General features: G+C 38.9%; 3 protein-coding genes, 1 long non-coding RNA gene and 1 other non-coding gene across 6 annotated transcripts; 4 read left to right on the plus strand and 1 right to left on the minus strand.

Moving 5' to 3' along the window:
- The first annotated feature begins 32,177 nt into the window (after positions 1-32,177).
- On the plus strand, positions 32,178-33,221 carry LOC110927527. 2 transcript variants are annotated; one of them, XR_002585695.1, is made up of 4 exons: positions 32,178-32,294; positions 32,383-32,565; positions 32,676-32,744; positions 32,824-33,221. It is a non-coding gene; the product is annotated as an uncharacterized LOC110927527 (long non-coding RNA). The 2 variants fall into 2 exon arrangements; XR_004888220.1 differs by having other exon boundaries at positions 32,178-32,565.
- Positions 33,222-35,988: 2,767 nt separating this feature from the next.
- On the plus strand, positions 35,989-37,965 carry LOC110931193. The gene is made up of 4 exons (XM_022174598.1): positions 35,989-36,244; positions 36,346-36,784; positions 36,882-37,822; positions 37,943-37,965. Exons 1-4 carry the CDS (start codon positions 35,989-35,991, stop codon positions 37,963-37,965), a joined length of 1,659 nt encoding a protein of 552 aa, XP_022030290.1.
- Positions 37,966-39,443: 1,478 nt separating this feature from the next.
- LOC110931194 (ATP-dependent DNA helicase PIF1-like) lies at positions 39,444-41,003 on the plus strand. Its single transcript, XM_022174599.1, has one exon. The coding sequence runs from the start codon at positions 39,444-39,446 to the stop codon at positions 41,001-41,003; it is 1,560 nt and encodes a 519-aa protein (XP_022030291.1).
- A 1,427-nt stretch (positions 41,004-42,430) lies between these two features.
- LOC110931195 lies at positions 42,431-43,174 on the plus strand. The gene has a single exon (XM_022174600.1). It carries the CDS (start codon positions 42,431-42,433, stop codon positions 43,172-43,174), a length of 744 nt encoding a protein of 247 aa, XP_022030292.1.
- Positions 43,175-48,179: 5,005 nt separating this feature from the next.
- Positions 48,180-48,286, minus strand: LOC118490914. Its single transcript, XR_004890139.1, has one exon. It is a non-coding gene; the product is annotated as a small nucleolar RNA R71 (small nucleolar RNA).
- Between the last annotated feature and the right edge of the window lie 23,803 nt (positions 48,287-72,089).

Below are 72,089 nucleotides of genomic sequence, written 5' to 3' on the forward strand. Positions count from 1 at the left end.
TTTGAGTGTTATCAAACGACATCACCGCTAATGTCGTATTGATATGCACCAAACGACGAAACTGTTTAAAAGAAATAATAAAAGTTAAGCAGTAAATAAATATATACAGACGTTCTTTTTGTGAGTTTCGAGGGTAAGAGAATCATATCAGTGTACGGTCATGCCAAAACACTCTTATTGTTCAGTTAGTTAACATTAAGATAAACATCCTATAACAATTATCGGTATTGTTGTCCACTTAAGCTCAACTTATCAGATGTAATCATGTTTAGAGGATACGTTAATGTATGATTTATACTTACCGACCGGTGTTCATCCACATCACGACACATTCCCGTATCAAGGTATGCACGAGGGTTCATCTTACCGGTGAGTATACCGATTATCATCTGTTTGACCGTATAAATTGTGAGATACTCACTTATTTTGAATTGAAAACAAGTCCTTTGTGATATAATCACTTATTGATGAGGAACTTGATTTTCGTATGCATGAGGGCACAGGTGCAAGTCCGTGAACAGGTCAGTACTTCCGTACAGCAGAGAGACGAACTTGACACCCGGATAGATGTGATATTTTATCACTTATTTGATTTGGACATGTGATTGTTTATCACTTATTGAGGTCGAATGCAGTATGTAATATGTACACGTATGTATAGTATCATGGAAGATCTTAGACTTAGTCTATTTATAGAAGCAACCATGATACCCAGATGATAAGCAGCATAAAGACCGAATATCTCAGAACCTCGGCAATCTATCAAACGAAATTTCGGTACTAAGACCATATGCCAATGAATGGTTCCCACCTGGTCTTCAGTCGATTAAGATTTATATCACCCTGCACACTTTAAAATGATTGTGAGCCTACCGATACATCTTATATAGAGCTGCTTATTGTTTTGCATTTAAGGTTTAAAGAGATTTGGATAGACCACTGATGTACTATCATTTTCTCTTTTGCTCTCCAGGAAACTCATTTTTGATTTTCTATTGTTTTTGTGTTTTTGAAATTTTTCGATGTTTTTGGATTTTCTGATTTTTGGATTTACTCCCCCTAAAATCAATAAACTAAGACAAATTTTAAAAACACAAAGGTATTTACAAAAAATGATTTTCCGATGCTGGTTTTACTCTTGCTTGACCTTAATGCCGTTTACCAATAATAAAAAGTCAAATCTTGATTTGTCAAAAGCTTTGGTAAATAAGTCGGCACGTTGGTCATCGGTGTGGACCTTAACAACATCGATTAGCCTTTTCTCAAAGCAATCACGTATGAAGTGATATTTGATTTCGATGTGTTTGGTCTTTGAATGCTGCACAGGATTTCTAGTGATATCTAAAGCAGCAGAATTATCAACGTAAATAGGAGTAGTTAGGAATTCAAAACCGTAGTCCCGCATTTGTTGTTGGATCCAAAGAACTTGAGAGCAACAACTTGAGGCAGCAATGTATTCAGCTTCGCATGTTGATGTAGCTACACACGTCTGCTTCTTGCATTGCCATGTAACTAGGCGATTTCCTAAAAACTGACATCCAGCCGTTGTGGATTTACCGTCGATTTTACATCCGCCAAAATCAGAATCACTGAAAGCTACCAATTCAAAGTTATTATCCCTAGGGTACCACAGACCGGTGTCGGGGTACGCCTTCAAATAACGAAAAATCCTTTTGACAGCAGCAAGATGTGAGGCCTTCGGGTTAACTTGATATCTGGCAAGCAGGCACGTCGGGTACATTATGTCTGGCCTTGATGCTGTGAGGTACATGAGAGATCCGATCATGGCGCGATAGATAGAAGGGCTAACAGCTTCTCCCTTCAAGTCAGGAGTAATTCCGTGATTAGTTTGCAATGGGGTACCAATGGGCGTTGCATCAGACATCTGGAACCGGCTCAAGATGTCACCAACATATTTAGTCTGATGGATGAATATCCCAGACTCCGTTTGTTGTACTTGTAGGCCCAAGAAGAAAGTCATTTCCCCCATAGCACTCATCTCAAATTTATCCTGCATGATGCGCTCGAATTCCCTACACAAGACATCATTAGTAGAACCAAAAATAATGTCATCAACGTATACCTGTACCAGAAGAAGATCTCCATCTTGTTCCTTGATGAAAAGAGTACAGTCGATAAGACCTCTACGAAAACCGTTCTCCAGCAGATAGTGTGATAAGGTTGCATACCAAGCTCGTGGTGCTTGATGAAGACCATAAAGAGCTTTGTTGAGCAACCAAACCCGATCGGGATGGATAGGATCTTCAAAACCTGGAGGTTGTTCGACGTACACCTCTTCTTCAACCACACCATGTAAAAATGCACTTTTCACGTCCATCTGATAGACCTTGAATCCTTTGAAGGACGCATAGGCTAGAAAGATTCGAATTGCTTCGAGACGTGCCACTGGTGCATAGACTTCGTTGTAGTCGATCCCTTCAATCTGACGAAAACCCTGAACGACTAAACGAGCTTTGTTTCGGATAACAACTCCGCGGTCATCCTTTTTGCATTTGAAAACCCAACGGGTACCAATCTTCTTATATCCAGCAGGTTTCTCTACTAGTTTCCAGACACCCAGCTTCTGGAATTGTTGCAGTTCTTCCTGCATTGCTTCAACCCAAGCATTATCTTTCAAGGCTTCTTTCCACGTTCTTGGTTCTTCTTGTGAGACATAACACGCGAAGGACCAGTCGTTTTGTTGCCCGGATTCTCGAATAGCTGCATACAAGCCTGCATTGTTGTTGTTTCGCAACATGTTTCTTGTTTGTACGCCACTTTGCACATTTCCAATGATGTTTTGTTGAGGATGGGTATTATGAATCCTTGTTTCTGAATTATCTGGAACTGGAACATTTATACCCAGGTTGTTAAGATTAAGATCAACAACCAATTCAAGACCTGGAATTGACGAAGAGGATGATGCAGTAGTCTCAGCTGTTCTATGTGTATCCACTGGAGGGGTACCCTCTGAAGTACCATGAACTGCTGTTACAGGAGCTTCTTGATCTGCATCTAGAAATTCATCATCCTCTGAAGATTCGTTCAATTCGTTTGCATCATGAAAATCCTCATTGTTGAGAGTATTATTGTTCACCGAAGAAGATGGTTCTTGATTAACAAGAATTGGACGAACCACCGGTGAAACTGTTGCATTGTCACTCTCGAAAAACATCCTAGCCGCAGCATTTTCTTCAACGGCTTCAACATTGATCGAATTAAAGAAGTCATCGTACTCAAACATCCAAGGTTGACCCGGATTTTTAACTGGCAAGGTGTGCCTTTGTACTCTGACCTCAGACCACTCCTCGACCCTTTTAGTCTCCAGATTCCAGACTCGTAAGTTAGGGGTGGCATACCCAAGAAAGTATCCATCAATTGCTCTTGCCCCAAACTTTCCATTAGGATCGATGATTGTGCATGGAGCTCCAAACGGTTCGAGATAGGACAAATCTGGTTTCCGTTTTTGAAGAAGCTCAAAGCAGGTCTTGTTGTGTCTTTTGACTGTAAGGACTCTGTTCAATGTGTAACATGCAGAGGCCACAGCTTCAGTCCAGAATGGAATGGGCAGCTGCGACTCTACCAACATTGTCCTAGCAGTCTCGATCAATGTGCGGTTCTTACGTTCAGCGACACCATTCTGTTGAGGAGTATAGGCTGCACTAAACTCATGAAGAATACCCTTTGAAGTGCAAAACTCCGCCATGGAATGATTCTTAAATTCAGTACCATTGTCGCTACGTATCCGCCTAACCTTCAACTTATACAAATTCTCAATCTGAATGATCAAGTTTTTGATAATGCCAAAGGTTTCACTCTTGTGTGCCATGAACGCAACCCAAGAAAATCTTGAATAATCATCAGTAACCACGAGGCAGTATTGATCACCCCGAATACTCTTGTGCTTGACAGGACCGAACAAATCCATGTGCAAACGTTCAAGAGGAACTGCCACTGTGTTGATCTTCTTTGTAGGGTGCTTCTTCTTTGTTTGCTTTCCTTTCTGGCACGAAACACAGACGTCTTGAAGATGAAAATTTTTGAGGGGAACACCATTCACCAATTCATTTGAAACCAAATGATTCATTTTGCGTAAGTGAATGTGACCCATTCGTCTATGCCAAGAGATAGTGTCTTTTTCTGTGGCTTTAGAAACGAAACAAGTTGCTTGTGCAGACGTAGTAATAGCCTGGCTCATGTCAAGGACGTACAAATCATTTATCCTTGGAGCCGACAAGAGGATCCATTCTTTTGGAATTTTGAAGCCGGGTTTCAGCACATAACATCCATTAGCATCAAAGTGTACTGAAAATTTCTTGTCACAGATTTGAGAAACACTAAGAAGATTGTGATCAAGTTGTTGCACAAAATTGATCTTGTCAAAGCTGACAATCCCGTTAGATATCATTCCTTCACCCGTAATGTATCCACCTTTATCTCCAGCAAAAGCAACATAACCTCCTCTTATAGATTTAACGTCGTAGAGAAGCTTCATGTCGCCTGTCATGTGCCTGGATGCCCCACTATCAACAATCCAATGACTACTGATAGTTCCTCCTGAAGCACCCTGCACATGAACTCAAATGAATTAGTTGGAGATGGGGACCCAAGCCATTGTGGTCTTGGGTCTTCCATTTTCATCAATGACAATCACTTCTTGTCTTTGATGGTTGGTGAATTGTGATGGTCCCCCTGATTCAGTAACCGTTTTTGGTTTCCAAGTCTGTTTGGTTTCACCAGTGTTTTTCTTTAAAATTTTAACTTCTTGATGATTTGAAGTTTTAGAATTTTCTGGTTTTACAACAACAGATTGTTTTTGAACCACATCGGTTTTAATCGCTTTTTCAATCTTTTTGACCTGTTGGCGTTTCTGTTTCTTTTCCCTTTCTTTTATAAGGCGGGGATCTTGTTTTGTGGAAACAGTTGGCTTACGGTCAGCTTTGCCACGGGGATCATCAACCTTTCCTTTCTGCTTATGAAGATATGGGCAGTTTCTAATTATGTGCCCAATGGTTCCACACTCAAAACATGATCTTCGTTCTACAAACCCCGAAGAATCATGTGATCGTCTAGCCGATGATGTTGAACTTTGTGAACCCGAGGTACTAGGTTTTGAACTGCTTGGTTCATTTCTTTTCTCGACAATAGCTTTCTTGACAAAATCTAAGTTAGATTGATTTTCAAACTTTTCAATTTTGTCTGTTCCCGTCGATTTCACAAAGTTAACATTCTTCTTCTTCTTTTGATTCGGCTTCTTTTGCACTGGAGCCGGTGCTTTACCTTTGGGTTTGGTGTGATTTTGCTGTGTTGGCCCTGTTGGCAATTTCTTGTTGCCAAATTGCTTTCGAACTTCAGCCTTTGGGATTGGAGGACACTGTGTGACTGTAACTTTAGGTCCTGCCTTTCCCAAGAACTTACTCGTCGAATTCTCAAAGACTTTGCATATTAAGGATTGATTAACATTCTTAATGGGAAAATCTTTGTCTGAGTAAATTTTATCATCACCAACAAGAGTGTACAGCAAATTCACACTCTCCAGCTCTTCTGCAGATGAGGACTCAGTTGCAGCAGTCTTAGCGGGTTGAACAGGGGGATCACATAGAATGTGATTCTCAAGAGGTATGTCCTCATTTTTGGCTACCGCATCAGACTTTGCTTGGACAGTATCGTCAGATTCATCATCAGACGAATCAGCATCCTCAATCACAACTGGAGGATCTTGATTCTGTTCAGCACTCACAAATGTATCTGCTGACACATCTGAATCTGAGGATACTTCCTTTTGGTATCCGAGTCCTGCAGCAAACTCCTTAACATCTAGAGGCACAGAAGGTTCAAAGAATACCCTGTCCTCTTCATCAGGCATGGCGTCATAATTATGCCTCACTGGTGGTGGACACTTCTTGTAGCCTATGCATGTGACATCTCTCTTTTCCTTCTGAACGTCAATGATGTGATCTAACACATAGCTAGAGCTTAAATAACTGTCTAGCTTGAGTTTGATCGCATCACTTTCGGTTTTCACACAAGCCATCTCTTTTTGCATTGTTTCAAGACGAGAGATATACAAATTAATGTCCGTCTGTTTTCTTGAAACCATTTTTGTCAATTCAGTTTTATCTTTCTTTAATGTTTCAATTATTGACTTAAATTCTTTTTCATGGTTTTCATGAAACATGTTGGCTTCTGTGCATTTTGAGAGATCCACAGTCAATTTCTGATTGTGGATGAATGTCACATCATATTTCTCTTGCAAAGCCTCATGCTTGTTTTGCAAGTCACACCACTCAGCACTCAAGGAACTATGTTTGTCTTGCAAGTCAAACAAACTAGCTTGTAAAGCATCATGTTTGCCTTGCAACTCAGACATACTTTTCTCCATTTCAGCACATCTAGCATGCAACCTAGCACATTCATCACAATTAACAGCAGTGGGTTCATCGACACATACCTGACTTGATGAACCGTCGACATTAGCCATAAAGGCTGAATGGAGAGAAGACGAAGTATAAGCAGCTTGATCCACCAAAATAGATCTTCTTTGAGTTTCTGCTGCAGCTTCCTCCAAGAGTTCATCAATATCTGCATCGATTGCTGCATTCGATGTCTCACCCACATAATCATCACCAGAATTGGATGATTCCTCATCAGCACTCCTGCTATAACCAGAAGAGTCTTCATCTTCAGACGATTCACCACCACTGGCAGAAGATTCTCCACCACTGGTGTGAGCTAGCTCCTTCACAATCTGAGCAAAACATGCTGTTTCATCAGGAGCATCACCACCCAACTGGATTGACCAGTCACAACCTTCATCCACCTGAACTGCAAGTGCTCGGTTGGTTTGGTTATTAGCAGGCACCAATGAACGCTCAGTGTTTCTGTTCTGATTCTGCTGGTTGCCTCTGTTTCTGAAGGGATTTTGATTCCCGTGCTGTGCTGGCTTTGTACATTCCCTTTTAAAGTGGCCCCGTTCACCACAGTTGAAACACTTAACAGCTTGCTTATCGAACCCATACTTGGTGTCTCGCTTACTTTCCAAGCTGGTTCTGCCAGTACTTTCCATCCAATCCTTTGCTCTTCTCACAGCACTCGCAAAGGCCCACTTGATATCCATCAAGTCCATCTCTTCCTTATCAATCTGCCGGTAATCTTCTTGTGTCAGATTAATGTTTCCAATCTGACCTTCTATCAACCCACAGTACGCACTCACTACAGTGTTAAGCAGCTCCATGTGTTCCTTAGCTACTTCTACACTGATTTTAGAGAAACTTGAAGTGTCAAGCTGTACTGGATTTGACTTTGATTGTTGACCTGCAGCAGATGATGTTCCTCCATAACATGCATATTGTGGTTGTTGAGCAGGAGGAGGAGGAGGTGGTTGTATTGGATTTCCATAAAGATCTGTGGTTGGAGGCGGCTTTACAGGAACTTGCACTGGATTGCCATACATATCCGTGCTTGTGACAAATGCCGTTTGAAGTGGAGCATGTGAACCGGCTTTTGCAGATGAAGTAGTGGAGGTGCCATAATACATCTCTGGATTCTGTGGCACTGCAACTCTTTTTGCCTTCAACGTTTCTTCCTGATCCTTGTTCTCCAGAAGCTGCACAAAATCGTTGATATTTGTAGTTTTCAACGTTCCGTTGTACTTCAAGATTTCCAGGAAGTTATTCCATTGAGGAGGCAATGCATCAGCAAACTTCTTTACCACCTCTGTTGGAGTCGTTGTGACTTCAAAGTTGGTCAGCTCAGTAAGTAGGTGATAGAAACGGCTTGTCATATCTCCCAAGGACTCTTTATCCATACATGTGAAGCCATCGAATTCTTTCTTCAGTAGATCTCGTCGTAGTTGACGTGTGGCTTCATTACCTACTCCTCTTGTCTTCAATGCATCCCACAGCTTCTTCGTAGTCTTGAAACTGACAAACTGATGATAAATATCCTTGCTCAGTGCTTGAGTAAGAATAGCGTATGCTTTCTTTTCTAAGTCATACGTCTTCTTTTGATCTTCAGGAAGATCGGCAAATGTAGCTGTAGAAGAAGCAGCAACCTCGATAGTTTGATCGAATTCCGTAGTGAACCGCAACCATAACTCTGTATTTTGACCAAGAATGTATGTATGGAAACGATCAACCCATCCCGGATATTCATTAAGATGCATCAACTTTGGAGGCCTGTTCAAACTTCCGGTTTCACTTTCGCTTAGAAGAAGACTTTGAATACTCGGAGTTTGATTTGAAACAAACGCCCATTGACCAGCTTGAGTGGCATTTGTTTGTGAGGATGTAGATACCGGAGATTCGGCCCATGATGGAGATTGACTGGTATTCATGTATTTTCCACTGTCTGGAGCCGGACTTCCCCACCAACTCGGATTCATGATATATAAGCAAAATAAATGCTAAGTAAGAATGATCCGAAAGATAACACAACCGAAAGATCCTGGTCGAAAGATCTGAAATCACAGAAACCTGTTAACAACAAACAGACCACAATCGAAAGATACAACCTTGTTCGAAGGATCAACAGTACTCGAAAGATTACTGTTGACTCTCGAACAATGATCTCGAAAGATTCAAGAGCTCGAAGGATTCTCCTTTGAAAGATCCTTATCTTTCGAGCTAAATCCTTATCTTTCGAACAACAGATCTCGAAAGATTCACCAATACGATAGATCCTTATCTTTCGGACACTTGTCTTTCGATTAGATTCCTTTCTCGAAGGATATGACTCAGACTACGAAGGATGGGTCGAAAGATAACAATCTTTCGAGCCTTCCTTGATCGACAGATGTCGAAAGATAGTCTTTCGATGTCGAAAGATATCTTTCGAGACCTCTGACACAGACTGATCTGATGTGAAAGGTTGGTGAAAAAGGTGATGGGTTGGTGAAGTACTTTCGGCAGAAAGGTATGTTCTGCACACAAATCTTCACCTACTTTTTGACTTTCAAAAATAATGCCCAAAAATGGCAACCTTATCTTCAACCCCAGTCACCGGAATTTTTAACCGGAATATGGCCGGAAAATTCAAAATCACTTACAACAATTTTTCAAGTTACCCAACCCCACTTTAAACACTCCCGGTTAGTTTAGACACGTTTTTACTCAAAGAAAACGCAAGAAACTTGGTAAAAACAGGTGCAAAACCAAGTGTTTCAACACACCAAAACTTGTAAAAACCCGGTTTTAAACAAGGTAAAGAGCCTTAGCTCTGATACCACTTGTAGGTCCCTGTTTCGCGGAGGATTACGAACCTAAACCTTGTTATACAAACCTACTAGCGAGTGCGGAATCCAAGCTAGCAAGCAAACCGAGTTAGTAGCAAGTAGAGAAACAAACACACAAGTTCACCGATTAACACAACTTGTATTAATGCAATGAGGGTTCGGTTACAAGCTCAATGTTTACAGAAGTGTTCTATAAACTCTCAAAGTGTGTGTGTGAGTTTGGACAGAATGCTCTCAGCCAGTGTGTGTGTATTCTTTCTGTCTTGTGTCTGTCTACCGAAACTCAACACATGCATGGGTATATATACCCAGCTCATGAAGTCTTGATCGAAGGATCTGATAGATGGTCCGAAGGATCATCTATCGATCATAGTTCACACGAAAGATCAGCATGGACCTCGAAGGATCATCCTTCGAGGTCTAATGGTCGAACCATGGTCGAACCATATCTTTCGATCACCTCGAAGGATCAGGTGTATCCTTCGAGGCTATCCTTCGATCAGAACATCTTTCAAATGTTGACCAAGTCAAACTAGGAGGATAGTTGACTTGGTCAACTTACAGACTACCAAGGACATCGTTTACATACAGACCGAATACAGACAAAGTACAGACACAAGTGCACCAACAGTTTATATAAAAATAGGATGTGTTTGACAACTAAATTTCATTTTCCTCACATTGAAAAAAGGTTTCTTTTTTTTTTAATTTTTTACTGTTTATTACAAACTTAATGGGGGGGGGGTTGATCGATGTCGAAAGGTCGGTCAAAAACAAGTTTAAAATTTGGTCCTAAGTACCTTTACTAGCAAGGGTAAGTAGGGTCGTCTCCACAGGGAATATGTGGTTAGTGTTGATTGTAGAAACCTAGATTAACTAAAACTAAGAAAAACTATTGCTTTGATTGCGTTTTGAGATTTTTGATTGAGAATAATTAAGAAAGTTATCAATTTTAAAGAAAAGCAACCCCCTCCGGATTTCCGGTTCAATGATTCACCCAAACATGTTTAATTAGATAGATACCAAAAGGTCTTGTTAACGGTTTAGTTTGATTGATAATCAAAGACAAGTTTTTAATAATAACCTATGCAATTTAATTACCAAATCATAAGTGCCAAGAACCCACCCAATAACCAAACTACTCACGATGCAAGAAAACCGAATGCGAATGGTAAAAGATGAATAATTGCAACACTCACAATTCTTTTAAACAAAACTAAACCACAAGTATTCTTCAAGTTATGAAAAACAATCCAAAGAACTAAATAAACAAGGTTTGAGTTTCACATACAAGAACCATCCACCCGGAGGTGGTCACAAAAGAATCTAGCCACTCATAATCATGATTTGATCTTCTTGGTTTTCTTGGATGTTTGATTGCATGAAAGATTGATGAAAATTGAGGTTGGGAACTCCAAAATTCGTCCTTGGGAAGTGGAAAACGGCTAGGGTTAGTGAATATCTCGTTTTGGGGTTGAAGATATCTTAAAATAAAGTGAAATCCTTAATTTTCGCGTGACTATCTGCTGTCAGCGCAAGGTTGCGCCCTCCCTGGCACAAGGTTGCGCCCCTGACTGACTAGCATCTGTATTGCGCCCAAACTGACACCAGGTTGCGCCAAACTGGTTTCTACTTGCGCCAAGTACTGGTTTCTCACCATTTTTTGCATTTTTCAACTCCCAACTTGTGTGTAAGCTTCTAACCTTCATAAATCTTCCCGAAAACCTCCCGCTTAGCTTCAATATCCACCCGTTAAGCTTTGGGTACCTACAAATAGAAACACACTCAAAGTAACCATGTTTTATGATGATAAACACTTAAAACCTTATATTTACACATGTTAAAACACGGTTATTTACCCTTCTATCACATCCCCACACTTCACCTTTGCTTGCCCTCAAGCAAACCGTCACGGAATTACTCACCATCGTAACAATACCTCTAAACCCCTATACTGATGCAACCGTTTAAGTCCCAAGTCATACCCGTCCCATAGACTAACACAATCGAGATTGACAGTCCGACAAGCAGGTGATGCAATTTATAAAACTTAAGACTTGTCTATTCAAAACTAACATGCTTAGGATTACAACACATGCTACACGCCTCTCACAATAAACTCTCCTCTCGGTTTAATATCTGAACTGGCATGTAATGTGCTAGCATTTATATCACTCAAAACCAAACATGAAATCCTGTAATCATAGGCTTGTATAACAATCATACCTCCACTGTATCATATAACACGACACGCATCAAAAGGACTTTCGGTTTTGGGCTTAGGCTAAAGGTAGGAAATTTTTGGCTTATATTTATAGATTTTTATGTGGCAAACAAACGACCAAACCGTGACAACTTATTTGCAAAACATAACATACTTTTGGGTTGGTTTCTACCCAAGAACATAGACAATATTCACAACACTTTCTTTTTGTCTTTTTCTTTTTTCTTCTTTTTTTCTTTTTTTTTTTCTTATTTTCTCAATTATTCAAAGCTGTCATCCACGGTCGCTATCAAACAATTCATGTTAGGTGGACAAACGAAAGGGTAAATAGGCTCAACAGGGCTACTAAGGGTGATGGTTCGGTAAACGTAAAACAAACACAACGGGTGTACGGGATATCCTAATGCCTTTATCATTCACGTGCACATGTCAAACCACAGTCTCAGCATGCATCAAATCATACAAGTTCTAACACAGAATAACATGCGGCCTGCTCTCAACAAATGAAGTCATAAAGTAAATCATTCTGTCATTCTACAGGCTCAAAATCTCACCAAGAAAGGGTAAAAGGGTTGCCGACATGAAGCATATGCAATCTAAAGCATGTTACCCCTAAATAGACATCTCTTCTCAATTCTTTTATCCTAAAAACACCTGTCGGACCTACTCTCATGAAACTTAAAGGAACGACCATGACAAGCGACTATGTTAGTTTACTACCGGCAAGGAACCCATTAGTGTTTGAAACATTCGGTTTTCATATCCATTTAGTTTACCTAATGTTGGTGCACTTGTGTCTGTACTTTGTCTGTATTCGGTCACGATGTAAACCATGTCCTGATTAGTGTTGTAAGTTGACCAAGTCAGCCATCCTCCGGTTTGACTTGGACAACAGTTTGTAAAATGTTGAAAGATGTTCTGTGTCGAAGGATAAGAGATCGAAGGATAATGTGGATCCTTCGATCTCATCGAAAGATATGTTTCGAATGATAGATCTCGAAAGGTGATCTTTCGAGGTCCCTGCTGATCCTTCGAATGCTTTGTCATCGATAGATGATCCTTCGGACCATCTATCGGATCCTTCGGACCAGACATCATGGGCTGGGTATAAATACCCATGCAGTGTGTTGTGTTTCAGTAAGAGAGAGACACTTAGAGAGACAGACAGAAAGATAGAGCTGAGAGCATTCTGTCCGAAACACACACACACATAGTGAGAGTTTGCAAGTTAGATTTGTAAACATTGTGCTTGTAACTGGAACCTTCATACGTATTAATACATTGGTGTTAATCGGTGAACCTTGTGTGTTGTGTTTATACTTGCTTCATCCCGGTTTGCTTGCTAGCTTGGATTCCGCACTCGCTAGTAGGTTTGTATAACAAGGTTTAGGTTCGTCATCCTCCGGAAAGGGACCTACAAGTGGTATCAGAGCTTTGGCTCTTTACCTTGTTAAAACCGGGTTTGTTCGAGTTCTTGGTGTGTTTGGACACTAGGTTTAGCACCCGTTTTGGTGGTTTTTCTTGCATCTTAAAACTGAAAAACGAGTTCTAAACTTTCGGGAGTGTTCAAGGTTGGGTTGGGTAACTTGAAAACTTGTTTTTAAGTGACTTTGATTTTTCCGGCCATATCTCCGGTCATATTTTCCGGTACTGGATCTGGATAAGATCTATCCTTTTTGGGCATATTTTTTGAAAAGTCAACAAGTTTGGTGAAAAGTTGTTGGCAGAACATCCTTTCTGCCGAAAGTTGGTATACCAACCTATCACCTTTCGTACCAACCTGTCACCTTTTTCAGTTGTGTCAGAAGGATTCGAAGGATATCTTTCGACATCGAAAGACCATCTTTCGATCAGGAAGGATCGATAGATAATCATCTTTCGACCCATCCTTCGAAGTCAGAGATCTATCCTTCGAACCAGGGAATCTTTTCGAAAGATAAGGATCCTTCGTGTTGGTGAATCTTTCGAGATCTGTGTTCGAAATATCAGGAGAATCTTTCGAAATCATCTTTCGAGAGATAAGGATCCTTCGTGTGGTCAATCTTTCGAAGTCAATCCTTCGAAATCATTGTTCGAAACTCAACAGGGATCTTTCGAACCTTGTTGATCGTTCGAACAAGTGTTGATCCTTCGAACAAGTCTTGTATCTTTCGATTTGTGTCTGTGTACACTTAACAGTTTGTGCTTGTGTAGATCTTCAATTAATATTTGATCAAAATGAGCTGTACAAGTCCCTGGGATTGGAGTTTGGACTCACGATCCAATCAAGAGTTAGTCACTGCTGCAGATTGGGCAAAGAGTATGTTACCTTCTCCATCAATCAGTCCAAGTCAATGGGCTTTGGTATCCAATCAAAGTCAAAGCATTCAAAACCTTTTGATCAGTGAAAGCGAAACGGGCAGTAACAATCGTCCACCAAAGCTAAATCATATGAATGAGTTTCCATCATGGAAAAACCGCTTTCACACGTATGTCCAAGGGCAAAGCACCGATCTTTGGACGTGTTTCATCAATGCATTCAATGAAAATCTGGAGACTGCTGCGTCCACTTCTGAGGGTTATGCCAATATGCTTGAAAAAGACAAGAAGGCTTATGAATTGGAGAAAAAGGCCTTTGCCACACTTACTCAAGCTCTCAACAAAGACATCTACCATCAGTTCTCATACTGCAAGACTACGAAAGCATTGTGGGATTGTTTAGTAGCTAGAGGAGAAGGCAATGCAGCTGCTCGAAAGTCTCGGCATGATTTGTTGAAGAAAGAGTTTGAATCTTTTCAGTTTTTGGAAAACGAGACTCTAAATGCTCGAAAGTCTCGGCATGATTTGTTGAAGAAAGAGTTTGAATCTTTTCAGTTTTTGGAAAACGAGACTCTAAATGATATTTTCCGGTACTGGATCTGGATAAGATCTATCCTTTTTGGGCATATTTTTTGAAAAGTCAACAAGTTTGGTGAAAAGTTGTTGGCAGAACATCCTTTCTGCCGAAAGTTGGTATACCAACCTATCACCTTTCGTACCAACCTGTCACCTTTTTCAGTTGTGTCAGAAGGATTCGAAGGATATCTTTCGACATCGAAAGACCATCTTTCGATCAGGAAGGATCGATAGATAATCATCTTTCGACCCATCCTTCGAAGTCAGAGATCTATCCTTCGAACCAGGGAATCTTTTCCAAAGATAAGGATCCTTCGTGTTGGTGAATCTTTCAAGATCTGTGTTTGAAATATCAGGAGAATCTTTCGAAATCATCTTTCGAGAGATAAGGATCCTTCGTGTGGTCAATCTTTCGAAGTCAATCCTTCGAAATCATTGTTCGAAACTCAACAGGGATCTTTCGAACCTTGTTGATCGTTCGAACAAGTGTTGATCCTTCGAACAAGTCTTGTATCTTTCGATTTGTGTCTGTGTACACTTAACAGTTTGTGCTTGTGTAGATCTTCAATTAATATTTGATCAAAATGAGCTGTACAAGTCCCTGGGATTGGAGTTTGGACTCACGATCCAATCAAGAGTTAGTCACTGCTGCAGATTGGGCAAAGAGTATGTTACCTTCTCCATCAATCAGTCCAAGTCAATGGGCTTTGGTATCCAATCAAAGTCAAAGCATTCAAAACCTTTTGATCAGTGAAAGCGAAACGGGCAATAACAATCGTCCACCAAAGCTAAATCATATGGATCCTTATCTTTCGAAAAGATTCCCTGGTTCGAAGGATAGATCTCTGACTTCGAAGGATGGGTCGAAAGATGATTATCTATCGATCCTTCCTGATCGAAAGATGGTCTTTCGATGTCGAAAGATATCCTTCGAATCCTTCTGACACAACTGAAAAAGGTGACAGGTTGGTACGAAAGGTGATAGGTTGGTATACCAACTTTCGGCAGAAAGGATGTTCTGCCAACAACTTTTCACCAAACTTGTTGACTTTTCAAAAAATATGCCCAAAAAGGATAGATCTTATCCAGATCCAGTACCGGAAAATATCATTTAGAGTCTCGTTTTCCAAAAACTGAAAAGATTCAAACTCTTTCTTCAACAAATCATGCCGAGACTTTCATCAATGCAGATCTTTCGAAAATATCCAGATCCTTCGTGTTGGTGAATCTTTCGAGATATGTGTTCGAAATATCAGGAGAATCTTTCGAAATCATCTTTCGAGAGATAAGGATCCTTCGTGTGGTCAATCTTTCGAAGTCAATCCTTCGAAATCATTGTTCGAAACTCAACAGGGATCTTTCGAACCTTGTTGATCGTTCGAACAAGTGTTGATCCTTCAAACAAGTCTTGTATCTTTCGATTTGTGTCTGTGTACACTTAACAGTTTGTGCTTGTGTAGATCTTCAATTAATATTTGATCAAAATGAGCTGTACAAGTCCCTGGGATTGGAGTTTGGACTCACGATCCAATCAAGAGTTAGTCACTGCTGCAGATTGGGCAAAGAGTATGTTACCTTCTCCATCAATCAGTCCAAGTCAATGGGCTTTGGTATCCAATCAAAGTCAAAGCATTCAAAACCTTTTGATCAGTGAAAGCGAAACGGGCAGTAACAATCGTCCACCAAAGCTAAATCATATGAATGAGTTTCCATCATGGAAAAACCGCTTTCACACGTATGTCCAAGGGCAAAGCACCGATCTTTGGACGTGTTTCATCAATGCATTCAATGAAAATCTGGAGACTGCTGCGTCCACTTCTGAGGGTTATGCCAATATGCTTGAAAAAGACAAGAAGGCTTATGAATTGGAGAAAAAGGCCTTTGCCACACTTACTCAAGCTCTCAACAAAGACATCTACCATCAGTTCTCATACTGCAAGACTACGAAAGCATTGTGGGATTGTTTAGTAGCTAGAGGAGAAGGCAATGCAGCTGCTCGAAAGTCTCGGCATGATTTGTTGAAGAAAGAGTTTGAATCTTTTCAGTTTTTGGAAAACGAGACTCTAAATGATATGACCACACGTTTCTATCATTTGATTAGTGAAATGTGTGCTTATGGAGTTGTCTCTACTCAACAAGACATGGTGAGCAGGTTTGCTGACGCCTTACCTCCAAAGTGGAGCTCTTTCATCGAGCTGTTGAAGCATACTGGAACTCTAGATCAAGTCAACATCTACGAGTTCATTCAAAAGCTGGAACACAAAAATGATGAAGAAATCAGGAAAGCCAAGAGAGCTCCCGCCCCTCAAAATACAGAAATGTATCTTCCGGGTTTCGATGCTCTAGCTAGAGCAGCTGCAGCCCAGCAACCTAAACTGCAGACTGCATTTGTCTCCAACACAAGTTCCTTTCCATTTCCTCAATCAACAGCTGCTCCACCACAACCTCAATTTGATCCGAGGTCTTACATTCCTGTCCCAACACAGCCACAACCACAACCTCAACAACAACAACAACAGCAAGCTCATTATGCAAGCAATCCTAAACCTCAACCCCAAAATCCTAACACAATCCGAGTCGACAACTCAAATCTTTCACACCTTAGCATTGAAGTTGCTAAGGAGCATATGGAAATTATTAATACCATGGTCAGTGCTTACTGTGGTTTGGTAGCAGGTCAGCTTGGAAACATCAATATGACCAATGAAGACTACCAACAGATCGACAAGGAAGAAATGGAGTTGATGGATATCAAGTGGGCTTTTGCAAGTGCGGTTAGAAGGGCCAAAGACTTCATGGCTCGTACTGGTAGAACTTCGTTAGAAGGAAAGAAAGATACGAAGTATGGGTTTGATATCAATGCCGTTACATGCTTCAACTGTGGTAATAAAGGGCACTTCAAACGTGAGTGCACTCTACCAACAAAACACGGCAATCACAACCCTTTCAGAAACCAGACGAATGTGAATGCCCAACAAGAAAACCGTGAACGGAGGATGGTGGCAGTGAATAACAATCAGGGACAGCCTGGAACTACAAATCACAATCGGGCTTTGGCTGTTCAAGCTGATGAAGGATGTGACTGGTCAGTGCAGTTTGGTGAAGGTGATCAGGGAAGTGGAACAGCTTTGTATGCTAAGGTCATCGAGCATGTTCATAAAGAAGAGTCTTCTGGAAGTGATGACAGTTCTGGTTATTCTGGAAGTTCTGATGAAGAAGGCTCTGTTTCTGGGGATAATCACTCAGAGCCTGATGTGAAGGAAGAAGAAGGTGAAGATATTCAGGATCTTCTGAATGAAGCTGATGAGCTTAAATGTCAGAAATCAATTCTGATTAGGTAGGCTGCCACTGCATCAAAGGAAATGGAGAAGCTATTTTCTGAAGATGGAGCTTTTTCTTTTCAAACTGCCTTTATGGCAAACGGTTCAGCCACTTCTAGTCAGGTAAATTCTGAACCTCCTGCTCCTAGTATTTGTAAATCATGTGCTGAGATGAAGCTTGAATCAGAAAAGCTTCATAGTCATAACCAGAATTTGGTTATTGAACTGTCAAAATGCAAAGAGGCAAACATGGCTTTAACCCAGAATGAAAAAGAATTTAAATCTGTAATAGAAACATTAAAGAAAAATGTGTCCGAGGTTAACAAAGTAGTTTACCACAAGCAAGTAAGTATAAATGAATATATTAACATTGTGGAAGAAACTAAAAAGCAATTAGCCATTGCCCAATGCGAGCATGATGCGATCAAACAGAAATTGGATAGTTATTCTAACTCCCAATTTGTGCTTGATCACATCATCGAGGTTCAACAACCGAAAGGAAATCAGAAAGGCATAGGGTATAAGAAATGTCCGCCCCCCTTGATGAACAATTATATCAAGATGCCTGATGAGGAAGAAATGCCTCGGTATGAACCCAGTGTGCCTCTTGATGTTGAGGAATTTGCTGCTGGCCTAGGGTTCAAACCGGACAATTCTCCAAATACATCTTCTGAGCAACCGGAAACTTCATCATCCGTGAAGCAAAGTCCTCCAATTATCGAGGACTATGAGACATCGGATGATGAATCAGAAGTGGATGTAGGTGAACAGAACAAATCACTTAGCAAGATGAAAGGAGTAGATATTCCACGAGAGAATCACATCCTTTGTGATCCTGATACTCCTGAGGTTCCATCTGTTAAGAAGCAAGTGATTGATCCTGTCAAATCTGATAAGACAGGTGTGACTACTGTTAGAAGCAGTAACGTGCTGTATACATTGGTTGGAGATAATAAAATCTACTCAGATCAAGTTTTTCCAATTAAAAATGTAAATCAATCTTTGATTGATAAAGTCTTTGAAGACAACACAAACAAGTTTTTGGGAAAAACACTTCCGGGAATTGTTGTAACACAATGTGATCCAATTCCTAAGGCTGAGATTAGAAAACAGTTTGGTAATCAAAAATCTCCAACCACTCAACAACCTACTGCTTCTAAGGGTAAACAACAACAACGAGTTCCAAAGCCAAAGGCTAAGGTTGAATCAAAAGGAGCTCGTTACAAGAAGAAGGCAAAAGATGTTAAATTTGTAGCATCAAAAGGTACAGATAAAATTGAGACTTTTGAAAACAAATCAAACACTGATTTTGTACAACAAGTCAAGATTTTGAAACGTAACAGTGATAACAATTACACCCAACACACAAACGGGTGTGATGAAAGAGCAAGTACCTCAGGTTCTACAGGTTCAATATCTGCTTGTCGATCAAGTTCTCCTAAGTCTGTTGAAAGGAGAACTTGTTTCAAATGTGGAGAAATTGGGCACATCATCAGAAACTGCCCAAATGCTCCAAAGAAGAAATTTGTTGAGAAAGCTCCACCTGAAACAGTTCACCCTCAACGTCGGTCAGTTTCACCTAAACATGATAAGCGAACTGTAAAAGAACAAGAAACTAAACAACGACGTATGAACATAAAAACTGTTGAAAAAGCTTTAAAATCTGAAGTTAAAACAGTTCAAAAGGAACCAAGTGTGTCACAACCTGTAAAACCAGAATCTTCAAAAACTGGTAGACAAAAACGAACTTGGTTACCTAAGTCGGGTGACAATTCAGGGGGAGCAATTATTCTTAAAAATCATCAAGAGATTGATATCACGTTTCGTGATGCTCAGGGACGACCCAAGACCACTAAGGCTTGGGTCCCCATTCTCAACTGATGTTTTAAATGACATGTGCAGGATGTTCTAGGAGGAACTATTAATAGTCATTGGATTGTTGATAGTGGGGCATCCAGGCACATGACTGGCGACTTACGACTCCTATACGACGTGAGAAACATTAGAGGAGGGTATGTTGCTTTTGCGGGTGACAAAGGCGGATTTATCACTGGAGAAGGAAGTATTTCAAATGGCATGGTGTGCTTCGATAAGATCAATTATGTTAAGCAAATTGATCATAATCTTCTCAGTGTGTCACAAATCTGTGATAAGAAATTCACCGTGCATTTTGATGATGCCGGCTGCTATGTGCTGAAACCTGGATTCAAAATTCCGCAAGAATGGATTCTCTTATCGGCTCCGAGAGTTAATGATCTTTATATTCTCGACATGAGCCAGGCGATTACAACATCTGCACAAGTCACTTGCTTTGTCTCAAAAGCCACGGAAAAGGAGTCTATATCTTGGCACAGAAGAATGGGGCACATTCACTTGAGAAAGATGAACCATTTGGTGAAAAATAATCTTGTGAATGGTGTGCCTGTGAGAAGTTTTCATTTGCAAGATATCTGTGTCTCGTGCCAAAAAGGGAAGCAAACTAAGAAGTCTCACCCCTTGAAGAAAATCAACACTGTCAGCATGCCTCTCGAACGACTTCATATGGACCTTTTTGGACCTATGAAGCACAAGACAACGTTCGGTGATGCCTATTGTTTAGTAGTTACTGATGACTACTCTAGATTTTCTTGGGTATCCTTTATGGCACACAAGAGTCAAACTCCTGGCATCCTCAAGGATCTTCTTACAATGTTGGAGAATCTCTATTCGTTGAAAGTAAAGAGGATCCGAAGCGACAATGGAACCGAATTCAAGAATCAAGTTATGGATGAGTTTTGTACTTCTAAAGGCATTCTTCATGAGTACAGTTCTCGATATACTCCACAACAAAATGGTGTCGCGGAGAGGAAGAATCGAACGATTATCGAAACTGCAAGAACAATGTTAGTAGAGTCGGAACTCCCTATTCAATTCTGGGGGGAGGCTGTATCGGCTGCATGCTACACGTTAAACAGAGTTCTTACAGTAAAGAGACATGGCAAAACTTGTTTCGAACTCCTTCAGAAAAGGAAACCGGATCTTTCTTACCTTGAACCGTTTGGTGCTCCTTGTTCTATGATTGAGCCGGATGGAAAGTTTGGTGCAAGAGCTATCGAGGGTTTCTTCCTTGGATATGCTACTCCGAATTTTCGTGTTTGGAATCTAGCTACCAAAAAGATTGAGCTTTGGAGTGAAGTTAGGGTTCAAAGGTACACGAGTCCTGTTAGGGCTCCGGGTGATCCGTGGATGTTCGATTATGATGGGCTATTTGACTCCTTCAATCTGCCAACCTTTGACGAAGAATCAGCAGCGGCTAGGATGTTGTTGGAAAGTGACAACGCTGCCATCTCGCCATTGGTTAGACCTATTGTTGTTGACCCTCAAGCTTCTTCGTCAGTCAACAATATGGTTCAAAATGAGGTTTATGAAGATGCTGCTGATTATAATGATTCTTCTGAAGATGATGAATATCATGATGCAGCTGAAGGGTCTTCGGCTCCAGCTGCTCCTGTTCAAGGTGCTTCTGTAGATACACCTCATACGCAGAATGTAGACACTGCTGAAGGGAATGCATCCACCTCTACCCACATTCCTGGTGTGGAGCTGGTTGTTGATCTTAATCTGAATAATTTGGGTATCAATGCTCGTGTGCCAGATAATCCTGAAATGAGGATTCATGATACCCACCCCCAGCAGAACATAATAGGAGATGTCCATCGCGGTGTGCAGACGCGTAATCAGCAGAGAAACAACCGAAATGCTGGTTTGTATTCAGCTATAAGAGAATCTGGTCAACAGAATGACTGGTCCTTCGCGTGTTACGTGTCACAAGAAGAACCAAAGTCGTGGAAAGAAGCATTGAAAGACAGTGCTTGGGTTGAAGCCATGCAGGAAGAATTACAGCAATTTCACAAGCTTGGTGTTTGGAAGCTTGTTGAAAAGCCTGAGAACTACAAGAAGATTGGCACTCGATGGGTCTTCAAATGCAAGAAAGACGACCATGGAGTGGTTATTCGGAACAAAGCTCGTTTAGTCGTTCAAGGTTTTCGTCAGATAGAAGGGATCGACTACAACGAAGTCTATGCACCAGTTGCACGTCTGGAAGCTATTCGGATCTTTCTGGCTTATGCCTCATTCAAAGGATTCAAGGTTTACCAGATGGACGTCAAAAGTGCATTTCTACATGGTGTGGTTGAAGAAGAGGTCTATGTCGAACAACCTCCAGGTTTTGAAGATCCTGTCCATCCCGATCGGGTGTGGTTGCTCAACAAAGCTCTCTATGGTCTTCATCAAGCGCCACGAGCTTGGTATGCAACCTTATCTACATATCTGCTGGAGAACGGTTTTCGAAGAGGTCTTATCGATTGTACTCTCTTCATCAAAGAACAAGATGGAGATCTTCTTCTGGTATAGGTATATGTTGATGACATTATTTTTGGTTCTACTAATGATGTTTTGTGTAGGAATTTCGAGCGCATTATGCAGGATAAATTCGAGATGAGTGCTATGGGGGAAATGAATTTCTTCTTGGGCCTACAAGTGCAACAAACGGAGTCTGGGATATTCATCCATCAGACTAAATATGTTGGCGACATCTTGAGCCGGTTTCAGATGTCCGATGCAACGCCCATTGGTACCCCATTGCCAACTAATCACGGAATTACTCCTGACTTGAAGGGTGAACCTGTTAGCCCTTCATACTATCGCGCGATGATCGGATCCCTTATGTACCTCACAGCATCAAGGCCAGATATAATGTACCCAACGTGCCTGCTTGCCAGATATCAAGTTAACCCGAAGGCCTCACATCTTGCAGCTGTCAAAAGGATTTTTCGTTATTTGAAGGCGTACCCTGACACCGGTCTGTGGTACCCTAGGGATAATAACTTTGAATTGGTCGCATTCAGTGATTCTGATTTTGGCGGATGCAAAATCGACGGCAAATCCACAACGGCTGGATGTCAGTTTTTGGGAAATCGCCTAGTCACATGGCAGTGCAAGAAGCAGACATGCGTCGCTACATCAACATGCGAAGCTGAATACATTGCTGCCTCAAGTTGTTGCTCCCAAGTTCTTTGGATCCAACAACAATTGCGGGACTACGGTTTTGAATTCCTAACTACTCCTATTTACGTTGATAATTCTGCTGCTTTAGATATCACTAAAAATCCTGTGCAGCATTCAAAGACCAAACACATCGAAATCAAATATCACTTCATACGTGATTGCTTTGAGAAAAGGCTAATCGATGTTGTTAAGGTCCACACCGATGACCAACGTGCCGACTTATTTACCAAAGCTTTTGACAAATCTAGATTTGACTTCTTATTATTGGTAAACGGCATTAAGGTCAAGCAAGAGTAAAACCAACATCGGAAAATCGTTTTTGTAAATATCTTTGTGTGTTTTAAATTTATCTTAGTTTATTGATTTTAGGGGGAGTAAATCCAAAATCTGAAAATCCAAAAACATCGAAAAATTTCAAAAACACAAAAACAATAGAAAAACAAAAATGAGTTTCCTGGCGAGCAAAAGAGAAAATGATAGTACATCAGTGGTCTATCCAAACCTCTTTAAACCTTAAATGTAAAACGATAAGCAGCTCTATATAAGATGTATCGGTAGGCTCACAATCATTTTAAAGTGTGCAGGGTGATATAAATCTTAATCGACTGAAGATCAGGTGGGAACCATTCATTGGCATATGGTCTTAGTACCGAAATTTCGTTTGATAGATTGCCGAGGTTCTGAGATATTCGGTCTTTATGCTGCTTATCATCTGGGTATCATGGTTGTATCTTTTACCGAAAAATAACGGGGACGCAAGTCTAGATCTTCCATGATACTATACATACGTGTACATAATACATACTGCATTCGACCTCAATAAGTGATAAACAATCACATGTCCAAATCAAATAAGTGATAAAATATCACATTTATCCGGGTGTCAAGTTCGTCTCTCTGCTGTACGGAAGTACTGACCTGTTCACGGACTTGCACCTGTGCCCTCATGCATATGAAAATCAAGTTCCTCATCAATAAGTGATTATATCACATAGGACTTGTTTTCAAATCAAAATAAGTGAGTATCTCACAATTTATACGGTCAAACAGATGATAATCGGTATACTCACCGGTAAGATGAACTCTCGTGCATACCTTGATACGGGAATGTGTCGTGATGTGGATGAACACCGGTCGGTAAGTATAAATCATACCTTAACGTATCCCCTCGCCATGATTACATCTGATAAGTTGAGCTTAAGTGGACAACAATACCGATAATTGTTATAGGATGCTTATCTTAATGTTAACTAACTGAACAACAGAGTGTTTTGGCATGACCGTACACTGATATGATTCTCTTTCCCTCGAAACTCGCAAAAAGAATGTCTGTATATATTTATTTACTGCTTAACTTTTATTGTCTTCTTTTAAACAGTTTCGTCGTTTGGTGCATATCAGCACGACATTAGCGGTGATGTCGTTTGATAACACTCAAAGGATTTTAAATTGTTGTCTTTTAATTTCAAAAATACCAAAAAGATTTTAGGCGTGTTTTAATATAAACGTTATAAAAGCCAAAAAGATTTTATTTCTACTTTATTTTCGATCGTACGATGTTGGAGCTCGAGTCTTCGTTACCTGAAACCTGATCGAAAACCGAATTGACTAAATCTTCATAAACGGTCGAAATTTGCAAGTTTTGAAAGTTAAGTCTAAAATTGACAAATTTATTAAACTTTCAAACTGTCGGACGGTGTTTGATTGTGACATGGTCATTTGTGTGTCATTTGTTTATGCTAACTATTCCAAGCAGTTGTTCTCATTACGCGTTTAGATTTCTTGCATGTGCAGATTCTAAAGGCTAGGAGAACATGGTCGATGACAAAGCTTTGGAATGAAGACACGACGAGAAGGCGCTCAATCGAAGGAGATGATCGAGTTGCCGCTGACCATCATCAACACCACAAGGATCTCACTTCATAAAGATCAAGTCATTCACGAGCATAACTCAAGGGGGAGCTTATGCCAAGGGGGAGTTTGTCAACACACTTCCTACATGATACGGGTAGTTTGTCGATACACTCTCTACTTTCAATACGTGAAGACTTTGAAGATCCTCCGACTTTGAAGACTTGAAAGGACATCAGAGTTTTGAGAACTCGAAGACCAAAGACCATCGAAGTTCGAGACGAGTCTACAACTATAGAAGATAAAGACAAAGCTACAGCCAAGGGGGAGTTTGTTGGTGCACTTGTGTCTGTACTTTGTCTGTATTCGGTCACGATGTAAACGATGTCCTGATTAGTGTTGTAAGTTGACCAAGTCAACCATCCTCCGGTTTGACTTGGACAACAGTTTGTAAAATGTTGAAAGATGTTCTGTGTCGAAGGATAAGAGATCGAAGGATAATGTGGATCCTTCGATCTCATCGAAAGATATGTTTCGAATGATAGATCTCGAAAGGTGATCTTTCGAGGTCCCTGCTGATCCTTCGAATGCTTTGTCATCGATAGATGATCCTTCGGACCATCTATCGGATCCTTCGGACCAGACATCATGGGCTGGGTATAAATACCCATGCAGTGTGTTGTGTTTCAGTAAGAGAGAGACACTTAGAGAGACAGACAGAAAGATAGAGCTGAGAGCATTCTGTCCGAAACACACACACACATAGTGAGAGTTTGCAAGTTAGATTTGTAAACATTGTGCTTGTAACTGGAACCTTCATACGTATTAATACATTGGTGTTAATCGGTGAACCTTGTGTGTTGTGTTTATACTTGCTTCATCCCGGTTTGCTTGCTAGCTTGGATTCCGCACTCGCTAGTAGGTTTGTATAACAAGGTTTAGGTTCGTCATCCTCCTGAAAGGGACCTACACCTAAGGCGATGAAATTCTTTAAAATTTTCAAAATTTTTAATTTTTTCAGTTTTCATCGTTTTCAATCACTTTCAACCTCTTTTAAACTATGTCCCAAGCCTTTGCCTTCCCGGGTTGCCATATCCCCACACTTGGGCGACATTGTCCCCAATGTATAGTGTTTTAAAAACGGAACCCGGGAATACCAACTAACAACCCTCATGAGCGACCGTGCCTAACACAATTAGCAAAAACACATTCCCTAACACATAACTTGTTCACACCACCAATAACACGGATAAAAATGCAATAATAGAAGTGGAACAAACTTCCCTGGTTTAAAGCGTAGAAGTGTCATGCGTCATGTTCCACCACGACCGTATAGCATTTCATTCGCGGCCGTGTCCAAAAAGTACTTAGGTCAATCTCTATAATTAGTGTGCAAATCATCCTCGTCCAAATGGAGATTGAGTATGGACGGTTCTGACTGAACTCTAATCCGTGCATTGTCCACCACTGCAACTAGAACGTATTGGGACTTCCCCAAACATCCCCACACTTGGACCATTGCATCCGTAGAGATTAGTAACCTGATAACCTGCAACAGTACTCATGCAAAAACAAAACAAATATACACTACTCTACAACCTCGGGCTGCCTCCCGAGAGCGCTAAGTTTATAGGTCTTCAGCCAGACCGTACCTGATATACCCTCATGGTGGTTGAGTGGGATGCTTGCGTCCCATGGCCTCTACGTAGGTACCCCGCCAATGCTCTAGTAAGTCGTCCACTGTCTTCCACATTGGACCGGATAACTTTAACCTCCTTTTTGCATTATCAACTTCAGGCGGTTTCTTTTTCTTCTTCTTCCCTCGTGGCTTCCCTTTGTCTGTTTTAAACTCCTCATGCGCCATACTTTCCTTTTTCCTTATTGCTTTGCTCCCTGCCACTTCCAACCTGTCAACCAAAAAGCACTCATATTTTGTTTGAATCTCCTTTGCAGGAGAGACATTCTCATCACCATTTTCAACTTTTGAGCGTTCACCTGAAATAAAAGGATCAGTAGCATTTGAAAACACATTTAACTGTAATTCGCGATCACCAAACTTCATACTTACCGTTCTATCAACACAGTTTATAATTGCATGAGCAGTCGCTAAGAACGGTCTACCCAGAATGACTGGAGGGTGTGTGTTCTTTGAACTTGTGGCACAATCAAGAACTAAGAAGTCAACTGGGTAGTAACACTCTTCTATTTTCACAATTACGTCCCTTACAATCCCCCTCGGACACATGGGAGTCTGATCAGCCAACACCACGGTGGTGTTGACTTTTTGTAGCAGACCAAAATCATATTGGTCATACAGACTCCCTGGTAGAATACTGACACACGCTCCAAGATCCAACAGTGCCCTTTTTATTTTAAATTCACCCACTTGTACGGAAATAATGGGTGCTCCTGGATCTTGGAGTTTGGGGGGAAGGGTACCCAATAAACGGCATTCACGTTTGTAGTCAAATCAAGTTTTTTAGGAAACTTGTGAAGTCGTTTTTGGGTACTCAACTCTTTCAAACACTCCACATGATCGGGACTCTCTTTAGTCGCATCAAGTAAGGGTAGATTAATTTTAGCTTGTTTAAAGCTTTCCCACCTTTCATCCCTTGGTGGGTCCCGATCATGTTGAGAACCCGATTCAGTATTAACATACTCCACCACCTCCTCAACTACTTGTGATGGTGGAGCTACCTCAACGCTACCAGTGTCAAAAGTTGGACGAACACTTACCGTATTGATGTGCACATTTCTTCCATTCTTTAAGTTAGATGACTGATGTGCTGGATTAACTGTGGTAGTGCTTGGCAACTTACCTGGATCACTTCTCAGCTGAGCTAGATCTTCTGCTAGCTGCCCCAACTGTTTCTGCATTGCTTCTGAAGTTTTGTCTCTAACCTCATTATCCTTCTGAATATCCTTCATAAATGACATGATTGCATCTAGCTTCGAATCACTCGAGTCGCCTCCACCACCTGAAGAATTACCTTGCTGGTTGCCTTGATTCCTCCAACTCCCTTGATAATTGCTTTGATTTTGCTGTTGGTTGTTGGCTTGAGGCCCTTGATTATATTGGCCTCGATTCTGGTAACCTCCTTGTTGGTAATTTCCTTGCCGATTCTGATACTGTTGACCTCCTTGGTTAGGTACCTGGAAACTGGGGTTCAACTGATTAGCAGAATTACCATAACTAAAATTGGGGTGGTTTTGCAAACCTGGATGATATGTATTCGATTTCATATCATATTGCTTTCGATCACCGTACAATTGATTCACTTCATCAGTCTGACCACCCAACACAGCACACTCTCCGACTTGATGCCCTAACTCTCCACATTCAGTGCACACCGAAAACGTATTGGCGGTTTTAACTTCACCACCTTTTCCGAGATTCATTTGAGCTACCTGCCGCTCAAGCAATAAATTTTGGTGCCTCAACTTCTCGACCCGTTCCTCAGCTTCATAATCGACTGACTTTGCTGAACTTGATCTTGCCCTCCTGCTTGATTGTGTCTGTCTCTTTGAAGTGGCACTTTGTCTCTCCAAATATGCCCAATCTGCAGCTTCTGTATTTGTGAGAAACGTACCATTGCTGATGGCTATAAGATCTCTTACATCATCAGGAAGTAGCCCATCATAAAACACCTTAATTAATTCCCATGTCTGAATTTCATGATGTGGGCATTTCCTAAGCAACTCCTTAAACCTTGTGAACGCTTCATGGAACGGTCCCCCTGAATGTTGCTGGAATGCTCTGATTGCATCTCGAGCTTCACTAGTTCTATTCATGGTGTAGTATTCCTCCAAAAACACCAGCTGCATCTCTTGCCAAGTGGATATACTACCTGGAGGTAATGTGGCGAACCAGTGGCGTGCTTTGTCTTTCAGGGTAAATTGAAACAACATTAACTTTACTTCATCCTTTGTAAACCCCGAAACCCCAATTATTTGGCAAATTGAATCAAAACTTGCAATGTGCACGTATGGTTCTTCGGTCCTCTTTCCATAAAATTCTGGCAAATGGCCTAAGTATTGAGGCCTCACCTCAAAAGGTCTGTTATTGTTTCCAACTGGTGTGACTATAGCCGATGAGTTTGGCACTACAACTGGTCGACAGTGACCTTCAACGCCTTGAATTGGTGCCCCTTGAATGACTTGTGGGACACCATCCACAAACTGTATCTGATCGCCCCTAAACCGATTATTAGCTCTTCCCGCATTAAACTGCGGGACTCCATTATGAACTTGATTTTGTGGAATCGGTTGCGGGATGTGATGTCTTTGATTGAACTGTTGTACTGGGTAGCCTTGATTCACATTGTACCCCTCATCGTATCTGTAATCTGCGTATCTCCCGTCATACTGATTTTGATAATCATCATCTTCCCAACCGGATTCCCATGTATGCACGCTGCCTTCTCTGTGTTGGAAACCCTCATCATACCCGTGTTGATGTTGTGGTTGGTTAAGACGAATGATGTCCCCATGTCGGAGATTAAGATTTGCAGGTTGGTTTTGTGGGCCTGGGTTGAATTGTGGAAATGGTTGTGGTGGTGGTTGATTCTGGTTTTGGTTATTTGGCTGGTTTTGATTTTCATTCTGGTTTTGGTTTTGAGGGATTGGTGGATCTGGAATGGGTGGAATTGGTTCATTTTGTGCTTGGTTCTGTGGTTCTTGATTAGCCATCTCGTTAGCTGCTTGTTCAAGGTCTTGAGCAACTGTTGATGACTGAGCTTTAGCTTTTACTGCTGAACGTAGAAGAACGCGATTCTGTCGAGCAGTCTTTTCTATCTCTGAATCAAACAAAAGCGGTGATGATTTCTTGGAAAACCTGGTATGCATGCAACACGAGAATCACCTGCACACAGACAAACAAGAAACCAAGCGTAATACGGAACAAAACAAATAAAAGACAAACAAAAAGAAATATTTTTGGTTTTTCTGGTTTTTTCTAATTTTTAGGTTTTTTGAATTTTTTAATAAAAACAACTAACTAACACTAAGCGCACCGATTCCCCGGCAGCGGCGCCATTTTGATTGATGTCGAAAGGTCGGTCAAAAACAAGTTTAAAATTTGGTCCTAAGTACCTTTACTAGCAAGGGTAAGTAGGGTCGTCTCCACAGGGAATATGTGGTTAGTGTTGATTGTAGAAACCTAGATTAACTAAAACTAAGAAAAACTATTGCTTTGATTGCGTTTTGAGATTTTTGATTGAGAATAATTAAGAAAGTTATCAATTTTAAAGAAAAGCAACCCCCTCCGGATTTCCGGTTCAATGATTCACCCAAACCTGTTTAATTAGATAGATACCAAAAGGTCTTGTTAACGGTTTAGTTTGATTGATAATCAAAGACAAGTTTTTAATAATAACCTATGCAATTTAATTACCAAATCATAAGTGCCAAGAACCCACCCAATAACCAAACTACTCACGATGCAAGAAAACCGAATGCGAATGGTAAAAGATGAATAATTGCAACACTCACAATTCTTTTAAACAAAACTAAACCACAAGTATTCTTCAAGTTATGAAAAACAATCCAAAGAACTAAATAAACAAGGTTTGAGTTTCACATACAAGAACCATCCACCCGGAGGTGGTCACAAAAGAATCTAGCCACTCATAATCATGATTTGAACTTCTTGGTTTTCTTGGATGTTTGATTGCATGAAAGATTAATGAAAATTGAGGTTGGGAACTCCAAAATTCGTCCTTGGGAAGTGGAAAACGGCTAGGGTTAGTGAATATCTCGTTTTGGGGTTGAAGATATCTTAAAATAAAGTGAAATCCTTAATTTTCGCGTGACTATCTGCTGTCAGCGCAAGGTTGCGCCCCCCCTGGCACAAGGTTGCGCCCCTGACTGACTAGCATCTGTATTGCGCCCAAACTGACACTAGGTTGCGCCAAACTGGTTTCTACACCATTTTTTGCATTTTTCAACTCCCAACTTGTGTGTAAGCTTCTAACCTTCATAAATCTTCCCGAAAACCTCCCGCTTAGCTTCAATATCCATCCGTTAAGCTTTGGGTACCTACAAATAGAAACACACTCAAAGTAACCATGTTTTATGATGATAAACACTTAAAACCTTATATTTACACATGTTAAAACACGGTTATTTACCCTTCTATCAGGGGTGCAATCAGTAAAATTTAAAAAAATGGGAGTGTATTTAGCAACACCCTTTTTTATCGTATATGCTATAAAATAATATTTAATAATAATATTTTCTTTATATTTAATAATAACTAGATTTAACCTCCCCGCGCGTTGCAGCGGGGGCGTAGAACTATGCCAAATAACACTAATGTCACACCAACGTCTGTGACTACCAACACTGAGTCGATCCAGGACCCGCGCGTTGCGACGAACTTGTCAAACGAAAAAAAATAAATGTAAAATATTGAACCACACATGCATGTTGCGTCGTGTTAACTTGCATAATTTTGAACGAAACAAAAAAACGTTAAACGACACACGCACGTCGCGCCATCTTAACTCGCAAAATTTAGAAAGAAACGTAAAACAAAAATTGCGAAAGATGAAAAGTATAGGGACCAAAGTTGAAGGTAAAATAATATTGTGAGGTTAAATTGAAAATAATAAACTTTTGAGTTAAAAGTTAAAAAAAATTTATATGGGTTAAAATTGCAAAACATAAAAAGCTTTTGGGTTAAAGTTAAAAAATCAACTTTTTTTTTTTTTTGAAAACCACCCAAAACATGAATTACAACTCCTTATGCAGAAAATTGTTTCTAATTTATGAAATGTAAATATTTTCTTTATACATATTATTAAAATAGTAAAAAAAGAAAAAGAACCATATAACATGTACGCATACTTATAATTTTGTTAGTAATATAACTTAAGATACTAAAATTGGTAGCAATTATATAAATAAAGTATCAAATTATATTTGTAATATTATTTAATACTCATGTTGGTGTAACAAACATGTGTATTCAACTCAAACAATACACGGGATTTTAAAAAACGTAACAGTTTTTTGTTATTAAGTACTGAACATTACATTTACTTAATTTGTGTAGCAAAATGCACGAGATTCTAACATTGTGTGTATATATAACTCGTTCAATTTTAATAAAAACATACAAACAATGGTTGTTGTGACTGCTGAAACTTATGAGAAAGTTGATGATGCAGTTTCTTTAGTCAATGAATTAAAGCTTTCATATTTATAAACTTGGTAAGCATCATACATATTGATCATATACGATACAAAATTTATTTGGGCATTTGAAAAACGTCTAAAATTATCGTTTTATAATTTAAATATTCATTACTAACTATTTGATTATTTTACTCAACCGTACAAAACACGGGGTTATAACCTAGTATACAATACTATACAAGTGTAAAAGATAAATAAATTATAGCAATTCCTATATATTATGGCAAATCTAGTTTAAAACTTGGGGGACAATTAATTAAAAGATAAATAAATTATAACAATTCCTATATTGGTGCTACTACGCAGGCTTATATAATAGAGAGGTTGGATTTTATATTATCAGAAACCCTAGTTTAAAACTTAACTTAAGGGGCAATTAATTAAGAGATAAATACAACTTATTACATTATTTATTAAATTTGTTTGTAGATTCAAAATACCGATAAGGGTCCAAGACTCCACCGGTACCGTTTCGCTTACACTTTTTGATCAAGACGCTTCAAAAATTATAAGAAAACATGCAAAGGATCTGGTTGAAAGACAAGAACAGGTTTCATTCTTTAAACCAATTTTTTTAAAATGTTTTTCATTTAATATTGTGTAACTTCCATACAAAAATTTTGACATTTGTATAACAGTCATCTGAGTTTGAAGAGTACCCGGCTGAGTTTAATGATTTGATTGGAAAAACGTTTGCCTTTCACATCAAAATCTCTTAATATAATATTAATGAGAAGAAAGAGTATTATGGCATTGACAAACTAACCAATGATTCTGACATTCTTTCCAAACTTGAGAAGAAGAGAAAGAATATTGATCAAGTAACTGTTTGTCTTTGTGATATGCCTATTTTGACTTTTTCATGAAGTTATTTCATTTTGTATATTTCTATGAAATCCAATTATTTTGTCATTTCTTTATACTAATGCAGCATGATGAGACCGATTCAATTGGTGGTTCCATGTCGGAAGTACAATCAAACAACACTATTGGTGTGAAGGTAGTATTTAATTAGAAAATTTTATATCATTTTTTATTACAATAGTACAAGTTTTACTAAATTTCGTATCTTTTTTTAGGATATGGTGTCTTGTACTGGGGATAACACCACTCCAGTGTCAAATGCGCACGAAGTTGTTGCAAAGCCATCTTCTTTTGAGCTTAAACGTAATCTTGAAGAGATTTATGATCCTGAAGATGTTTCAGGTTTTTCATCTACTAAAGCACGTGCCGTTGACGATAATAATGATGCCAATGCAGCTGGGAAGTTTAAGTTGTTGGTTCCAAAACGTGAAAAATAATTTCAAGCTTCGTAGTCCATGACCAATTTTTTGTTTTGTTTCGTACTTTGAATATTTTCTATTTGTTGCATTGTTGGTGACTTTTGTTTTTCTCCATTTCTTTTTAGACGATTTGTTGATTGTGCGATGTTTTTAATTGGTCAATGGTTTATTTAATGTGTTTAGTTATGTTTTAATATGAGTTTTCTTTATTTTATTTAATGTGAGATTTCGTTAATTGGGAGTAGGCCGATGCAAAATGAAAGTTCCGGTGTAAATAATTACTTTAAGAATGGAAGAAAGGTAATGAAATATGATATTGCCAGTAACAAAACTTTAACATATTATAACTTTTTTAATCAACAACTGTAATTAAGAAAACAATGAGTGAATAATATGAATGGATTTCTATTTATTAAAATGTATGAGTGAATAATATAAATGGATTTCTATTTATTAAAATGTATTTGATTTTCAGTATGTGCTGGAACTACTTGGGATGAATTGAAGCATATTAGACAGGCTATTGGATTTTTAGTTATTCATTAAAAGCCCAATAAGACTCTGAATGAAATAACAAAAGAGTCTATTTTATAATTCAACATTTTACTTAAAATAATGATGTTTTTCGTAATATTATTTTAAGATTTCGTGTGTGATTTAAGCATACAACAATTATACAGAATTAGCAAGATGTATTGGGATTATAAATAATTCTACATAATAGGTGGCTTAATATTTGAAACCTATATGCAAACACATATTAAAAAAAAAAAAAAAAATTTAAACAATAACCCCTTTCCATATTTATCTCATAGTTAACAAACCTACTTCCCTCTCAAAATTTTTAAACTAAAATTCAAATCATAATCATAAAACAACCTTGGGTACTTCTATCATAGCTTGAACTATTTTTTTTTGCAGGTTATTGTTCTTCTTCATCAACCCCCATTCAACATTTGTGAGAGATTATTTTCTTCTTTTAATGTCCAGGTAAGTAACCTCTGTTTTGATTTGATCTTCTATTTGTTTTGTTTTTCGTTTCATTTGATTTTGATTTGATCACAGAACTTGATACCTACTAGAACTAGCCTTTCTTTATATATCATTAAGCATTGCAGATTAGCATTTTATCAACACTCCAAATCCCATTCAAGAAGTGCATGACTTGATTCATTCTATTATCAATAATGGGCATCACTCATAACTTAACCCCGAAACTTATTGTTTAAGTGGGATGCATACAAATTAGAATGCCTCAATACAAAATTGTGAACTTTATATTTTCCTAATAAGACCGAATTAGTTTTGGTGCTTTAATAACCTCTATTAGTGAGTACATCCCCGTCACGATTCTAATATTAGTAGCTTCCGATTTAAAAGATCCATGGTGTTCATTTACTCGATTTTCTGTTGTAAAACAATTACATACGTAAGACCGTGGGGTATGGTGGGGCTTGGGTTGAGGGCATGAGTTGAGACGTGGAGATCGAGCCCCCCCACCGGTGAGTGACGTGTCCGTGGGGTATGGGCGGGCTTGGGTTGGGGCGTGGCTTGGCAGTTTATTTAAAAAAAAGCGAATAGGAGCCCGCCACATACGATCGCTAGCCCGCCCCACGGCCGGCTTCAAACTCCCGCCCCTTGGGCCACGCCCCAACCCAAGCCCCACCATACCCCATAGTCTAATACAAAACGATTGTCAGAAACGGCATGACGTTCATAGGGTCTTCATTAATACTGAATGTTTATTTCTTTTTTCTCGCTTCCTTTAAGTGGTAGAGAATATCAAGCATGGTAAAAAAAACATAACATACCTATTTCAGTTGCATAAACAACTTGTGGAACCAATATGCCAATACGTCTCTATACATGTAAGGGAAGACGTGCAACTTCCAAGGATTGATCCTGCCCTATCAATCGTTGACCACTATACTTTTTTCCATCTGTATTATCTTTATTGGAACTATATAAACATCAAATAAACAAACCCCAGCCCACGTTGAAGAGTATGTTAATCCAAAAACTGTTAAAGAAACATCCCATTTAATTTATTACATAAAATATATTGTAAAAAAATGTAATATAGTATAAATGTATTAAACATGTCAACCCGACCAGGTTGACACGAACCCGACCCGTTAACCTAAACGGGTACGCGGGTTCAACTTGAAACTAACCCGAACTCGTTTAGACTAAACCTAAGCCATTTTAGGGATGTTGAAGTATTTTGTCTAAACTAATTTGCAAACCCTGTTAACTTATAATTATAATTCTTTTACTTTGTGTTGACAAAATCATTATTTTTTTAAATATTGTCTTTAATTTTCTATGTAAAAGGACATGTCTAAAAGACCAAATGGTGATTCTTCATCTTCATCAAAATCTCCTAACACCCATGGTAATTCTAATGGTAAGTTTTTTAATTAAATTTCTTAACTTAGTTTTAAAGAAGGTTACTGCATGTAATCCGAATTATTTACTAATAATAAACGTTTCGTTTTTTGTAGGTGAACTGTACAGAACCCCATTCTCTAATATTACAAATGGTATGACAAATAATATTGAATTATGATATTCATTATACTCTTACATTTGGTATGTTTATATTACAGTTATTACTCCTGACGTTTTCGCTAAAGATTCTGCAGATAGGCGAAAATTAAGAAAGCTACATTTGGATAGTAGAAAATCTAATACACTGAATAAAACTTCAAAGTCAAACAACAATTTATCATCAGCAAATAATATGCCATCAATTCTTAAATCTCAGCAAAATATAACACCAGATAGATCTCTTACAAATCATCAAATGGAGTTTTCGGAGTATTTATTCAAGTATAAACCATACAACTTCATTGAATGAGATCAACACTGGTATGAACTTTTAAATTATATACAATTGTTATAAAAAAATAAAAATTTATTTCAATGAAATGTATAAAGGTTTATATTGGTTTGTCAGGTATGGTAGTTTGCACTGACAATAATTCTACTCCTACAACTACTCAAGGAGGATATTCTATTTCTTCAAGTATCATCACATCCTCAAATATATCTTCTGGAAATCATCGATCTTCTTTAACAAAGTTGTCAAGCGGAAAGCGAAAGTTGATAAATACTGCACGCAATATAAATCCTGTGCCAATGGTTGACTTGACATCAGAGGTAGAATCTGATGTGCACTTTATTGAGAAAGACCCATTTAAAGGAATCTCTAAAGGTACTTAGCATGCATCATATTTTAAATACATTTATTTCCATTAATCATTTAATTTTATTAATATTATACTTATATATTCTTTCCACAACCTAATTGAACAGATTACTTGGATCATGGTGAGCAGAATGTTATATGTGGAATATGTAAAGCGAGATTGTGGAAAGATGAAGCCGGTAAAGGAAAAATAGAACTTGACAAACTTTGTTATTTGCAATGTTGTGGATATGGCAAGGTTGAGCTTCCTGATTTCAAAGACAGTCAATCCAGCTATCAATGTCTTTTTCGTTGTATGGATGAAAAAAGCAAGCATTTCCTGAAAAACATCCGTCGTTTTAATTCTATGTTCACTTTTACTTCAATGGGTAGGAAGATTGATTCATCTATTAATAAAGGTAATGCTCCATACATATTCAGACTTGGCGGTCAAAATTATCATTCTATGGGAAGTCTTCTTCCCGAAAATGGAGAAAAACCAAAATTTGCTCAGTTGTACATATATCATACTGATAATGAAGTTTCAAATAGACAGACATTATTCAGGTATGCATCTATAAAATTTACTTATGTCTATATTATTAATATTCTATCGTTTCATTAAAATTTACTTATATGTTGACTTTATACATTTTTTTATTAGTCAATCAAGAAACCGTTCAACATCAACATCAGAGACATTAGATACTGAGATTATACAGTATTTAAAGATTATGCTAGATACAAATAATCAGTTGGTGAAAACTTATAGGAGTGTACGAGATTGTTTGAAGGTAAATCCTCATGTTAATCTTAAGCTACGACTAATTGGTAAAAGAGAGAAAGATGGAAGAATATACAATTTACCAACGGCTTCTGAAGTTGCTGCTTTGATTGTTGGAGACATTACTGATTCGTTAGAAAAGCGAGATATTATTGTTGAAACTCAAACCGGTGATCTACAACGTATAAGTGAGCTACATCCTTCATATCTAGCTCTTCAATATCCACTTTTATTTCCGTATGGTGATGATTGTTATCGTGTTGATATTCCTCATAGAGAACTTAGCACTTCAAGCACTAGCAAACGTCCAAATTGTACCATGCGAGAATGGTTTGCATACCGAGTTCAGGATAGGGATAATAATTTCTCATTGATTCTTAATTCACGTAGACTTTTCCAACAATTTTTGGTAGATGCTTACACTATGATTGAAACTGAAAGTCTAAACTTCATACGTTACCAACAGAAGGATCTTAGATGTGAGTCATATGATACTCTTCAAAACTTACAAAAGGAGGGTAAACAAGATATATCAAAAGTTGGACAACAAGTAATACTACCATCTTCTTTTACCGGTGGAGCGCGATACATGATGCAAAACTATCTAGATGCCATGTCCCTGTGTAAGTGGTATGGCTACCCAGATTTTTTCATAACTATTACATGTAATCCTAAATGGCCAGAGGTAAAAAGGTTTCTTAAGGATACGACCATAAATCCGGAAGATAGGCCTGATATATTATGCCGCATATTCAAAATCAAACTTGATTCAATCATCACAGATTTAAAGGAGAAGGCATTATTAGGAACTGTACAAGCAGGTACGCTACTTTCTAAATATAATTTATATTTTTAATATTTAACTACATTTATTATAAAATTATATTTATATTATAAAATTTCTTTCAAATATTCTTATGTATCCTAATTTTTTAATGTAGTTGTTTACACAGTAGAGTTTTAGAAACGTGGTTTACCCCATGCCCATATTTGTTTATTCATGGATGTTAATCATAAGCTCCCCACTGTTGACCATATCGAACCGTTTATTTCTGCTGAAATCCCTGATAAGAAAGAAGATCCAGAACTATATTCTCTTGTGAGTGAATACATGATTCATGGTCCATGTGGCAGTGCTAAACCGAATTGTCCATGTATGGTAGATGGGAAGTGTTCTAAAAACTTTCCCAAGAAATTTGCACCTCACACCTGTATTGATTCAAATGGCTTCCCTGTATACAAAAGAGCAGATTCGGGTAACTATGTTGAAAAGTCGGGTGTTAAGTTAGATAATAGAAGTGTTGTGCCGTATAATAAAACACTGTTGAAGAGATATCAAGCACATATCAATGTAGAATGGTGCAACCAGGCTGGATCAATTAAATATTTATTCAAGTATATTAACAAAGGTCCTGATAGAGCATCGGTGGCTTTTGAAGAAGCTGGAAAACAAGATGAACAAGATTTAGCAAGGGACGAAATAAAGGAGTATTATGATTGCAGATACATTTCCGCATGTGAAGCGTCATGGATAATTTTTGCATATGAGGTTCATTATAGGTATCCTGCGGTTATTAGACTTCCTTTTCATTTACCAGGTCAACATAATGTCGTATATGGCGCAGATGATGATATTGATGATGTTCTCAACAAACAATCAATCTGTTTCTTGGTCTAAGTTTTTAGCCTGGATGAGCCGTAATCAAAATGATGAAAAAGCACGAACACTTAGTTATGTTGAATTCCCTACTAAATATGTTTGGAAACTAAAGGATCGTTGTTGGGAACCACGAAAAATAGGTCGTTCAATTGGTCGAATTCATTCAGTTTCCCCAGCTCTTGGTGAGGCTTATTTTCTGAGGATTCTTCTCAACAAAGTGAAAGGACCAAAATGTTTTGAAGATATTAGAACGGTAAATGGGCAAACACTTCCTACTTTTAGAGATGCATGCTATGCGCTTGGGCTTCTAGACGATGATATGGAATATATCGAGGCAATTAAAGAAGCAAGTATTACAGGTTGTGGTTATTATCTTCGTGCTTTATTTGGAACGATGTTGTTGTCTAATACTCTATCTAGACCAGATTTCGTTTGGGAAAAAACATGGGAATTTTTATCTGATGGAATTCTTCACGCACGCCAAAAAAAGGAACATATGCCAGGTAAACAATTTTGATTTTCAATGATAAAGTATTTAAATTTAAAATTAAAAAAGTAATTATTTTTTTCTTTCTCAACTTTTTTATCACTATTTTTAAACTTAAATTATTCTTTTTGCCTAATTAATGTTTTTCTATATGAAAGATCTTTAATATTTTATTTTGTACATTTTACAGGTTTATCACTTACTGAGGACCAAATAAAAAATAAAAAATTTGACCTTGGGTGAGATTGAGAAATACTTACTACGCAATAACTCTACCCTAAAGAGATTTACATGTATGCCTTATCCGAGTGACGACTCCATAGCTTCAGCAAATAATCGTTTGATCAATGAGGAGCTATCTTATGACAGGACCAATCTAGGTAATGAATTTCAGCCTCTCTTTAATTCATTGACAAATGAACAAAGATGTGTTTTTGATGAAATTATCAAAACTGTCAATGGTAACAAAGGAGGTGTTTTCTTTGTCTATGGATACGGTGGAACGGGTAAAACATTTTTATGGAAGACATTATCAGTTGCATTACGATCTAAAGGTGAGATTGTATTAAATGTTGCATCGAGTGGTATTGCATCTTTGCTATTGTCAGGAGGCCGAACAGCGCATTCTAGATTTCATATTCCTATCAATCTTAACGAAGATTCAATCTGCCACATCAAACCAAACAGTCCTGTTGCTCATTTACTAAAGGAAACAAAATTGATTATATGGGATGAAGCACCGATGGTACATAAACATGCCTTTGAAGCTCTTGATAGAACACTAAAAGACATTTTCAATTGTGATACTTCAAAAAATTCTGAAACACCGTTTGGAGGTAAAGTTATTGTATTTGGTGGTGATTTTAGACAAATCCTTCCTGTTGTTCCGAATGGCAGCATGCAACAAATTGTGAATGCCTCTTTAAGTTCTTCCTATTTGTGGAGTAAATGTAAAGTCTTAAGGTTAACCAAGAACATGAGGCTAACGATTGGAGCAAATACATCTGATATGCAAGAAACAATAAATTTTGCAAAATGGCTGCTGGACATTGGCGAGGGAAAGGTCGGAGGTAACAATGATGGCGAAACAACTATAGACATTCCTGATGATCTTCTAATAAATCACTCATCTGATCCTGTTCAAAATTTAATTGACTTTGTTTACCCGTCAATTCTCCAAAATTTCAAAAATCCAGAATTCTTCCGTGCAATATTAGCACCTAAAAATGAAGTTGTTCAAGAGATTAACGATCGTCTTCTATCACTTTTTCCTGGAGAAGAACAGGAGTACCTTAGCTCGGATAGTATTTGTCCATCAGAACAGTTTAATGATCCAGCACAAGAACGTATATATTCTCCCGATGTTCTTAATGGACTTAAAATATCTGGATTGCCAAATCATAGGTTGGTGTTAAAGGTTGGTGTTCCTGTTATGCTTCTAAGAAATATTGATCAACAAAATGGTTTGTGCAACGGTACCAGATTACAGATCCTAACACTTGGTAAACGCGTAATAGAAGCTGAAATAATATCTGGAGGTACTATCGGTACTCGAACATACATTCCTAGAATTAATATGATACCTTCAGACAAAAAAATTCCCTTCAAGTTTCAGAGAAGGCAATTTCCACTATGTGTATGCTTTGCAATGATTATAAACAAAAGCCAAGGACAATCACTATCTCGAGTTGGTTTGTACTTAAAGCAACCTGTATTCACCCATGGACAATTGTATGTTGCACTTTCGAGAGTAAAGAGTAGAGCCGGAGCAAAACTACTAATTTTAGACAAAGAAGGGAATGTTACAAATCAAACGACAAATGTTGTTTACAAGGAAATTTTCAGAGACTTGTGATTAGTTTTTATTTCTTTTATTTGTAATTTATATTTTTTTGGTTTTTGATTGTTGAATGAAAATGTTGTTTCCTTCTTTGTTATGTTTTCATATTTTTATGTTTTATCCAACTTAATTGTTCAACCCGTGTATCACACGGGTAGATAACCTAGTCCTATATATAAGTACTACTACTACATACACGAACTTCATCCACAATTCCTGTTTTCTCCAACAACAAATCACACAAGAACAACAACGCTACTCTTAGCAATATCGACAGGTATTACTCTCATTCTTCAGCATTTTGCTCTACGTTTCATCGATTCTTATTATTTTATATCCAGATTTTGATGGTATTGATATATAAGCTGTACTGATGCCAAGGCTGCAAGGCATATGTTTACTGGTGATGTTTATGTTGAATTTTGAATGTGTTGTTAGTTATGGATTAGTATCTCTTGACATCTATAATGTTGTTTGATTGATCGATTATTGGTGATGCTTTTGTTTTGTGTTGAGTTAATCAGATTATCGATGCGGATGTAGATTTAATTGATTCTGATTAGTTACATTTGAGATTTCTTGGAGGCTGATATTTAGCGGCCGTATATATTAGTTATCTACTTATCTGTATTAGAATCTCTTGATTATGTATTATGGCGGTTGATCGATAGTTGCATCTTGTTTCGTTATAAAATTCAGTGATTTGCTTGATCATTAGCGTAGGATTAGATATATAATATTCTGCTTGCATGCACCGATTTATAGGTAAAGTTATGATACTTTACTTTAGTTTAATACAGTAAGTTTTGATTAATCATACAAAAATCTGATACTTGCATTGATTTTATTGATTTTGATTAGTTTCTTTTGCCTATATATACATCGCCTGTGTTCTGATGATGTTTAATGGCCGTTTTTTAAAGTGTTTAAATGGTCTATTAGTTATCCGTGGGAGCATCTCTTAAATATATACAATGTCGATTGATTGTTGTTAAGACCTTGGAATTAATACTCGTAATTTGTGTTGTAAGAATTTGCTTAATCGTTTTTGTTTGTGTGTTATGATCTAGCTAAAATTAAGATACATTTGTTTGGTAAATTAGGGATTTAATTCCAGTAAATTTTGACTAATCATACAATAACATGATTTATGAACAGGTTATAACTACTTTAATTTCGGAAAGAAGACAAATACCATATCATGAAGTATAAGAGAGGAAGTACAGTGGAGGTATTTTGCGACAAATCTTGGCGTTGTGCTCGAATAGTTTCTAGCAAAGGACACAACTACACCGTTACGATGTGTATCCTGGTTTTACTAACAAGGATGACGTGGAACACATATCTATAAAATCTATAAGGCGTGTCCTCCTTTGTTTGAAAGTTCAGAATGTTGGGTTCCTGGTGATGTGGCGGAAGTGTTTCACAATCTTTCATGGAAGATGGCAATCGTTTTGAAAGATATCGGTTTGGACCAGTTTATAGTCAGATTAGTTGGATCATTACAAGAGTTTGAAGCAACTAAATCAGAACTCCGTGTGAGGCAATCGTATCAAAATGGTCAATGGGTTGTGACTGGCAAGGTTCCTAGTGATCATAAAGAGGCAAACGGCTCCGAGCTTTTGAAGTATGGTACTCAAGACAACCATTGGTTAATGGCGTCGCGTATTGTTTTCTCTAAAACCCAAAAACGCGCTTCACCCGGCTGTGATTCTCAGGATGAAATGAAGAAAAAACGTGCACGGAAGTTAACAATGTGTGGAAAAGAGGGCAGACATGCCTTGGTGCAGGGAACATCACCTGAAAAGGTGGATGATGTTGAATCCTCAAGTGGTAGTTGTAGCATTAATAGCTATAAACCGTATCATGGTTCTGGCTTTTGTGTTGAAGATATTGAAGATCATGAAAGTGATGCAGAGTCTGTTTGTCAGTGTGGATATCATGAAGAAAGTCAAAGCCAAGGAACTGATGAATCAGGTGATAACAAGGCAGTGGCAGATGAAATTCATAGACTGGAGTTGCATGCCTACCGTTACACCATGGTGTCATTACATGCATCAGGACCCTTAAACTGGGAGAAAGAAACTATGGTAACAAACCTTCGTATATCACTCCATATATCAAATGATGAGCATTTGATTATGTTAAAAAACTTACTTTCTGCTTCTAATAAACAGTCTTATTAGATGATAGGTAAACCTCAAGTTTGTACATTCACTCCTATTGTTATAATGGAACATGTTTAACTTTTTCTTTTTAAACATTGATGTTATATATATATAAATTATAATACGACATGACCTATTTGTATATAAACGTTCACATCTAATGTATGGTTAACATGTTTAGTACATAACACGCCTTTACCCGAATTTGACATTTAAATTGTCTTTTTTTGTTTTCGCCACTTGACATGTTTGTATTATTTTCTTTTTGAATGGCAACACTTACAAACTCCTCCTAAATTACACCAACTAAATCATAACATACTCCTTTACCAAGTGAGGTAGCCCCACATTGACGTTCGTATTATTACGTGAATATTTGAGGGCATATGTAATATAATAGCATTGTATTTTACTTGTGTATCGATATGGCACATGTACTATTTCCTGCTTAAAGTTGTTAAAGTTTATATCGTGTTAAATCTAAAATATTAGAGATCATATCGAAACCAAAAAGTAACAGGTTTACCATATTGAAATTCAAAATAAAATGTAAAAGTAAAAAGATTATTTAAAAAAATTAAAAAGAAAAACAAAGTGTTAAAAGGAAAAAAAGGCACTTCTTAACATAAAATATAAACAGAGTTAGCAAATTGAATAGAACTGGCAACAAAACGTAAACCTACCGAATTAGATAGAATTGGCAACAAAACGTAAACATGAAAGGTCTAGTTGCAAAAAAAAAAAAAAAAAAAAAAAAGAAGAAGAAGAAGCATTCGAGAGAAAAATCTGCTCAAATCTCATAGACGATTTTGACATTTTACTCTTTTTTTCTTTTATGAAAGGTTTAAGCCTAGGTTGTCAAGCGGTCTGTCGTGACTTAATGGCGTGCGCGGAAGTTTCATTATGAAGTCTATAGCTATACTCTCCCATTTCCACATAGGGATCTTGGGTTGGACGAGTAAGCCAGAGGGTATTTGATGCTCGGCCTTGACTTTCGAGCAAGTCAGGCACTTCGAAACATAGAGAGCGATATCTTTCTTCATGCCCGGCCACCAGTACTTGTAGCGAAGGTCCCGGTACATTTTATCGGCACCGAGATGAATAGAATATCGGGATTTGTGGGCTTCGTCCATCAAAATCTGTCGCAAATCGGTCCGCTTGGGGATCCAAATTCGGTCCAGATAATAGAATATCCCATTCGACTTGCTTACTAGCTGGGCTCCATCGTTGAGAATCCTTTCCTTCTTTAGAGTGTGTTCGGTAAAACAAGCATGTTGAGCTTCGCGGATGAGGGTTTCGAGATGATGCTGGGCTGGAATATTTAGCTCTTTTCTGGCTGAAGATATGTTGTAGGCTCCTATGGTCGGTGAAGACCGTACATTTGGTACCATAAAGGTAGTGTCGCCAAATCTTCAGCGCAAAAACAACTGCGCCTAGCTCGAGGTCGTGGGTTGTATAGTTCTTCTCGTGGATCTTGAGCTGACGAGATGCGTAAGCGATATCCTTGTCTCGTTGCATGAGAACACAACCAAGGCCAAGGTTCGAGGCATCACAATAGACGATAAAGTCGTCATTTCCGTGGGTAAAGCGAGTACGAGAGCATTGCAAAGCATATGCTTGAGGGTTTAAAAGGCAGTCTCTTGTTGGGTTTCCCAAACAAAAGGCTTGTCTTTGTGCGTGAGAGAGGTAAGCGGCACGACGATTTTAGAGAATCCTTCGATAAATCGGCGACAATAGCCCGCTAGTTCGAGAAAAGAACGGACTTCAGACGGGTTCTTAGGCGTAACCCAACTCTTAACGGCTTCGATCTTCACGGGGTCGACGTACATACCTTGACTATTAAAAATGTGACCGAGGAATTGAACCTGCTCCAGCCAAAATTCACACATGGAGAACTTGGCTTAGAGTTGGTTCCCCTGGAGTAGCTCGAGAACCAAACGTAGATCCTGCGCGTGTTCGCTTTTCGACTTGGAATAGATCAGGATATCATCTATGAACACGATGACGAAGCGGTCAAGAAACGGTTTACACACGCGATTCATCAGATCCATGAAAACCACAGGTGCGTTGGTTAAACCAAAAGGCATAACAACGAACTCATAGTGGCTGTAACGAGTGCGAAAAGCGGTTTTAGGTATATCCTTAGTGTCGACTCAATTATGTAATGAGATAAATCCATATTTAGTGTTCATTAAGTTTTGTTTTTATTTTGATAGGGAAGGCAGTGCCCGAGGAAGTCGAAATTCATGATGCTATGGTTCCGTTGCTTGAGGAATTTTCTGATATTTTTCCTGTTGAGTTGCCTGATGGATTACCACCTTTGCGTGACATCCAAGATCATATTGATTTGGAGCCTGGGTCACAGTTACCCAATAGACCACATTACAGGATGAGCCCTGATGTGCGTAAAATGCAACATATAAATTACATCAAATGAGGCATAAAACTAACCCTTTTTAAGTACTAATGTTGGAAAAAGAGTGTTTTTGTCTTCCTTTTGTATTTTCAGGATTAAATGAGCTCAAATTAACAAAAGAAACAAAAAGACAGCTAAATCTAACATAAATACAAGAAAAGGAACATAAGTGGATTGCCCCACCCCTCGACAGCATCCTCCCAAGCAAAATAGAGAAGGCAGAAGACTGAACACGCCCCGTGCTCAGCCAGCACGGGGCCGTGCCCAAGAAGCAGCAGAAAAGACAAACCAGTAGAAGCTTCTATTGCCCACCACGGGGCCGTGCCCAGTGAACACGGGGGGCGTGGCGAAAGTACTGCAGGCGCATTAATTGTAATTGCGAATTACAATTAATGAAGAGAGAGAGTGTCAGACAGGCATGGGGCCGTGCCCAGCGGACACCGGGCCGTGCCCAGCCTTCTGTTCAGCCTATAAATAGGAGTGCTTGGTTTCATTGCAACTCATCCCTTGGCACACCACCTCTCTCACACTTCATCCACCACCCACCACCACCATAACACCATCATCCATTGTCCATCATAGAGTGTGTGAGTCGTCTCGGGATCCAAGATTGATCGTAAGAGTTCTTGACAATCAAGGCCATGTTTGCCTAAGTCTCTTACATCACTTGGTGAAGACAAGTGTTTAGTATAATACTTTTTATTTTAATCTTTTGCACTTTTTATTTGGTTTTGTATTAATGACTTTAATAACTAGTTGCTTATGTTGAAGGTGATCTTTCCTTATCGTTTGTCCGTGGTGTCTTGGCATTATTTTACTGTCTATATCAAATAAAAGATTTTCACCATTCATATCTCCACGGTCTATATGGAGGTATGTTGGCTACCTGATCGGGGGTTAAGGGAACGGTTTGGTAAGGGTCTTGCTCTTGTTCAGCGTTTAGAGGTCCTGCAAGGGACCTGGGTCAAATTTAATGGGAGCTCCTTCAATGCCCATAGGTATTGGATGGCGGGGATCCAAACTCTTTGACCCCCTCATAAGTTAACTATTATAAATACTATAACCCGGCTATTTAGGACTGTATCCCTGCTGACTCAGACTACTTAGTCGAGGGTAACGTCACCTCCAAAAGAGGGGCCTACCATAATTTGCATTAATAACTTAATTCATTATCTTTCAATAATTCGACCCTTTAGGATTCTATCCTTGCTGACTCAAACTACTGGGTTGAGGGTAACGTCGCCTTCAAAAGAGGGGCCTACTACAATAACTAAGATAATCTCTTAAACAAGTGCAAAAGTGCGAAAATAATCAAAGGTTATACTAATACACGAGTCGGATCCAAGTGATTCATCTTGTCTATCTGTTTTTATTTTTATTTTATTTTCAGCATTTAGTTAGTTTTTATTTTCTTAGTTTAAAAATCTTTTCTAACATTTTGATTTGATTAGACGTTGAGGATAAACCGGTATTAAAAGCTCTTGTGTCCTTGGACGACCTCGGTATCTTACCAACACTATACTACGTCCACGATGGGTGCACTTGCCCATATGTGTGTTTAGTGTTAGTGAATATCGTGTTTTATAAATTTAAAACTTGGCTAAAAGTGTAAAAAGGGCTTAAAATATACATCTAAAATATATACACACTGACACGCATCAAGTTTTTGGCGCCGTTGCCGGGGACACAAGGATTTTAAGAAAGTTAGGAATCAATGGCCTAATCATATTTTTATTTTTCTTTTTAATATTTTAGGATTTTCTTAGTTTTTCAGCTTCTGCAGAGCTCAGCACGGGCCGTGCCTGGTCGGACACGGGCCGTGCCTGGTCGGACACGGGCCGTGCCTGGTCGGACACGGGCCGTGCCCAGCGTTGTTACTGGCAGTTTTTAGTTTTCCAAGTTACAGAAGGCTGACCACGGGGCCGTGTCGGTGCAACACGGGGCCGTGTCCAACTCTCCAGTAACTAACTGGGATCTGGAAAACAATCACTGTAATTCGTAATTCCGACCACGGGCCGTGTTCACTGAGCACGGGGCCGTGGTGAACCTTCTGACCAGCATTCTTTTTTGTTTTTATTGCAGGACTTGGAACCAGACGCCACCCCTACGTAGTGTATGAGCTCCAGTTCTAATAAGGACATAAAAGAACCTCTAGAAGAACCCGAACGCTTTCTCAGAAAAAGACTAAAAGCCAAAAACCAAGAGAAGGTTTCGGGAAATCCACTTCCAATGGCGGACCAACGTACCCTCATGGATTATCTACGACCCACCGTAGGTAATCTCGGCGCCGCTATCAACGCACCGAATGTAGAAGCTAATAACTTCGAACTTCAGCCGCATTTGATACAGATGCTTCAAAACTCCGCAACCTTTCATGGGCTTGCGGACGAGGATCCCCATCTACATATTACTAATTTCTTAGAAATATGTGATACTTTTCGGATCAATGGAGCATCTAATGACGCCATCCGCCTTCGAATGTTTCCTTTCTCACTAAAAGACCGAGCAAAAGCTTGGCTTAACGCCCTCCCAGCTGGATCGGTAAACACCTGGGATGAACTAGCCCAAAAATTTCTATATAAGTATTTCCCTCCCGCTAAAACGGCTAAATTAATGACTGAAATTAATACATATTCACAAGAGGACGGGGAATCCTTATATGAAACTTGGGAAAGGTTCAAGGAGCTATTGCAAAAGTGTCCACATCACGGCCTTGCAATATGGCAACAAGTATCCACTTTCTATAATGGGTTGTTGCCACACACAAGGCAGACACTTGACTCTAGCTCCGGGGGACTAGGTAATCGCCGCCCGCATAAAATTTATAACCAAATTGAGGAAATTGCTCAAACCAATTTTCAATGGCACACTCCCCGAGGCAATAAATCTATTGCCCCGGGCGCCCATAAGGTTGATGAAAGCACTTCTTTACAAACCCAAATCGAGGCCCTTTCTTCGAAAATAAAAAAATTGGAAATGACAAAAACAGTCTCGGTTATGGCTTGTGAAGGGTGTGGTGGGCCACATGAAAATTGGAGTTGTATGAAAGAAACAGACGATCAACAAGAGTCGGTAAGCTACATTGATAATAGACCTAGGCCTTCGGGTCCTCCAACGGGCACCTACAACCAAGGATGGCGAAATCACCCTAACCTTGGTTGGAGAGAACCCGACAATAGTAGTAACCAACAAAACCAACGAACAAACTTTCAACAACCAAGAAATGAGTCACAAAATTTCTCTCAACAACAAGGTGGACGAGAGAGGCTTGAGGATACTATATCTCGTCTCATCTCCGACACTGAAAAGAAAAACTCAGAAAGGTTTCTACAATTAGAATCAAATTTTAGAAATCAACAAGCTAGTATTCAAAACATAGAAAAACAATTAAGTCAACTAGCCCAAAATTTTTCCGAGAGACCACAAGGCGCATTACCAAGCAATACCGAAACAAACCCAAAAGCGCAAGTTCATCTCATCACATTACGAAGCAGCACCGTGGGGCCTACGGAAGTGCCACCGCCGACAGAGGAGACTATACCACCGCCTCTACAAGAGAAGGATTCCCCTCCATCATCAGAGCCTACCAAGGCTCCTCGAGTTCCGTACCCCGGTAGGTTAATTCGTCAAAAGACCAATTAGCAATTCGCAAAATTCGAAAGTCTACTAAAACAATTGCATGTCAACATTCCTTTTATTGATGTCCTAACCCAAATGCCTAAATATTCTAAGTTCATGAGGGACTTCCTCACTCATAAAAGGAAAATTGAAACGTTGCAATTAGTTAACTTAGGCGAAGAATGCTCTGCCCTCGTACTCAACAAACTCCCCCAAAAGAAAATCGATCCCGGAAGCTAGCATTAACCTCATGCCCTCATCAATGTTCAAAAGACTCGGCCTAGGAACAACGAGTCCTACAAAAATGAGCATACAACTTGCTGATCGATCCATCAAATTCCCACAAGGTGTCATCGAAAATATCCTAGTAAAGGTAAACAAATTTGTCTACCCGGCCGACTTTGTCATACTTGATATGGAAGAAGACACCGAAGTCCCCCTCATACTAGGGAGACCATTTCTCGCCACCGCACAGGCAGTGGTAGACATGAATGACGGAACGCTCACCTTAAGGTACGAGGATGAGGAAGTAAAGTTCGGGGTTGGGAAGAGAATAGAGGACGATGACCCGGTCAACTACATGAAGGTTATTGATTCAAGTTTGGATGCTGCTCTCCGACGGTGCAACGTGGGATGCAAAACATCCCACTCAGAAAATATATAACCTCACCTTGGGTCTAGCCAAGGACCCTTATAAACGTGGCACACCACGGAGGCATTCCGCGGAACTATCCTTAGTTTAGTTTAATCTTTTAGTTTTAATTTGCAGGAATAAAACACACTCATGGTGGTAAAGGATGATAAGGGAAACGAGAAACATGGCCCCATGCACAAGAACAAGGCCACACGTCAACAATTTCTCCGTTACAGTAGGTTCAGCACGGGCCGTGCCCAACCAACATGGCCCCGTGCTGAACACCCTGCATAAAAATGCCCGGTTCAGGTAACTGGACACGGGCCGTGTTCACCAGACACGCCCCCGTGTCCAGGCTTCTGTTTCTTTTCTTTAATTATCGTTACTGGCACCTGAACACGGGGCCGTGCCCGGTCCCCACGGGGCCGTGTCCAGACTGCCAATAACATAAATTTTTGCTTTTAAACACCATGTTACACATCTAATCAACCTAAAAATTTATTTTTGGGACACATTGAGGACAATATGTAATTTAAGTGTGGGGGGATGCTAAAACCTTGAAATTTTGCAAGTCCTAATAACAAGCCTTACACAAAACTCTATTGGAACCGCTAATCACCCCAAATTTTTTTCAAATTTTTTTTTTCATTTTTTACTTGTCTAAAGTTTAAGTTGGGAATTCTAAGACTAACAAGGTTATATTTTTACAAATTTACAACCGATACCGTCGTGATAAAAAGAACTAACATAAGAAAATTATGAAACGGCATGACAAGCTTAGTTAAAATTCGATTATATATACTTGATCACATAGAAAAAACCCATTCCCACAAAAAGTGAGTTTTGAGCCTTTATTGAGCATACAAATATACATCTTTACGCTAAATGCTCATTTTTCGTTTCTTGTGTGAATAGCCGCTTGGTTCTTACGACTCTACAACTTGCCACGACGATTCATTCCCGGTCCTTACCAACTTAAACCCAAGTAAGTAAATGATGGAGGCATTAGGACTAACCCTTTTTCTTTCAAAACCATTATTTTTATTTTTCTTTTCACCTACCCAAAAACTCCCCCTAGTTAACCCCTTTGAGCCTAAACCTTTCATTTCTTTACCCTAAAACCCTTTTTACCCACCAAAAAAAAAACCCTTTTTTTATTTTTACCCTTTATTTTAGTAACAAGCTCGGTTTTCGTGTGATTGAAAAAAAGAAGAAGAAAAAAAAATGAATGAAGTTAGAAATAAACAAACAAAGCTCTTAAAACAAAAGCTTGTTTGAAGAAATACTTCATTGAGAATAAAAAGTCACTAAAACAAAATGTTTTACGAAAACCGACGCTTTTTACGATTTTCGCCCTTTTCTACTAACCACTAACCAAACTACCCACCTTTAGCCCAAGCCTTTACCCAAAAAGTCCTCTTGATATTTACAAAGGTAAAAAGTTAAAAAGGAGGAGGATTGATTGTTTGGCAAGCCTATGGTAGGAATAAGTTCCATGCCGCTCTCGAGTGATTCACTAAAAAAATACACCTTCGACCGAGTGTGAGTGATTTCTCCCGTGATGTATGTGAACTTGTATATAAATGGAATTTTAAAAAGGCATGCTGTGCCCAAATAAGTAATTCCTCTTATGAAACGTTCTAAATAAATCATAACGAATAGGACTGTAAATAAATAAAAATAAATCCCAATAAAGATCTTGGATTCCCGACACTCTATGACAAGCCAAAACCTTCTCTTCTACCCATTCCATTTGGGAGTGTAAGCCACATATTAAAGAGTTTTGCTTGAGGACAAACAAAGATTCAAGTGTGGGGGTATTTGATGTGCGTAAAATGCAACATATAAATTACATCAAATGAGGCATAAAACTAACCCTTTTAAGTACTAATATTGGAAAAAGAGTGTTTTTGTCTTCCTTTTGTATTTTCAGGATTAAATGAGCTCAAATTAACAAAAGAAGCAAAAAGACAGCTAAATCTAACATAAATACAAGAAAAGGAACATAAGTGGATTGCCCGACCCCTCGACAGCATCCTCCCAAGCAAAATAGAGAAGGCAGAAGACTGAACACGCCCCGTGCTCAGCCAGCACGGGGCCGTGCCCAAGAAGCAGCAGAAAAGACAAACCAGTAGAAGCTTCTATTGCCCACCACGGGGCCGTGCCCAGTGAACACGGGGGCGTGGCGAAAGTACTGCAGGCGCGTTAATTGTAATTGCGAATTACAATTAATGAAGAGAGAGAGTGTCAGACAGGCACGGGGCCGTGCCCAGCGGACACGGGGCCGTGCCCAGCCTTCTGTTCAGCCTATAAATAGGAGTGCTTGGTTTCATTGCAACTCATACCTTGGCACACCACCTCTCTCACACTTCATCCACCACCCACCACCACCACCATAACACCATCATCCACCACCATCATCCATTGTCCATCATAGAGTGTGTGAGTCGTCTCGGGATCCAAGATTGATCGTAAGAGTTCTTGACAATCAAGGCCATGTTTGCCTAAGTCTCTTACATCACTTGGTGAAGACAAGTGTTTAGTATAATACTTTTTATTTTTAATCTTTTGCACTTTTTATTTGGTTTTGTATTAATGACTTTAATAACTAGTTGCTTATGTTGAATGTGATCTTTCCTTATCGTTTGTCCGTGGTGTCTTGGCATTATTTTACTGTCTATATAAAATAAAAGATTTTCACCATTCATATCTCCAAGGTCTATATGGAGGTTTGTTGGCTACCTGGTCGGGGGTTAAGGGAACGGTTTGGTAAGGGTCTTGCCCTTGTTCAGCGTTAAGAGGTCCTGCAAGGGACCTGGGTCAAATTTAGTAGGATCTCCTTCAATGCCCATAGGTATTGGATGGTGGGGATCCAAACTCTTTGACCCCCTCATAAGTTAACTACTATTAATACTATAATCCGGCTATTTAGGACTGTATCCCTGCTGACTCAGACTACTTAGTCGAGGGTAACGTCACCTCCAAAAGAGGGGCCTACCATAATTTGCATTAATAACTTAATTCATTATCTTTCAATAATCCGACCCTTTAGGATTGTATCCTTGCTGACTCAAACTACTGGGTTGAGGGTAACGTCGCCTTCAAAAGAGGGGCCTACTACAATAACTAAGATAATCTCTTAAACAAGTGCAAAAGTGCGAAAATAATCAAAGGTTATACTAACACACGAGTCGGATCCAAGTGATTCATCTTGTCTATCTGTTTTTATTTTTATTTTATTTTCAGCATTTAGTTAGTTTTTATTTTCTTAGTTTAAAAATCTTTTCTAACATTTTTATTTGATTAGACGTTGAGGATAAACCGGTATTAAAAGCTCTTGTGTCCTTGGACGACCTCGGTATCTTACTAACACTATACTACGTCCACGATGGGTGCACTTGCCCATATGTGTGTTTAGTGTTAGTGAATATCATGTTTTATAAATTTAAAACTTGGCTAAAAGTGTAAAAAGGGCTTAAAATATACATCTAAAATATATACACACTGACACGCATCAGCCCTGCTGAGCATGAAGAGTTGCGAAGACAGGTTGAGGAGTTGATTTCTAAGGGCCACGTTCGTGAAAGTATGAGCCCTTGTGCTGTTCCGGCTTTACTGACTCCAAAGAAAGATGGTATTTGGCGTATGTGTGTTGACAATCGAGCAATCAACAAGATTATTGTGAGGTACAGGTTTCCTATTCCTCGACTTGATGATTTACTTGATCAGATTAGTGGTGCTACTATTTTTACAAAGTTAGATTTGAAGAGTGGGTATTACCATATTCGTCTTAGACCGGGTGACGAGTGGAAAACTGCCTTCAAGACTCGTGAAGGGTTGTATGAGTGGTTGGTGATGCCATTTGGTTTATCAAACGCACCAAGTACTTTTATGCGTGTGATGAATCAGTTGCTTAGACCTTTTATTGGGAAGTTCGTGGTTGTGTATTTTGATGACATTCTCATTTATAGTGCTTCTTTCAGCGACCATGTTGTGCATGTGAGGCAGGTTTTGGCCTTACTTCGCAGGGACCATTTTTATGCAGCCACCAAGAAGTGTGTGTTCATGACCCCTAAAGTGTTATTCTTGGGGTATGTTATTTCTGGTGATGGGATACAGGTTGATGAATCCAAGGTGGCGACTATTCAAAATTGGCCAACTCCTACTACCATTACTGAAGTTCGTAGCTTCCATGGGCTTGCTTCTTTTTACAGACGGTTTATTCCACACTTCAGTTCTATTATAGCCCCAGTGACAGATTGTATGAAGGGGAAGACGTTTGTATGGACATATGAGGCAGCTGGCTTTTCAAGTTGTGAAAGAGAAGCTCACTACAGCACCAATTCTGGTATTGCCTGATTTTTCTCAAGTTTTTGAACTTCATACATACTGATGCCTCAAAGGTTGGAATTGGTGGGGTTCTTAGTCAGGGTGGTCGACTTGTTGCTTATTTTAGTGAGAAGTTAACTGGGCCTAAGTTGAGGTACAGTACTTATGATCTAGATTTTTATGCAGTGGTCCAAGCTGTAAAGCATTGGCGCCATTACTTGTTTCAAATGGAGTTTGTCTTATTCACAGATCATGATTCTCTAAGGCACATTCGTACTCAAGACAAGGTATCTCATAAACATGGGCGATGGTTGGCCTTTCTTGTAAAGTTTACTTTTGTGGTCAAACACAAGACTGGTGTTTCAAATAGGGTTGCTGATGCCCTAAGCAGGAGGAGTAATCTGCTTGTATCCATGAAGGTTGATGTGCCAGGTCTGGAGGTCATTCGTGAGCAGTTAGCCATTGACCCTTATTTCTCAGTTATTTTGCAGGAGGTAGAAACTGGGAAAAAGTCAGACTTTCTTTTGCATGATGGTTTTCTGTTCAAGGGGAATCAACTATGTATTCCCGACTCCAGTCTTCGCTTGCAGATTATTAAGGAGTTACATGGTGAGGGACATGTTGGTCGTGATCGTACTTTACAGCTGGTGCAAGCTTCTTATTATTGGCCTACTATGAGGAAAGAGGTGGATCGTTATGTGAAGAGGTGCCGTATTTGTCAGGTTTCAAAGGGTACGACTACCAATGCGGGTCTCTATATGCCTTTGCCAGTCCCCTCTCAGTCATGGGTTGATATTAGTATGGATTTTGTGTTGGGGTTACCTCGTACTCAGAGAGGTAATGATTCCATCTTTGTTGTGGTGGGTCGGTTTTCTAAGATGGTCCATTTTATTCCCTGCAAAAAGACGACTGATTCTGTTAATGTAGCCCAACTCTTTTTTCGTGATGTGTACCGTTTGCATGGGCTGCCTTCTTCTATTGTGTCTGATCGAGATACCCGATTTCTGAGTCATTTTTGGCGTAGTTTGTGGAAGATGGTGAATACTCAACTCAACTTCAGTAGTGCTTATCACCCACAAACTAATGGGCAAACTGAAGTTGTTAATTGGTCACTTGGGAACTTGCTGAGGTGTTTGGTTGGTGATCATGTGAAGGCATGGGATCAAAAGTTATACCAAGCTGAGTTTGCTCATAATCATGCTGTTAATCGGAGCACCGGATATAGCCCATTTCAGATAGTTTATTCATCTCAGCATCGGGAACCGCTTGATTTGATGTCTCTTCCTCTTTCTGGATCTGTTCCTAAGAAAGTTCAAGATTTTGTGGAGGGTTTACATGAAGTTCATAGTGCTGTGTATGACCATTTGACCCGAGCTAATCTGAAGTATAAGCAAGCTGCTGATCAGAAGCGTAGGCATGTTGAATTCGAGGAAGGTGATTTTGTTTGGGTTGTTTTGACTAAAGATCGTTTTACAGTTGGGGAATACAACAAGTTATCAGCGAAGAAGATTGGCCTAGTTGAAATCGTGGAGAAGATCAATCCGAATGCATATCGTCTGAAACTGCCTAGTCACATTCGTTGTTCTGATGTGTTTAACGTGAAGCATTTGTTGCCTTATTATGGAGAGTCTTCTGATGATGAAGCTGTTGGTAATTCGAGGGCAAATTTTGTCTATCCAGGGGGGAATGATGCGGGCCCAAGTGTGGAGGAACGAGCTATTTTGTATTTGGAGGCCCAAGATCGTGTAACAAAAGGGGCTTCACTAAAATGGCTCTAACTTGGGCTACGGGGGTCCGTTTTGGGCATGCGACCAGGCGAAACGAACGTGAGAACGAGCTCCATCTTGCTGCAAACCGCCTAAGGGTCGTCTTCCGGACCAAAAAAAGCTTATTTCCATGAGTTATTTTATGTTTTGTGTGTTTTAGTGGGTTTTTTGGACTTTTATTTTGTTCTAGTTTTTGGCCCAAGTGTGTTTTAGGCCCATTTTCGAATTTCGGTCTCTATTTATATGTTGCTAAAGCTAATGAATAGTTCAGACTTGAATTTTGAGACAAACAATTTTTTCACTTCAAATTCCGTGCCTTTTGGGTGGAATCTTGGGGGTTGGGGAAGAACACACGGGTATTCTTTGAATCAACGTGTTTGATCTTCGTTTCCGTATCACACGCTACATCAGTTGGTATCAGAGCTAAATTGCTGGCTCAAAATGGCTTGTGAGAGGGATTATCGCTTGTACCACACTCTACCATGTTTTGATGAATACGAGGATGAGCAATGGTATTCTTGGGCATGCGACGATGATTCGGGTGGTACCAGTAGTGTGCTCACCATTAGACATGACCACAAAAAAGAGTCGACGATCATGGGAGCCGGTGATGACGAATCAAGTTTCAAAAGTCATAGCGTTAAGGGTGATGGTCCTACTATGGTAACGGGTGGTCCAGCGGCTACATTTGGAACTCAACCTGTTAGCATGGGGGGCTTGCAAAAAAATTTCATGAGCAAAGCAATGAAGTCGAAGGCATTAAGAAACACAATAGATTTTGGTGCTTCTCAAATTTACTTTTGTACAATTTTAAAAGGTAATTTTCCAACAAATAGTTTTGAGGAAATTATTTTGGATGATGAAAACCATGGTATACAAAATTCTCGTGCTGTAAAAATCTGGTACGAGGTTCTATTTGAAAATTTGGTTGATGGCCAGATTGTGGAGGTTGGAGAAGCTATGTCATCAAAAGACGCCCCTCATATTGATCAAAATGAAGAAAAAGTTGTTAAACTTGATGGGTATTTTGTAAAAAAATACAATGAGGTCCATGGTTTACGACTATATGATTATTTAGTTGGAACTATATTAATTGAGAGGGTCAAGACAATAGTGAACAAGAAATGGTCCTATGCTCCGTTCGACCCATGTGGTACAGGTTCAGAGTCAAATGAGATAACCCGTGAAGTAGAACTACTTGATAATAATCGAAAAGAATCGGATTGATGTTCCTTTCGATCCAGGTGGCTTTAACCTGGGACAAAACTCGAGGTCGAGTTTTTCCAAAGGTGGGGAGAATGATGCGGGAATATCAAGTGTCGACTCAATTATGTAATGAAATAAATCCACATTTAGTGTTCATTAAGTTTTGTTTTAATTTATGTCCATTGAGTTGATCATAAAAACTCTATATAAGTTCTCATGTAATTTGTATTGGGGGATAGTTTTTGAAGTTTTATAAAATAATTGTTTGACTTTTTATTAAATTCTTGTCTTTTGGGGGACGAATTTGGGGGTTTGGGAAAAGATCTTCGCGGGTATTCTTAGAATCAACGTGTTCGATCTTCGTTTCCGTATCACGCGCTACATCAATCCTCCTCTTGGATGCGCAATTGGTGATAGCCTGAACGTAGATCGATCTTGGAGAAACACGTAGCACCTTGTAGCTGGTCAAACAAATCATGGATTCGAGGCAGGAGATAGCGATTCTTGATTGTCAACTTATTCAATTCCCGATAGTCGATGCACATCCGGAACGACCCATCCTTCTTTTTGACGAAGAGGACTGGTGCGCCCCAAGGAGAGGTGCTCGGGCGAATGAAGCCTTTATCAAGCAGTTCCTGGAGCTGACTCGAGAGTTCACGCATTTCGGATGGAGCGAGTCGATAAGGAGCTCTAGCAATAGGATTGGCTCCAGGAATGAGGTCGATGCGAAAGTCGATATCACGACTTGGAGGCAGTCCTGGAAGATCATCAGAGAATACATTCGGAAATTCACGCACCACAGGAACATCGTTTACTCCTGATTTACCTTACCATGTATGCATCTTTGGTTGTAATTTGTGCTTAAGTAGTTGTAACTTAATCAAATAATAGTTTCATTACCTTACCAAATTCAATCTGTTTTGTATGCATGTATGGTTGTAAATTGTGCTTAAGTGGTTGTAACCTAATCAAATAATGGTTTCATTGTCTTACCATATTCAATCATTTTGATCCATTCAAAGTTGTGTTGTTTTATTTGTAAATTATTATTATTTATAATAATCTAATTAATTTAGCCAAAATCTTGTATAAATATAATTTGCAACAAATTGATGCAATGGTTGTTGTAATGTATGCATTATGGTTTGTGTAGTGGTAATGATATATTATATATAGATTACGATGAACCTTTCAAACGGGAAAAAATAGACGCGGGTTCATCGTAACGCACGAGTCCTAGATCAACTTAGTTATTTTATTCTATGTTTTACGTTTTGGTTTAATTTCTTCGCATTAACACGCCGCAACTTCAGTGTCGGTGGTCGCTGCCGGTAGTGCGGCATTAGTGCTCGCCCCCGCCGCAACGCGGGGGATGCTTAATACTAGTTGTATTTAATTGAAATATAAAACTTATTTTGCGTTGTTGAACACAATTTTGGCTTGTAATGTATTAGGTTGAACTTATTTTGAATACGTTCTTTTAAAGTATTGAATAATATTTAGAATACTGAATTTTGAGAGCTATATATTAATTTTTATTTTGAAAATCGAGCTAAACCAAGCCGAGCCGAGCCAGCTCGGTTTAAAACAAAGCCGAGCCCGAGCTTAGATTTTTAGCTCGGTTTCAAATCCGAGCCGAGTCGAACTAGCTTGGTTTATAATCAAGCCGAGCCCGAGCTTGCCCTAGCTCGGCTCGGCTCATGAACAGTCCTACTTACATGTTATTCGAACCAAAGTGAACTGGAAGTTGTATAAATCACATAAACACTTATACATAAGAGTTAACTTTCGTTTTACTCCCTGTGGTTTGGTCATTTAAACAGTTTTGCTCCAATGGTTTAAAAATAGCTATTTTCCTCCCTGATCTATCTTTCGAGTTTGTCGTTGGTTTTCTCCCTGGCTCTAACTCAGTTAAAACTTTTAATTAAAAGTATGGGTATTTCGGTAGTTTACTCCCTGGCTCTAACTCAATTAAAACGTTTAGTTAAAAGTCGCGGTAGTCATGGTCGGCAGGTGGTAGTTGCAGGTGGTGGTGGATGGTGGTGGCCGGTAGAAAGGGTGGTTGGAAAGATGGGGATCAGAAAAGCATTACTTATATATATGTAAATAAACAAGTTATAGGTTTATTTAGGTGAAAAGACTTAAATGCCCTTGCTTTTATATATAAAATTACCAAAATACTCTTCTAGTTAATGGATTTTTTGGATAGAGTTAGAGGTGGGGAGCAAAATGATGATAAGTTAGAAAAATCAACGAGGAAAATGACTATTTTTAAACTATTGGGGAAAAACCGTTAAAATGACCAAATCACAGGGAGCAAAATGGAAGTTAACTCTATACATAAAGAATTATCACATATAGTGGAAGATTTAAAGATAGGATTTTAAAAAGCGTCTTGTATAATAACATTTAAAGGTATAAATGTCATCTAGTGGTTCTTTATTTTATGAGTAAATTACAAGTTTTGTCCTTTATGTTTGTACTAATTAATTGCAGGCGGTGTCCTTTACGTTTAAAATTGATGAGTTTTGTCCTGAATGTTTTAAAATCCTGCACGTTATGTCCTTTAGCCCTAACTCAGTCAGATTTTGTTTGTTAAATATGGTCATGTGACTTGCACATGAGGGTATTTTCAGAGGCTATTTTGCAATAAATTATTATTCTGGGACTATATCTAAAATACTGAAAAATAAAAAAAGATATATAAAAACTCTCTCTTCTCTCTCCTCTCTCTCTCTTCACTTCTCCACCAAATTTTGACAATGTGAAATTGCTACAAGCCCAACATTACTCATCAGCAGCCTTTCCCTGGTTTTCACTGGATTGAAGATCGAATTCACGTTCATCAATCGCTGAAAGTTCCAGAACTCAACGAAAACAACTAGGAGAATCTGTTCTATCGAAAGGTTTACACGTACCTGAATTCTCTCTCAACGGTTGAAGATTCCGATTTCACGAACCTCGTTTCAAACAAACGAAATGGCGTCGTTCTAGCCTGGATGATGACCAGATGATTCTGGATACTTTTCTCGGTGCGAGGGTTTCGTGGACGAACAGAGTCGAGAAAATTGATGATAACAAAAGCGTTTGTAAGAAAATGTTTGTGTTGAAATTGAAGAGGAACACAATAATCAGGTGTGCTACAAAAGAAAGAAATCACATCTGCTGTGATCGTTGGTCCTTACCTTTAGAAACATGCGTTTGTCATGACCAGTAGCAACAACCCTAATCACAGATTCAGTTGCACCTAGAGTATTAGCCAAACACGCAAACAGACTACAGTATCCTGAGATATTTGCCATTCCAGAGGATCCACAGGCACCCTGCAATATCATTTAACTCGAACATGAACATGAACAAGAGAGAGAGAGGAATGAGAGTTTTTATATTTCTAATTTGAAGACTCGATCGGCAGTAAAGTGGATGAATTGTAGGTTGTGGTTTGTGTGATGAGCTAAATTGATGAGAAATTTGTGAGTTTGAGCGAATTAGGGTTTGAGGAAACGAAATTTGGGGGAAATGATGGGTTCAGATCACAGAGAAAGAAAGTTTAAATTTTTATTTTTTTATTTTTCAGTTTTGTAGATATAGTCCCTCAATAACAAGTGTTTACAAACTAACCCCTGGGAAGGTGAAATGACAAGTATGCCCTCATGTGCAAGGCACATGACCATACTTAACAAAAAAATCTGATGGAGTTAGGCTCAAAGGACAAACCATGCAAGATTTTGAAACATAAAGTACAAAACTCGTCAACTTTTGCGCTAAAGAACAGCGCCTGCAATTTGGTGTAAACATAAAGGACAAAACTTGTAATCTACTCTTATTTTATACTGGTTTTGCATTAACATTTCTTTGTGAGCACCTTTTTCAAAAACAAATTTGGTAGACTAGGAAACTACTACACAACCAGCCTAGCATGATTTAGTTTGTTTGAACTGCCTCCATTTGAATAGGTGAACAAGATAGAAGTTTATTGTACTCCCTCTGTCTCACTAAATGTGTCTTATTTTGAATTTTCAAAGTTTTTATTTATAAACTTTGACTTTAATTATATATTTTTTGTGTTATATAAAACTTAATGAAAATTAACCCGATAAAAACACTTGTAAAACACACTCAAATCATATAACTTTCATCAAGTATTATCTAAGACAAACAAAATTATTTAAGGTCAAAGTTTATAAATAAAGACTTTGAAAATTCAAAATATGACACTTTAATGGGAGGGAGGGAGTATTTTGTAAAACTTTTTCTTTCAAAATCTTATACACATTTACTACTTAAGTCTCTTTATTTATTTTTGTTTAGTTTTATGTATATATACATACATAAACACTTTATTTACAAACATAATAATTTATGGTAGCATGGTTTTTAAAATTGGTCTGATGAGGTGGCCAATTACATGGTCAATTCCATATTTGTGGGTGCGGTTTTGAAAATATTGTATATAAGTTTTCGTTTTTATATATATTTAAAGGCATCAGCTCTATATGCAATCCAATATATTCTTGTCGTACCCTCGTATTGATGTGATTTAATGTGTACAATACAATACAAAGATGATTACATATGTCTTGATGTATTATTTTTATGTCGCTAGTGTCGGTTCAGTTTTGACCGTTGTAGAACGCGACCGTTCGTTCACAACCGCTCGTTCACGACCGATGTCAAACGACTTCCTCCGTCCTCCAATTTCCCTCCGTTTTTAAACGTTAATAACTCTTTCACACGACATTATTTTTTATAAAAATTACACCATAAAAATGAGCGTTTTTTAATCTTTAAAACGAATATGCTATTGCTATACTTTTAAGTTTTTTTTTTGAAAACCCAGATATGTAAAACACAATGAAACCTAAAATAAAGATTTTGCAGTTGCAGGTTTTAAAACGCAATGGGTTTTAACATGGTCATGTTTATGTTTTAACATGGTAATAATTTATTTACAAACATAATAATTTATGGTTTTCATTTGCGACGGAATATCCGTAGCAAAATTGTAGCAAAATGTGTTCGTAGCTAATTCGTAGCAAAATTTGCGACCGATTTTTCTCGTAGCAAAACTTCATAGCAAATGCCTCTTTTTGTAGTAGTGGTTTGGAGGGTATGGCTAGCAGGGAATGATCGGATCTTTAACCAAAGGCCTAGATAGGCGCTTTGGTGGACGACATTAAGGAACTATCATTTCTATGGTTGTCAACAAGATCAAAGATCGAGTGTAAGGACTAGGGCTTTTGGGGGAGATTCGAATTGAGGGTGTAGCTTTTGTTTGTAATCTGGTGGTAGTGACACTATCAAAATTTATTTTTTATACTTTGCCCAGTAACTTGCTGGGCATGTTGGTTTAATAAAATTGGCTGGCTTTGCTGTTAAAAAGATAATAATAAACAAATAAAAATTCGAGTAGAAGTGGCGAATACTTCATTTCACTAAATCAAGACTCCAAATGATCGTCGTCCTCCTCCTGATTGAGTTGAATCGTTTCTTTGCGATCCCTGGTCGTATGCTGGATATTCCGAATTATCTCCTAAAAAGACACATGCAAAAGATTAATAATCCATATATAGTGCTTGGTATATAATGTAGGTGTGGAGTAGAGAATCGTTTGAAGCTAAAGATTTATAATGATCGATCTTAATATTTCGATCCAATACAACAAAAAGTACCAGTTTGGCAATTGGTGCTGTTCCGAGTAGCAGATGAATTCTGAATTCAACTTCCCTGTCTGGCGGTAGTCCTGGTAATTCTTCTGGAAACACATCTGGAAACTGAGATACTACCGGAATATCTTATAATTCCTTTCCTTTAGTGTTAATGATTATGGAAATCAAATACACTATTGATCCTTTTCTTGCATAACTGGCTGTTTTCATCACATAGATGAATTTTGTGGATCTAGACGGCTTATCTCCTTTAATTGTGATCTTTTCACCTTTTGGTGAATTTACTTGGATTGACTTTTGATCACATAGAATACTGGCTTTATTGGCTACTAACAAATCCATTCCTAATACAACATCAAATCCTTCCAGATTCGATTCATTGGATAAATATTTGCAATAAACTTTTGATTTAAAAATTCTATTCTTGCTCCTTGCAAGATTTCGGAAATGATAATGGTTTCCCCATTTGTTGTTTCTACTAGACATTCTTGTGGGAGTTTAGTTAATGGTTGGTTGAGAAGTTTGCAAAATGAAGTATTAATAAAACTTTGGTTTGCACCAGAGTCAAACAATACTTTGGCAAAAACATCATTAACTAAAAACGTACTAGCGATCACGTCTAGGATCATCTTTGCTTCTTCGGCTATCAGAACAAATGCTCTAGCATTTTTAGTGGTCTTGTTGTTCATGGCTGGAGCTGGTTTCAGATAATTTGGCTTGATGTGACCTTTTTCTCCACAGTTGAAGCACACTCCGTTACTTGGTTTCTTTCTACAATCTTCTTCTTTGTGTCCTGGTATCTTGCAGAAATTGCAGTAAGTGGAGCATCTTCCTGAATGCTTCTTCTTGCTGGCCTTACAGTAAGGTGCAGAGGTAGAACCTACGTTTTTCCCACGGTTAGAATTTCCATAGCGAAATTCTTGGGTAAGCCTTTGAGCTAGGTTCCTCCTCTGGTTCTCTTCTTGTGTACGCACTAATTCATCAGTCAAGGTGTTTGCTAGTTCTACAGCCTCTTCTATAATTTGTGGTCTAGCTGCCTTGACTACATGCCTAATCTCACTGATTAATCCCCAGATATAACGGGAGATTAATACTGGTTCTGGTGATGCAAGGGTTGACACTATTCTAGCATATTCGAAGAATGTAGTAGTGTAACCCTTACTATCTACTCTAGTCATTCTGAGGTTTAAGAACTTATTAGCTATCTGTTCCTTTTCATTAGGAGGACATAATTTTCTTTCAACCATGTTTTTAAACTCATTCCATTCCATATTGTAGACCCGGTCACATCCCCTAGACCGGAGGATAGTGTTCCACCATTCTAAAGCTGAGTTCTTAAACAGATTGGAAGCAAACATTATCTTATCCTCTTCTACGCACTTGCTTATTTTTAAGACTGCCTCAGTCTTTTCTATCCAGCCTGAGAATTCCATTGGTTTACAAGACCAGAATTCCTTATAAGAACTACCATAAGACATGGTCCTTCTTCTTTTTGGAATGGGCACTTGAAGTATGGGTCCATTATTTACGCTGTGTTCAAGTTCAGTAGGTGGTCGTTTACTACCATTATTACTTTTATTATCCGCTTCCTTAACCGTTTTGATAACATATGGCACTGCGTCTATAATTCCTTGTGCCACTATGTGTTGGATGGCACTGTTATCCACTTAGTTTCTGTTATTATTGTTATTCTGGTTCTCTTGATTCACTTCGTTATCCATCTGGATTTTAAACATTTACCAAGTATTATCACGAAACTATATTGAATGCGAGTAATCATACAACAACACATTGATCCAAAATCGTCGTCATTGCGACCTTTACTCTATTTTATATTATGCATCTATATCTATTACAAATACAATTGGAATTGAAAATACAATACTAGTATGCATCAATAATTATAAGATTATCTATTTTAGTTGATTATATGTTATTATATATATAAGTATATATATATATATATATTTTTCAAACTTACAGACATATATTATTATTATTATTATTATTACTACTACTACTACTACTACTACTGCTGATAGGGGTTCATCCAGTATTGCATGTTGCGCTTGTCATATTTCCAGATGAGTCTCTCCCCTATCTGTCTTATCCTCTCACTTCCTTCTAATATCTCCTCACCAAAGGTGCGGAGCTCTTGCACATTCTCAGTGCTCATGGGTGGTGCGGATGCTGGTATCGGGTCTGGGTATTATGGCATTGGTTCTTCGTAAGGGTACGGGTTCTCTAGAATCTCCCTGATGTATTGGTCATTATCCCAGTAGGGATCTAGAGGGTCAAGGTCTGGGTAGGGTGCTACTAGGTTTTGCATGGGTTCGTCTTCTAGTGGGTAGCGTTGTTGGAATCCCTATAGTCGTCAAACCATGGGTCATAGTCCGGGGAATGGGGTGCTGGTACTCTAGGGATTTCAGCTGGGTCGAAAGCAGGTGCTGAAATTTGGTTTTTTGGGTTGGCTTCGATTTCCATCGGTTGTGTGGGAAATAGTGGTAACGGCTGGGGTGCGATGAGTTGTTCTAGGTTTGGGTCTGCGGCTGTGGTTGCTAGTATGTGGAAGTTTGCTAGTCTTCTATTGATCATATCCCGAGTTTGAGCATTCATTTCTCTATTCGCGGCTGCTAAAGCTCGCTGCTGCTGAAGTTTTTTCATCCTTTTTCTACGTTCATGAGCTCCCCTGCTGAACCATCCTCTTTTCTTGGGAGGGAATGGCTCCTTAGATTGTGCTTTGAATACAAAAATCCTTTCTTCGGTATCAGCCGATACTCCGAGGGGGTAGGCTGTGAAGAGGTTCCTTCGTCCCTAGGTGAGCTGGACAACTGACGATAAGCGTCTGAAGGTCCTTGGTCGCTCATACTGTAAACTAACAAATTGTCAAATAACACAAAACAATAGTATACAGGTATGTATGTAATCACGTAGATTATTTCCTAACAAAATAATTTTGGTGTAAGCAGAACACTTCTGTGGCTGAATCAGTGGCTGTAGCTCTGATACCACCTTCTGTCGCAACCCCCAACCCCTACCTCGGGAGGCGGGCGGCCGCGGCCTACTCAGAGAAAGTGGTATCGGTGTTTATCAATTTGGCAGCGGAATTTACATCAGGACCGCAGTTAGGAAATATTTTATCAGAGTAAAATACCACACTTTTACAATATTAAATACATGGGAAATTCCCAATTTTCCATTACAAACAGTTTATAGGGATAAACCGTATTTTATTAAATAAAAACATCTTCTTTATTTTTGGTAACTTTTATAGCCACTTTTCCAAGCCTTCAGTGCTGTCCAACTGGCTTCTATTTGGCTTTCACATTTTGTTACTGAAACGCGTTTAAAAATATTTTGTCAGTGGGAAATACTGGTGAGTGAATCCCAATTTAATCAGGACTCAGGGCGATCTCGCAATTACATTTGTTTATGTTTCTACTTTAATTACCACCCACGGTAATGTCAACCCGAGTTGTGGTCATGTTACTATTCACAATTGTCACACCCCGATTTCCACGTGTCTCACCGGTGGGCCCGGTGGGGGATTTCCGTGACGTAGTTGGCAACAATATAGTCAAACCACACAATATATATGAATGCACAGCGGAAGCAAAAGATAAATATATCATATTCCGAATAAAAGTAATATCCAAGTATTACAACGGAAAGTAAGGGATCCACAGGCAGATCTATAAACATTGTTCTACAGACTTTAGACGCCTAGAACTTGCAAGATTCCTTATTAATGCCCTGAGCAGCTTCCAGCCTATTACGTACTTGTACCTGTCACTTAGACTTTTGAAAATACGTCAGTTTTCACTGGTAAATACACTCAACTGACTCATTTGAAAAGAGTGTAGGAAAATTTATTTAGATGCACCAGGCACAAATTATTTTGACACTTTGATTAAAATGCACAGAGGCAAAATTAATCTTTTATAACTTGAAACAATCATAATTATGATCTTGTATACAGATTTACATGTTCGTTGTACGTTCAGGGCCCGATGTAGAAACCGAGTCATGATTAATAGACACATCACAAGTATAGGCCCACTGAGCGTGAGATACCGTTTCCCTTATGCAACTATCAGGTGTATGCCTACACCCCGTGCATAAGACGTGACCATTTTATAATATAATGATGTCAAGGATATCCGGGACATGGTCATTAACCCCTAAAGGCTTTTATTTCAAACAATACAGATCAAACCGGGTTACCTCAATAACTTAATCACAATCCGATTAAATATTCAATACCCGACCAAGCGGTATTATTATACCGTATCCCAAGCCCGTATAGGGAAATAAGTTAAGAGTATTTACCTGAGCTAGCTCCTGTCTTAAAATAGCAAGAATAATAACTCAGCCGTATTCACTTAAGTAAGCGTAGGTACAATTTACCGGAAGGCTCTAGTCTGGAACGATGGTATAAATAACCAATTAGGATGCTAACGGGTCTTTAATTAAGCCTAAGCTTAGACCGGTTAGTCTTTAAAGAATTGTTACGGTTTAATCGCGTGAAAAGCGAAAACCATGAATGGAGTGTGATTTTGACCCAACAAGTTTGAATACTTGTTTCATATGGGTGTAATAATCATACTCTGGATTTTGGGGTCAAAACAATATAGTTTGACCCGTTTCGGCTAAATTATGTAAACTAGTTACATAAGCCGAACCGTGCGCGCAAAAAGGCGCAACGGGTATCCGATAGAGTCCTACACTGTTTTCCTAAGCCAATATACTTAAAGAAGTTGTGGTATCAGTAGGATACCTTCCATAATGCCCGTAATGAGTTTAAGTTAATAATATGCCCCGTAGGGGTATTTCGGTCTTTTTAAAGATTATAAAAGAGGTTTTAGAGTTCTACAGGGAATCTGAGTTTCCCGATCCGTTTATAAAGTGTAAAATACTTTATTTATTATTTAAAATCAGTAGCAACTGGAATCGGGTCAAAAGACCTTATAGAACTCGATTTATGGCCGAAAAGGGCATATTCGGTATTTACCGAACCGTAGCCATAACCGCAGGTTATGAGCAAGGTAAAAATAATTAAAAATCTTTAAAAATCCCAAAATATTATTTTACATCAGTGAGTAAAAGGTTTGGTGTCGAAATCCGGGTTTAGATAGGCGTTATGCTAATTGCGCTATTTAATTACTAAAGTTTTGCAATTTGCGCTAATTGGCATAACTCTTATTCTGGACCTCGGATTGACATGAAATTTTAGGGACATGTTTAGAATTCAGTAACCAAGGTCATGATCCGTTCACATGTCCGAAAATCTCGTTTAAATTTATAAAGGGCGTTACGGTCAACTTTTAAGTCATTAGCGGAAATGCGTAAAAGACTCGGACAAACCACGAACCGGTCACAGAGGTTTATACCATCATGTAACCTGGTCCTAAGAGAGTCCTAAGGCATGTCTAAATCGATCTTTAACGGGTCAGAACTGAAGTCAATGCAAAAGTCAAACTTTTGCGACTTTCGGTTCCGAACCGGGTCAAAACAATAAATTGTCGGATCATCAAGCTTAGATCAGTTCTTAAAGTTGTTATCAAGCTATATGAATGACAAAATAGATTATACGCCTTCTACATTGTTACTTATGCGTTAAATCGAAAATCTAGCTTCTGTTGACTTTTTATAAACAACTTTGACCCGACATTCGACCTAGATAGAGTGGGAATCAGAGGGTGCCCTTTTAAGGGTTTATAGCCCACATGATTACCAACTTATAACTATCATTGATTCAACAAATCACTGGACCAATTGTGATTAATCTTTAAGTCAACCGTTAATTACGACGGTTTGACTTCTAGGCTATAACTAAGCGAAAACTCAACAAGAAAAGGTCGAGCATACTTACAAGGGTCCTATGAACGACCAGAGATCACTTGGGAGGAAGCTTGAGCTCCAGAAGTGCTCCACAAATGCAGATGAAGGTGTGTGGGATTGTTTGAACACTTGTGGCCTTTTATAGTGATTTCACTCACCACAATTGTTTGACAACAAGGTCTAGCACTCACCACAACTAATCAACATGTGTCCCTAGTGTTTAGGGGTCAATTAGGGGCCTCTTGGAAGGCTTTAAAGGCTTTAAATGTCTTTTAGAAGGCTGAACAGGCTATTTAAACATGTTTCTGCATCTGGGCGCCTGACGCGGCCCGCATGGAGAATCCATGCTTTTGTACGCGGGCCGCCTGAGTTTTAAAAATCAGGCGAGAAAAAGAGGAGGCTCGCGGCCCGCCTCAACTTAACCCAAAACTTCACGCGGGCCGCATGAGGTTAGAATTTCAGGATTTTTAAATCTTTTTGTAATGATGACAAAATCTGGTAATTAATAACGAAATCTTTCGTAATGATTTACCTGACCTTTCGGGTTTGAAGGGGTAACTTTGCGGTTTGGCCCTCGGTTAATTACAACTAGGGACCTCGTGATATTTACCCGCGTTATTAAGTCCCCGGTTAGTTTATTAATTATTCAGAAAGCCTTAACTTTCATTATTGACGCTTTTAACCCTTCTCATACGAATTTGAGTATAACTCTCTCGTTTTAAAACGGAACTTCGCGGAATTTTTACAGTATATTCTAGTGAGCGTATAATACTGTTACGAAGCCTTGGGAACGTTAAAGGGTCACTCAGAGGTATAATTAAACATGTTGACACAGTTAACCCCTGTGGCTCGTAATCTCTCACTTTCTTCCGCGTTTCGCTTCCGTACGATTCATGATTTATTCGTTTGAAGGTACAAGCACCATTTAGGGTTACTATACAGTATACTTACCCTTGTTGACATTTATAACCCTCGAATTTATATATACTTTCAAGGTTTGTCAAAATTAGTCCTTTATTTATTATGGATGCCACGTGTAATCAAATGACACGTGTTAACACGTCATTGGACGAAAAATTCGAGGTGTTACATCCTCACCCCCTTAAAATAAATCTCGACCCGAGATTTACTCAAATAAATAGGGGTACTTTTCTTTCATTGTAGCTTCAACTTCCCACGTGAATTCGGGACCTCTACGGGCATCCCATTTGACCTTTACTATCGGTACATGCTTCCTTCGAAGCTTCTTCACCCGTTGATCTTCAATCGACAAAGATTTTTCCAAAAATTTTAAGCTCTCATCTATATGCACATCTGTGTGTGAGATCACCAATGATTCATCAGCGAAGCACTTCTTTAGATTGCAGATGTGGAACACATTGTGAATTCCATTGAGCTCTTCTGGTAAGTTTAACTTATAGGCAACTGATCCGACACGTTTGATAACCTCGAAAGGTCCTATGTATCTCGGGCTCAGTTTGCCCTTCTTACCGAAGCGCATCACCCCCTTCCAGGGTGATACTTTTAGTAGCACCTTTTCACCTACCTCGAAGTGAAAAGCTTTACGCTTTTGGGTCTGCGTAATTCTTCTGCCTATTTCGGGAACTTTGAGATGGTCACGAATCTGAACAATCTTGTTCATTGTTTCGAACACTATCTCTGGTCCGGATAATTGGACATTTCCGACTTCCGCCCAACAGACGGGCGCTCTACACTTTCTACCGTATAATGCCTCGAAAGGCGCAGCCCTAATGCTGGTATGGTAGCTATTGTCGTAGGAGAATTCGATTAGTGGTAGGTTCTTATCCCAACTACCACCCAAATCGATAGCACATGTACGTAGCATGTCTTCTAACGTTGGAATAGTACGCTCTCTCTGACCGTCTGTCTAAGGATGGTAAGCCATACTAAAATTCAAACATGAGCCCAAAGATTTGCTGGAAACTCTTCCAGAAATACGACGTGTTTCTAGTGTCCCGATCAAAGATAATGGACACAGGCATGCCATGCAAGGCTACGATCTTATCAACGTATAACTGGGCTAACATGTCGGAGCTATAAGTCTCCTTGATGGGTAAGAAATGAGCCGACCTAGTCAGTCTGTCGACTATAACCCATATCGTGTCATTTCCTTTCCTCGTTTTGGGTAACTTGGTAATAAAATCCATTGTTACCCATTTCCACTTCCATTCAGGAAGTTTAGGCTATTGTAGCATGCCAGACGGCTTTTGATGCTCAGCTTTGACTTGCGTATAAGTCAAGCATTTGGCTACATAAGTGGCTACAGACTTTTTCGAGCTTATCCACCAACAATTTGCCTTTAGATCCTGGGTAGCTGATGGAAATTCTTAATCGTTGCTTAATTAGGTTTGCGGTCGTTAATATATAAGCAATATGAACCGTCTTTCTTATTTAATAACATAAAACCTTCAGGATATTGAATCAGGCTATATAAGCCTATGTCTTAAAACTTACTTAATCAAGGTTTTGATTGTTCTATAAGCAGTATGGAGTTTTCGCAATACTCCAGCCCACAGCGGGATGTTAATATTAATTCTACCTGCCTTCCAGGAGGTAAGCAGGGAAAACTTATGAGAAGATAATCTAGATACAGGGAGACTACCGAGAGATTTTTTTTTTTTTTTTCATATCTCAGGCTTCAGTTCATTCATTATTGTTTGTGCCAAACAAGTGACACATATTAGTCCACGAATTCCAAATTCGGGAGCATTTATTTGGACAATTCCATTCTGGCTATCTTCTTTGAATACTACTAGTCGATTTTAGTACAATATGACCATTGGGATATCTCAGGTGTTCCATGTATTAAACCTCCATACTGATCAGGCATGGAAATAATCTATGGGACACGTTAGGATACGCCAATCCTCATATGGTACCTTTATCAAACATAGTTTGGCATTCGCAGGCGATAGAAAAACAAATGAGAAAAATATATGAAAATAACATATGTTGTTGTATTCTATGCGAGGAAAAAGTACTTTTAGATTTTTCAGAAGGATTTCTTGCCGATACTAGAAGAATCGGTTAATTTGGTTTCCTTGGTAAGTTATACTTTTGCGAATAATAATAAAGTTTGCTAAGCTTAGGGTTTATTGGTATCCAACCCAAAATAAAACTCTTAGCATTTATATTTCTGATAAAAAGATAGGGAAAGTACCTGAGACCATTATTTATGAACTAGCTCAGGTATTTAGGCGCTTTCATTTTTTTTTTAGGCTTTCCTTCTTTAGCCGCTTTTCCTTTGACATATTTAGGGCACGTGGTCTTGATGTGGCCCTTCTCATTACAGCCGAAGCAGACTGCATTCCCCATGTCTCCACAGTCCAACGTTGTATGTTCCCCCGATTTGCAGATCCCACATACCCTTGGTTGTGATCGGGATTTTGGTTCGAACCTGCACTTCCCATAGTGGCACTTCTTGCAGGTCTTG

This window comes from Helianthus annuus, chromosome 3, assembly GCF_002127325.2.
Source record: "Helianthus annuus cultivar XRQ/B chromosome 3, HanXRQr2.0-SUNRISE, whole genome shotgun sequence".
Classification (NCBI taxonomy): Eukaryota; Viridiplantae; Streptophyta; class Magnoliopsida; order Asterales; family Asteraceae; genus Helianthus; species Helianthus annuus.

Bases quoted from the DNA above. Each gene is read 5' to 3' on its own strand.
- LOC110931193 (XM_022174598.1), top strand. From the start codon at position 35,989: ATGGTAGTTTGCACTGACAATAATTCTACTCCTACAACTACTCAAGGA. The intron at 36,245-36,345 runs GTACTTAGCATG...CTAATTGAACAG, and splicing joins ATTTAAAGGAATCTCTAAAG to ATTACTTGGATCATGGTGAG. The intron at 36,785-36,881 runs GTATGCATCTAT...TTTTTTTATTAG, and splicing joins AATAGACAGACATTATTCAG to TCAATCAAGAAACCGTTCAA.
- LOC110931194 (XM_022174599.1), top strand. From the start codon at position 39,444: ATGCCTTATCCGAGTGACGACTCCATAGCTTCAGCAAATAATCGTTTG.
- LOC110931195 (XM_022174600.1), top strand. From the start codon at position 42,431: ATGGCAATCGTTTTGAAAGATATCGGTTTGGACCAGTTTATAGTCAGA.